This window comes from Desmodus rotundus, chromosome 3, assembly GCF_022682495.2.
Source record: "Desmodus rotundus isolate HL8 chromosome 3, HLdesRot8A.1, whole genome shotgun sequence".
NCBI lineage: Eukaryota > Metazoa > Chordata > Mammalia > Chiroptera > Phyllostomidae > Desmodus > Desmodus rotundus.
The window spans coordinates 39,899,683-39,971,771 of NC_071389.1; the positions used below are offsets into that span (position 1 = coordinate 39,899,683).

Consider the following 72,089-nt stretch of genomic DNA (forward strand, 5'->3'; position numbering starts at 1 on the left):
GCAGTAATCAAACAACTCCCAGCACACAAAAGCCCTGGACCATCCGGATGACTTCACAGGTAAATTTTACCAAATGTTCAAATAAGAACTAACTCTTATTCTTCTCAAACTATTTCAAAAAATTCAAGAAGAGGGAAGACTCTCAAACTCTTTTTACAAGGCCAGTATTATCCTAATTCCAAAACCAGGTAAAGACACAACAAAGAAAAAATTACAAGCCAATATTTCTGATGAACATAGATGCTAAAATCCTCAACAAAATATTGGCAAACCACATCCAGCAATATATTAAAAAGATCATACACCATGACCAAGTGGTATTCATCCCAGGCATGCAAGAATGGTACAATGTTCTCAATCAATAAATGTAATACACCACATAAACAAAATGAAGGACAAAAACCTGAAAAAACATTCAATAAAATCCATCACCATTTTATGATAAAAACACTTAGCAAAGTGGGAATAGAGGGAGCATACAGAAACCTACTGCTAACCTCAGTGGGCAAAAACTAAAAGCTTTTCCCTTAAGATCAGGAATAAGACAAGGGTGTCCGCTTTCACCACTTCTATTCAACATAGTATGGGAAGTTCTAGCCATAGTGATCAGACAAGAAAGAGAAATAAATGGCATCCAAATTGGGAAGGAGGAAGTAAAACTGTCATTATTTGCAGATGACGTGATAGTGTACATAGAAAACCCTATAGTCTCCATCAAAACACTATTTGACATAATAAGTGAATTTGTCAAAGTAGCAGGATACAAAGTCAATAGTTAGAAATCAATGGCATTTCTGTACACCAACAATGAACTATCAGAGAGAGAAACTAGGGGAAAAGATCCCATTTACTACAGCAACAAGAAAAACAAAGTACCTAGGAATAAATTTAACCAAGGAGGTAAAACACCTGTACTAGGAAAACTATAGAACACTGAAGAAACTAAGGAAGATACAAATAAATGGAAGCATAAACCATGTTCATGGATTGGAAGAATTAACATCATTAAAATGTCCATACTACCCAAAGCAATCTATCTATAGATTCAATGCAATCCCTATAAAAATACCAATGGCATATTTCACTGATTTAGAACAAATACTCCAAAAATTTATATGGAACCAAAAGAGACCCCAAATAGCCTTAGCAATCTTGAGAAAGAAGAATAAAGTTGAAGGGATCACAATGCATGACATCAAACTATATTACAAGGCCACTGTAATCAAAACAGCCTGTTATTGGCATAAGAACAGACACATAGATAAATGGGACAGAATAGAGAGCCCAGAAATAAACCCACATCTCTATGGTCAACTAATATTTGAGAAAGGGGGCATGAACATACAGTGGAATGAAAATAGTCTCTTCAATAAATGGTGTTGGGAGAACTGGACTGGTACATGCAAAAAAATAAAACTAGACCATCAACTTACACCATACACCAGATCAAAATGGATACAAGACTTAAATATAAATCACAATACCATAAAAGTCCTAGTGGAAATCATAAGCAGTAAAATTTCAAATATCCCACACAGCAGTATTTTTGTCAATATATCTCCTAGGGCAAGGGAAATAAAGGAAAAAAAAAAAACCCAAATGGGACTACATCAAATTAAAAAGCTCCTGTAAGGCTAAGAAACCACAATCAAAATGAAAAGGCAACCAACTGTATGGGAGAATATATTTGCCAATGATACATCTAACAAGGGTTTAATCTCCAAAATATATGACAAACTCATGCAATTCAACACCGGGAAGACAACACAATTCAATTAAAAAATGGTCAAAGGACCTGAATAGACACTTCTCCAAGGAGGACATATAGAGGGTCCAGAGACATATGAAAAGATGCTCAGCATCACTAGCCATCAGAGAGATGCAAATTAAAATCACAATAGGTATCACCTCACACCTATCAGAATGGCCTTCATAAACAAATCAACAAACAAGTGCTGCAGAGGATGTGGAGAAAAGGGAGCCCTAGTGCACTGCTGGTGGGAATGCAGACTGGTGCAGCCACTGTGGAAAACAGTCTGGATTTTCCTCAGAAAACTAAAAATGGAACTGCCTTCTGACCCAGCAGTTCCAGTGCTGGGAATATACCCTAAGAATCTCAAAACACCAATTCAAAAGAACTTATGCACCTCAGTGTTCACAGCAGTGCTTTTTTCCAGCCAAGTCCTATAAATAGCCTAGGTAGCCATCAGTATACGAGTGGATTGAAAAACTGGTACATTTACACAATGGAATACTACAAAGCAGACAGAAAGAAGACACTCCTACCTTTTCCAACAGCATGGATGAAAATGGAGAATATTATGCTAAGTCAAATAAGCCAGGCGGTGAAAGACAAATACCATATGATCTCACTTATAAGAAGAATTTAATGAACAAAATAAACTAATGCACAAAACATAGCCTGAGACATGGAAACATAAAACAGATTGACAGCGGCCACAGGGGAGGGGAGGGCAATAATGGTGGAAAGAAGGGGAAGAGACTAGACAAAAGCACATGTGTGAATGACCCCTGGACATGCACAACAGTGTGGGGATTGCCTGTGGGAACGGCAGTGGGCTGGGCAGAGGAGGGCAAAGGGGGAAAACAACCATAATAGAATAACAATTTTAAAAAAGATTAGAAAAGACCTCAGGGCACCAGAAGCACACTGTGTCTACAAGGAAATGACTCCCCCTCCCATTTTGTCCCTCACTTTGTCACTTGGACCACAGATAGTAGTGCTTGTGCTCTCCTATGAAAGCGGCTTCCTCAGCTTCTTTCTACAGCCCTTTTCCGTCATTGCCCATAGTAAGGATCAAGAAATTCTCTCTCCCAAGGTCCCCTATACCACATGATCCACCCCAATGCAAACCAATTTCTATAAACAGGTGCCTTAGATTGTCAATTTCCCAGTTCATCATAATCACCCAAGCTCTGAAGCCCAGTTTAGGCTCAGCTGAAATGCTCTCTACAACAACAATTACTACATATTCTGATTTTTCATCCACTAGAGGTCTGCCTTCCAAATCAAAAGCAGGTACGAAACAGGGTTAAATGTGTAATATAAATTTATTCTGTGACATTTCCCTCATTGAAGATATTTTAAAATAGATTAGAATACATCAATATTTCATGAAAAATACCTAGAAGAATTTAGGTAATATCCGGTAATATACATGATTTGACTGTGAATATCAATTTTTTTCATTTCAAACATTTTTTTAAAAAGTAACATAAAAATAATAGAGACTGCTGTATTCTTCACATATCCGGTATCTCATATATTTCAATTCAATTGCCAGTTCTCTTCTCAGCTATTTATGTTAACGGTATTTGCTTCTGTTTTTGAATGGGAAGAGTATCCACTTTCTGTTTCTTCGCAGTGCTATTTGGGTCCTCTTTCTCTGACTCTTCAAGAACATGCTTCACGGTGAGTTGGAACACTAATCGAGGGTCTGGTCCAGAAAGTGGTGGGCAATTACAGATCTCTCTAATTTTGAGAGCCTATAAAGAAAGGATACAACAGAATACAAAAAAGAATACAAAACAAATATATATATGCAATAATTCTTAATATGCTCTATGCAAAATAAGAATACATTCTATAATTTTTAATAAAAGATATCTTAATTACAGCACATAAGAGAGAACCACAGACAAATTCATGGTAAATAGTTACATTTTCAAAATTTGTTTATGTAATAATATATTTGGAAAAAACAACTGTATCTGCCCAATGTTCCATTGGAAATAAAAAAAAAATCTCTTTGATTTCAGTCAAACTCAAGCCAATCCTGAGAAAAATGGTTCAGATTAGAAAAGATGTGAAGACTTTGATTTTTTTCAAGAAAAAGAAAAAAGTAGAAAACAGATGTCTGAACATACTGAAAGAAGATATACATAACTGGGACCGTCTGTAGTGGAACTGAGGCTAATAACCTAGAAAAGCAAATAACGTAAGCAAATCACAGCCATGACAATGTGTAACTCCAAGAAAAAGAAAACGCCGCAAGGAAAACTAATCGCAGTTCATTACATAGCTCAGCTGCGACTCGTGCTTACAGTTTTTAGAACATTAAACCTTGATCAACCAAAATCACAATGTGAGCATACGGGAAAGAGGGAGAGCCAGACACACGTGTGCACATGCACAGGGCATGATAGTGATAAGGGGGGGTGCTTAATTCTCATCCTCTTTGGGGGAACGTAAGTAGATAATGCCTAAAACTGAGAAGTTAGGAAGAAACAATATAAGTATATTATGTAGAATGATGGGAAGTATCAAAAGAATAATTTAAGGGAGTTGAAAATGGTCCCCTTTGAAATTGTGAGCAGGGTGGGAGGCCTACTGCTTCAAGTAATCAGCCTCCCTTAGGAACTATGTGATTCTTTAAGGTGGGTACATGAATAACTTTAAGATATAAAAACTTAAAAAAAATTTTTTTTAGGAAAAAACATCTTTAAAGAGTTTTAAAAGAAACATATTTAGGGGGAAAAAGTTTCACTTTTACTACCTCTAACTTGTTGATAGCAGCATGTTAAAGTAAGTAAAATTTACCTGTGAAGTTTTAAGTTTTCTTGAAAACTTAAAAAAAAATTTTTTTTTAGGAAAAAACATCTTTGAAGAGTTTTAAAAGAAACATATTTAGGGGGAAAAAGTTTCACTTTTACTACCTCTAACTTGTTGATAGCAGCGTGTTAAGGTAAGTAAATAAAGCAGGGCAGGGGACAGTCAGCGTTTGGGGGAGTAACAAAATTTTAAGGAAGCCTCCCCAGGGAAGGTCTCACTGACAAAATAGTGACTTTGGGGAACAGGAGGGAAAGACCTGAAGACCGGAGGAAAGAGGCCAGGCGGGCACCCAGGACAAAAGCACACCAGGAAGCAGCAGCAGCACCAGTCTGAAGTGGTGAGATGGGGGTGTGCCTGGGGTGTTCTGGGGCCGCAAGGAAGCTAGTAGAGCAGGGGCAGAATGCAGTCTGGCGGGTGAGGGCAGATTATGTACTATCTCTTAGGATATGGTAAATAAAGACGTTAGGTTTTACTCTGAGTAGGCCTGCCTTAGCTAATTGTGGAGTCCATGGCAAGAATCCAAATGGAGGCTCGGAGACCATTTGTTTACATCTAAAAGCTGTAAATCAAGCTAATTAATTACTATATAAAATATGTTCTATACTCCCACACATTCAAAATGACCCTAAAGGCCAGGTACCAAAATTAGAATTCTTGAATTTTGGAACATCTAAGGTTGGGGGGAGCCTACCCCAGCTCCTGCCACTGGCCTGCTGTCTGCATGCTTCTCCTCCCCTCCCTGGCTTATCGGCACTGTGCGGGCTGTGTATGTGTGTGTGTGTGTGTGTGTCTCTCTCTCTCTCTCTCTCTCTCCCCCCAAGGGAAGAGATCCACACAGGCCCTGGAAGCAGGCTCAGAAGTGTTTGGGCAAGGAATTCCATTATCCTAAAGACCCAGAGTGCCATGTGATGGGGGCCCAGATTCTCAGATGGGTAAATTCCCTGAAGTTCCACAGAATAGGGGAGCGTGCAGCCAGAGGCAAGCCAGAAAAGGGCCTTCTAAATGGATAAAGCAAGGGCAGGAACTTGAATCTGGGAGCACATCTGACTCTGAATGAGGCTATGAGTTACCAAAATAAACTAAGGAGGAAAAAGCATTAAAGTGAAATTCTTTGGTGACAGGGCTTTGTCTGAATTTTTTTTGTATTTCACATCTTATATCTATTGAGTGTGTTAAGTGAATGTTCCTTAAAGTACACTGAAAAAACAAGAAAATGTTTCCCAACTATAGCACTAAAGTAAGAAGAAAGTCAGGCCCTCAGCTAAATGGTGACCTACTGTCTGGACCAGTATAGCTCTGAGAGTGAAATGATACGCTGCTAAGATTTACACTGAGTCGTCAGGCATGAACTGAGACTGTCGTAGCAAAGTTGGGACACAGTCTACTCTTGACTCCTTTAGAACTGCACTGATATATTTTCCAAGTGAGAAGCCGATCTGTCAGGGCTGTTACATCACATGCCTAGGGTCTTATTTAACCGGTGTCTGTAGAGTGGACAAGAGTGGTGCCAGCAGGTAACAGCTGGTGCAGCTGCGTTTAGCGATGTGAGACGCAAAGCAACAAAGGGAAGAACAGAATGTCACCGCCTATAATCTTTTATATTCAGTAAAAGCTCCTCCTTTTTCCTTAAGTTCTCTCTTCAATGTTTCACAGTCAACAAGTATTTAGAGCACCAAAATGAGTGCAGTGCTAGGGACACGCCCGCCAGAAGAGTCGCCATCCCTGCCCTCCTGCACAGTACTCTGCATTTCCCCAGTCCTGGACATCTGAATCGTTTTTATAGTTTTGACTGGCTTTTACAAATTATCTTATGAAAATCTTTATTTAAATAAAAGATGCTATTTTTAACCTCCTTTTGGATTTATTTGAAGTACACCCCCAAAATAGACTGAATGATCTGATTAAAGCCTAAGAACAGATTGTAATTTTTGTTATATAGGGCCAAACTGCTTTTTACCAGAAAGGGCTTTACCAACTTACAATGTAATCAGCATACAAGCATACCTGAGATATTCATAATTTATAAAACAATATTTCATGATTTTTACCTATACAACCACAAAATTTCAAACCTCAGAATCCTTAGCACTCATGAGGTAAGTTTACAAATGAGGAAATTAAGTTCCAGAGAGGTTAAGTGCCTGGCAGGGAACAAAAGGCAGCTTAGCAAATGTTTATAGCAGCTTTATTCAAAATTGCCAAAACCTGGAAGCAACCAAGCTGTCCTTCAGTAGGTGAATGGATAATTTGTGTTATATCCAAACAATGGAACATTATTCAGCACTAAAGAAGTGAGCTATCAAGCCATGAAAAGACAAGGAGAAACCTTAAGTGAAAAAAAAAAAAAAAAAAAAAAAAAGCAAATCTTGAGAGGCTACATATGTGTAATTCCATCTACATGACATTCTGGAAAAGTTGAAACTAAAGAGACAGTAAAAAAAAATCACTGATTGCCAGGGGTTATGCGGGACAGAGGGATGTGCTTAGGGCAATGAAACTACTCTACATGATACTGTAATGGTAAATACGTTATCATACATTTGTCCAAACCCACAGAATCTACAACACTAAGAGTGAACTGTGACATAAACTATGAACGCTGGAAGATAATCACGGGCCAGCGTAGGTCCATTGACTGTAACAGATGCACTGCTCCGGCGCAGAACTTTCAGAACCGGGGAGACGTGTCTGTCTACACGGACGCAGGGGGATATGGAAAACCTCTGTACCGTCCGCTGAATTTTGCTGTGACACCAACATTGGTCTTAAAAATAAAATCTATTTATAAAAGCTACCATGGAAGTAAAAAGGCTTAGAAAAAAAGGGATGAGAACCTGCTTTTATTGTTTTTGTCTTTAATGCATTAGCATAACATGCTTTTGTACTAATGTTTTGGAGGTTTTTTGCTCTACATTACACATTTCTTGAGTAAAGTCTCTTACGGGATAAATGTGCTTTGGAGATGTCTGAGCTATATTAATTACTAGAGAAACTACACATTCTTCATAAAGGCTTTCTATTGATATTTCTTGATGTGTGAACTGTTTCTCTTCTCCAACTACCTATCAAGCAGAATCCTGTTACAGAACAAATATACCTATCAAATCTTCATCGATTTTGCTTAGAAGGATTTTATCAGACATGTTGGTAAAATATTTTTCTGCTTTTTTAACATTCCTTTCCATATTTATTTTATTACATTCTAGGGTGTCAACATCTTTTACTTTCATAAATTCAAATCTATCATATTAAATACACCTTCATCTCTTTAAAAGTAAGCAACATTTTCCCACTGTACAGCTAGAATATGCCTTTCCATTTCCTTTACTTTGTTTTCTGTGTTTAACTTCATACACTGAACATAATAGGCACTTAAGTGCCTGCTGAATTTTAAACAAACATTTATAGAACACAAGCTATGAATAAATCATTATGACAAATGTCACAGGGAAAACACTCGAAGAGTTTATGGTCTGGGAGAAAGCAGGGATGTTCTCCAATAACAAGAATATACAGTTCTACGAATCCCAAGGAGGGTTTAGAATTAAATATGGAATTGGCCAGCCTAAAGATTCCAACTAGAGCGAAGGGAACTAACATTCACTGTCTACCTTTGATGTGCCTTGCACTGTGCCAGGTATTTTACAAATGTTACCTAAACTGGTGTTATCATGTGAACCACTTTCGAAATGTTGGTCCTGTTGTAGAATATTTGTCATTAAAGTGTCTTAGGAGGGGGAGAGGGAAGGAAAGAGAGAAGGAAGCAGGACCTTGCCATCATAAATATACAAATATATACATAAAATGCCCAGGAGATACTACTATCTCAGTTTGACAGGTGAAGCAAAATGAAGGTCAGGGTAGGAAACTTCCTCAGAGTTGCGTGGTTGTGTCAGAATTAAAACCCAAGGCTCCTCAGACTACTTGTACGGTAGTTCCTAAGACTATCCTTTCCCATTATAACTATTCATTTGCTACATGCTAAATTTCTAAATTTCTATGAGGAAGCAGATCTGCTATTCAAATGCATTGCCCAATTTTCTACTTTTAACCCAGTATTACATTATTTATCTTTCCTATTGTTACACATCATGTTATCATTTAACAAATACTCTCTAAGCATTTCAGAAACTGTCACAGGCACTAAGGATTCAGGGTAAGCAGATTACTGTCTTGGGAAAGAGACAATGAACAACAAGATAATTACAGTAAAGCAGATGAAGAAGTTAAACAGTACTCTGTATGAGATAGTGACAGCAAGGAAGAGAGGCTATCTGAGGTTGGGGATCAGAGAACCCCTCCAAAGGGAGGCAACATTTGTGTCAGGAGCGGAGATAGAGCCATCAGCAAGCAGAGGAGCTGCAAGGAGGAAAGGCGCTGGAGGAGAACAGCTGGAATCAAAGGAAACCCTGGGAAGAGTAATGTGAAAAAGGTGGACAAGTAGGCAGCGGCCAAATTATAGGACTTAAAGAGTCTGGATTTTTATTCTAAATTAGATGACAAGCCACTGAAAGTTTTTTAAAAATAAAAATTACATTAAAATGATCATCTGAAAAAAAAAATTATCTGGCTAGGGCAGCGATTTTCAACCAGTGTGCTGTAGGAATTTTTAAAACAGGTGATACCTGACTAGTTAGTCTGGGGCACTGACCTCTTTTCCCTTAGATTGTCAAATTAAAAAAATAATAAATAAATAACAATAGTTACTTGGTACGAACAAATCAAAATTATATCTATTTTTTGGTCAGACTGGCAAAAAATATATTTTTGATGTGCCACAGTAATTAGTTTAGGTGTGCCATGAGAGGGAAAAAGTTGAAAATCCCTGGGCTAGATTGCCCAGGGGGAGGTGCGGTAGGGGGCGGTGGAGGAGGGTAAGGGGAGGATACATGGTGAGGGACAGAGACTTGACTTGGGGTGCTGAACACACAATAATACAGTGTACAGATCATGTGTCATGTAATTGTGCACCTGAATCCTATATTATTTTGTTAACCAGTGTCACCCCAATGACTTCAAAAGGAAAAAAAAATTAGTTGGTGCCATAGCATTATCCAATGGTGAGCACAGCATTATCCAATGGAGTTTGCTTAAAAAAAATACCAGGTCCAGCAGAAGTAACGCCTACTTAAGTGTTGTTGGTAGGGTAATAATATGGGGGTAATAATTTATAGTTTTAATTTGAACATTTCACCTAAAATGTCATACGCTGTGCTTGAGTGTGATGTTATGGTATAGAATTACATGCTTAGGATTTTGTAATAAAAGACTTTGTAATAAAAGATTTTGTAATAAAATAGGGGCATTATTTGTGCCAGACCCTATATATAATTATGAACTCATGAATTTTTTCTATTTGAGTTTTATATGTTTCTATTTATTATTGTTGTTATTCCTTTTGTTGTTCAAATTATCCCTTTTTTTATGGATACTGTGAACCCCTTAAAAAAAGAAGATAAATTGTTAGGGGTTGAAGTGTAAAATGGAGCAGGAAGATTAAAATGGGAGATCACAAAATATATAAATAAATAAATAAATAAATAAATAAATAAAATAAAATAGGAGATTACTGTAGGAAGTAATCTAAGGGAGAGATAATGGTGTTTTTTACTAGACCAGTAGCAGTGTTGATGGGGAAGGGAACAGATTCCTAGAAGTCAGTTGACAAGATTTTCTACTGAGTAGAAAAAGAAAAGAATCAAAAATAAGTCCTAAATTTCCTCCCTAACAGAGTACTTTTTTTCTCTGCTACCCATGCATCTGAGGATAATTTACTTGCTTATAGTAAATAATTATTCAGTAGTATCGTACAAGGGGGGTACCCAAAAAACCCTGGAACTTATTTATAAAAAATTGTGTATTTATACTTTCATGTTTAAACTTTAGTCACCCTCAAAGCACTCTCCATTCAAAGCAATACACCTATCAAGATGTTTTTTCCACCGCTCAAAACAGTTTTTGAACTCGTTGATTTTGATGTCGTTTAGCGCCTCTGCCATTTTTCTGTTATACCTCTTCCACATCAGCCAAATGTTTTCCTTTGAGGACTTTCCATGGGGTAAACACTCAGGGGCAAGATCAGGTGAAAAGGAAGGGTGGCGCATGACGAGGGTCATGCCAGTTTTTGGTCAAGAACTGCTGAACACTCAGCACGCTGTGGGCAGGTGCACTAGCAAATCACCCATCATGAAATGGGTAAACGCACTGAAAGTCTTCAAAAAAAAAATTTCACTGAAGCCAAACGTAGCCTCTCACAACACTGCCAGCTGGCTACTACAGTGATGCAGATGACACTCACATCACGGGGAAGCCTGTACTACAAAGGGCTGCCCTCCAGAAGATAATTCTGGCGTATTGTTTTTTGGGGGGTCCCTTCTCGTACTGTTTGCTGGTTAATGTCCCCAGTCCATAAACTCTTTTAAACATGTTGCTCTTACCAAATTACCAAAATAAAATCTTTCATGCTCATAAAGTGAATCAGATAATTAACACTGCTTCTTTTCTGTATTTTGAAGCTAGAATTATTCATTGAATAACTATTCTTTGAACTTTTGAAAAAATTCTCCAAAGGAAATCCCCATCAAAGCTAAGTGCACTTTTCTTTTGTTTAAGCTTTTTCTATTTTTTTGCACTTTTCTTTTGTAATTCATTATAACTCTTTGTGTTTCTAATACAGTATTTTTATTTATTTGATTTAATTACACCTTACTGCTTTCTTCAAAACTTAATCTGACGAGGTTCATTCTAGTTATAATCTCTACTTCCAGCTGCATCCACTCTGGCAGCTCTCATACACATGCACATTCATGAATGCACATTTCATTACTTCTGATTTTGACCTTGGTGATTAATTAACATCATCTAACTAAAAATAACATTCTCCCAAATATTTTGGTTTTTCTGTATGTAATTATTGAAGCTGTACTCCTGACCCTAGTTATGTTTTATTCTCTAACTAACTGATCCAATATTTTTCACTTTGACTTAATTTCCAAAAGAATCAACTACTGTAATTTTGCTTATTTTTATTAATTGTAGTCTCCTTGTCTGGGCATATTACAATTCTCTATTTCTTTTCTCTTTTTCTTTCTTACCAATAGACATTTAATTTTCTTTACATATAGGTTTCACAGTAACCCATAAAAATATAACTACATATTACACAATTTCTTGACTTTAAGGCATGCTCTTATTATTTATGGATTTCTCTCTCATCTTAAATACACAAAATTTTATCTTAATTTTCACATGGCCACCCATCTTTTAATTTTTGTTATATTAATTTTAATATACTGTATCCTGACAACATGAACCATAACATTAGTTATACATGTTTTTGTCCAAGTTGTATGACCAGTATTTTTATGAAAGGTGTGTGAGCATTTGAACAGAAAATATACACCTTTTTCCTAGCAGTTTCTTATGTCAGCTAAATATTTTTGTACTAGTCATTCAATTCTTTGTTAATTCCTTCCTTTAACTTTGATTTTCTAAGAACAGTAGGATGCAAGCTATAATCACAATTATACATAAACACACAATATATTTTACCTAATTCTCAGTCGCCACTGAATCATGGAAAGAGCACTGCTGCTGAGCACCTCACTGACACTGTCTGCACGTCTCACTTAAGGATCTTCCATCTTACAAGAAAAACGGTGGCTTGGCTAAATGCCATACCAAACTGTATTGGTTCCAGTGCTTTTTATGTGTTTGTTTTGTTGTTTCTCTCCCCCTAAATTCTTATACTTCTCCAAAGTCATTCTTACTCTTATATTTCTTTAAATTTTCTCTTTATACCTTGGCATCCTCCAAGAGCCTATCTTTGCAATGAATATTAAACACTTGATTAATATAAATATGTAGGCATCATCAATTTCAGGGCTTCTCATGCATGATGCTCTGGGGTTCTTCTAAAAACCCATCTTGAGAAATATTATCTAAACAAAAATGTGGTACAGAACCCACAGACACGGACATGAAGATATGAATGAATGTACTAGTCTTTACCACTGTTATATGCACCCTGGATTTCCTTGTGTCTTTTCAATATTCTTCCACTTTTTTTAACTTTTTGTTTGTTTGTTTTCAGTGTTGTAATCTGGCTGTGCTATGTTCCTCTACCTCCAGCATTAATACAGCCTCCACTGAAAGTTTTGCAGCTTTTCTGCTGTATTCACAAGTTTAGCAATTTTCTGAAATGAATGTAGCTTATATTTCCACAAATCCCTTACATTTCTGAAGTCATTCTTTCTTCCTCGTCATTTTCAGTGTAATTAAATCAGCCTCATCATGCGAGCTTCAGGTGGCAATGCTCCTGTAATTCTCATGACCCAGGCTGGCCCCTCCAATGGAGTCAAATTTTCAAATTACACGAGAGATTTGTTTTTATTTTGTAGATTTTTCTACTCTTTGAAGCTTATCTTACTGGGGGGAAATGGGCATTTCTGAGGCTTTGCTTTTCTGTTGTTATTGTTGTATTTAGTTAGGCTGATGATAATGTTTCTTTTCCAATGTTATGCACTCATCATTATTGTTTTGTTTTATTTTTAAAATCTCTCTTACCCACCTCTCAAATAGCCTCGTGAATAAGTTAAAAATTGGCTACAGCATCTTTTATTCTATTAGAGTTAATTTGGATGGTGTGAGTTCCTTCTTCATTGTTCTATATAGAACATACATTTAGGTTAACCTTTTGAGACAGAAGAGGATGACAATTCTTCACATGAAAAAAAAATCCTCAGGTTGCTGAAGAACTGGATATTTGCAGAGTGCTAAATCATCACCCCACAGTCACTCGTTGGTCACGAGGGGAAATGAAACTTCCATAGGGCAGGTGAGCAAGGCCATCCCCACCCAAACCGATGGATGAACGTGGCCTCACTCAATGTGGAGCAGCCGGAGTGAGAGAATCCAGATGCGAAGCAACATGAAGCACAGCTGCACCACTTCTAAAATATTCTTGCCAAAATCTAACTTCTACTTATAGAGAAACAAGTTAGAATATACCCCAAAGAAGCAATCGGATAAATCTAGAATGTGGGAATAGATTTATTCAACAAGTCAATGACATGTTGAGAAACAAACCAAACAGGGGTGGGAGCGCGGTTCTAAAGTCAAAGAGCCATGAGGGAAATAGCAACCAAATGTGATGTAGGGACCTTGAGGGATCATAACTTGAACAAACCAATTCTACAACTGTATTTAGAGGCAGGAACTTGAATGTGGATAGAATATTTAATTTTATTAAGGAATTCCTATTAATTTTCTTAGATATGATAATGGAAGAAAATGATACTTTCTAAAATGCATATTGAACTAATTAGGAGGGAAAGCGCTCATTTCTGGAATTTGTAATAAAATATTTCTGGATTAAAAAAATCAGAGAAGGGACAGAAGAAGCAAATGTACAAAAAGGTTGATACTACTGCTTGTGACTGAAGAATAGGGGTTCATTAAATTATTCAAACTATTCTCTACCTTTACATGTTTTTAAAAAAATTATAATAAAAAGTTAAACTAAAACAACTTTTCTTAAAAGAAAAAACCCTTTTTCTTCTCTGTCCCCTCTTCTGTCATTTTTGTATTTCTGTGACTTCATCCTTGATTTTTCATCTATATCTTTAGTTCTAAATGGCTCATGAGAGGTTTAAATGTTTTTCTTGAAAAATAAAACCAGACCCTTTATACCTCATTTCCAAATCTTTCCTTAATATCTGAAGGCAAGCTTACACTTTTTAAAAAGCCTAAGATTTTAGCATCAATAACCTCAATCCTAAAAATCATTAGAAATAGATTTAATAGAAATTAATGAGACTAGTAGGTTAACACTATAAGAGAAAGAAAAGAAATACAACAAGGATAATGCCTATGTGATTGCTTAAAAATAACAAAAACAAAAACTTCTGTTTACATATTATTCTAGTAGGATGATTTGACTTGGTATCTTTACTTGAAAGGCAAATAAATGACAACCGAAAATAAAAACAGAGAAAACCGTGAAAGACTTTGATGTGGGCAAAGAAGGCCACTGGGGGTCCTGTCAAGTGCACCCGTGGGTGTTATCCCGCCTTTCATGGACTTAGGGCTATTTTACAACTCAGGAAGTTGCAGAAAACTGATAGCAATGCAAATGATATTTGTCTGTGGAAATGAAAATGAACTATGTCTGGTGGAATGCAATTGATTATTACCTTATGAGTGGATCAGTTTTGCACTGATTTATAAACTCACTTCAGCATTCCTTATTGCCTAAACGCCTGTGCTTGTTGAAGTTTCCGTTGAGCTAGTGGTAACATATACTGGCTGCCTCACTACTAACAAGTTATAAAATCTCAGATATGGTGCATTTTATGTTTGTATAAGTCATGAGTTTACCTTTAAGATTTTTTTTTTCCTCTCCTCACCTCATTTCCTTTCAAAAACTGCAATGGTAATTGAACGGTAGTCTAATTTTTTGAAGTGGCCTAAAATAATTAAATATAAATAACTAGAAGTTTTAAATAAATATAAAAAAATTAAAATTAAGTACACCTTGACACAGGTCAATTGTCCTCGGAAATGATAATATAGTAAGGAAAAGTTTTCAAATAAAAGTGCATAACCAACCACCCCTAACATATAAGAATGATGTGTTAAGAAGTGGCTATATTTATTCCTAACAACTAAAGTTATCTAGGAAAACACTGCTGATACACATCAGGATTCTTTTAGGCACTACACACCAAGTAAAACTGCAATTACTTATTCATAAAAACTAAACTATAATAACTAAGTATAATAAGAGGGAAAAAATTAGTGCCAGAGAATTTTCATGATCAGATTAAAAGCTGCCTATGAAAATAGGAACCAAGATATTTCAAGGGGGAAAACAAAAATCACCTCCATTTTTGAAATATAGTTTCCTAAAAATATCATTTTTTTTTCCTTTCCCCCTAAGAGCATTTCTTTTTCTAGTAGTCCATTCATTTCAGCCTCAAATAGATACACATCTTAGATACCATAATATTTTTTAAGGTTTTAGACAATGTTACTGTCAGACTTCCCGGCTTTCTATGATTCATAGGCCAATTCAATTACAGTAGCTGCTATGATATTTGCCTTTTCCTCAACACTCTCCATGTCGGGCAAAATGAAATTCTGTAAGGTAAACAGTATGTGTTTGTGTACACTCGCCAACAACGACATTTCACTTCAATGTTAAACACTCTCCTATTTTCTATTATGGGATGAATATTAATGATTTATGTATTTACACTGTCCAATTATAAATGCATAAGAATGGTTTACATGTGAATTCAAACCCCAGCTTCCTGAAAGTTTAAAGAATTCAAAATAAATGAGAATAAAATGAGTGTATTTATAGGCTGCCACTGAATGATTCTGATATGCAAAAACTGAATGTAGTCCATTTAAACATCGAGATTCAAAAATCAGCTTACAAATAAAGCTGACACTGAAAGTTCTAGCAACATTAAAATATAAATTCTACTCAAAATTATGATTATAATCACTAACCCCCAACAACTAAGTCCAAATTAAATGTTTTTCCTGTATATGTTATCATTCTCCATCTCCTCCCCCACCCCAAGGAAAAGGTGGCAGAGAGCTGATGAGAGAAGTAAAAAATTAAAAATTCAGTCTAAATGCCTTCAGGTATAAAATAAATTTTTCAAGTAAATTTTTTCCCTGGGTTATCATACAATTTCCCTTATTCACATCTATTCATATTTTATAACAATCCTTATAGAAAGAAAGTTTAAAAAAAAAGTATCTCTTTCAAGGACAACTGATGTTATATACAAATTTAAATTCTGAACAGTGTAACTATAATTGTAAAACTGTCATACTATTAAACATCAACAGGTTGATATAACATCTGTTCTTCAATTTTTCACCCAAGTTGTTATGGTAACCAAAGTATGTGGGATATGTTTCCTAAATTTAACTGATTATTTCAAGTAAATAAAATTGTTAAGATATCATCTTATGAACTACAAATAGTATCATTACTACAACCCTATAGTTATCCTTTTTAAATACTAAGGGATCACAGGATTATATTTAACTAGGCATTTACACATGGTTTATCTCGGAATTCACATTAAAAAATAGCAAAAATATACTGTTTTCCACTTTGGGGGCATTTTCTTGATTTAAAAACAAAACAAAATAAGGAATTAGTCTACTTTCTAAACAATATACTGTACTAAAATACTAGTACTCCAAAATTACATGGCTGTACTATCAATACTTTGTAGGGGTTGTCGATCACACCCTTTGTAAGTGAGATCCTGTTACTCCTCTAGTCCTCTGCTGACAGCCCTCCACTGGTGTCCCATCTCTGAGCAAAAGCCGAAGACTTCACAGAGGGGCCTCAAGGCCTGCACCCTCTGCTTCCCCTTGCTCGCTCCATTCCTGCCATATCGGCTTCCTTGCTGCTCCCCAACTACACCAGGCTCACGCCTGCCTCAGAGCCTTGTACTTAGTATTTCCTGGGCCTGGAAGGCTCTACCTCCCACCCCACTCCCCATCCCATCCATCCCCCACCCTTCCCACAACCCCCAAGGAAAGAATCTTTCACTTATTTCAAGTCTTTGTTCAAATACCATCTTCTCAGTGAAAGTTTTTCTGATCACAACCCTTTTAAAACAGCTTTTCCAGCACTTCTGCCATCTCTGCTCACATATTACATATTTGCTATGGGCTGAATTGTTTCCCCCACAGATTCTTATGTTAAAACCCTAACCCTCATGTATTTGGAGATGGAGCCTTGGGGGACGATTAGGTTTAAATGAGGTGATGAGGGTGGGGCCCCCATGATGGGATCACTGCCCTCATAAGAAGAGGAAGAGACATCAGTGTAGCCACTCTGTCTCCATGTGAGGACACAGCCAGAAGCCAGCCATCTGCAAGCCAGAAAAAGAGACCTCATCAGAAATTAAATGAGGCAGAACCTTATTATAAGATTTCCAGCCTTCAGAACTCTGAAGAAATGAATTCCTGTTGCTAACCCACCCAGACTACTGTATTTTGTTATGGCAGCCCAAGCTGACTAATACACTGTTCTTCCTACTTTGTTTTCCTCCCTAATGCTATTACTAACTAATATATAATAATATATTGGTGACTTATTCTATATATTACTAATTTATTCTATTTTTTAATCCTCACCTGAGGACATGTTTCCATTGATTTTAAAGAGAGGGGAAGGAAGGAGGGAGGGAGGGAGAGGGGGAGGGGAGGGGGGAGAGAGAGAGAGAGAGGCAGAGAGAGAGAGAAACATCGATTGGTTGCTCCCATACACACCCAACCAGGGATTGAACTCACAATCCAGACATGTGCCCAGACCAGAAATTGAACTGGCAACCTTTCCGTGCACAGCAGGATGCTCCAACCAACTGAGCCATGTAGCCGGGGCACTAATTTATTCTACTTATTGTCTATCTCTCTTTATTGCAAAATAAGCTTCATAAGGACAGGGTTTTTTGTATATATGTTGTTCACGGTACCTCCAATACCTACAATCTGGCACATAATTGCTGACTAATACATATTTGTTAAATGCATAAGGTATAGTTTTAAAACATCTTATGTGTTAAATGTTGATATGCTATAGTAAAATAATATATTTCTGTGATAAGATAAATAAGAAATAAAAATATACAATTATCAGTAAGTTGCAGTTTACTAAAAAAATCAAAATTACCAACATTTGTGTTCTCATGGAACCTACAGGCTCTGTCTTCCTTCTACCAATCAAATGTGAAAACCACCTAATACTGCTGACCATCCGGATCTTTTTATCTGCTTCCTTCCTCAATGAACTGATCCACTCTCATTGTTTCAACTATCACCTATTTAGGGGTGACTCTGCAGTTCTCATCCCTGGCCTAGAGTTCTGTGCTCTGGTGCTATATTTCCAACTGCCTTTGAGATGTGCATCATTTCAGGCATATTGTCAGAAATGTCAAAGAATCCAAATATTAGGTAGAATATATTATACTAACTTAAGTAGAAAAACACATTAAATAAAGCAAACAAAAAGTGTACTCTTTAGTACTAAACAGGCTCACACAATTCTACATGCTTCCTGAGGATTTGCTTTCTTCCATTATACAAATTAGAAATGATAGTAGGGAATTCCAATCTCTGAATTATGACAATGTATTCTAATTAACAATATACTCTTATATTAACTATGACTTTCACTTCAACCACTGAATTGTTCCCAATATCGTAGTAGAGTTTTATTACTTTCAAATAAAATTTAATCACTTGGGGGAAAAATATAAGAAATTTTATAAGGTTTTCAATTTAAGTTTCTGAACTAGGGTAGTTTATTTTTTGAAAAAAATATCTCCCAATGTTTTTCTTCGTCATTTTTGCCCAAATAACATACTTATTTCTCCAATCATTTTTTCTTCATGCTCACTAATCAATTTATATTATTTTAAAGACTTCTCTAAAGTATATTTTTACTTCTCAAAGATTTAGTTATCTTCAATGATGAAATGAGAACTTGGAATTTAGATGAAAGTTGGCTAAAACTCATTATCCAATTTAAGCAAACATTTTTAGAATTTCATGAACTAAAATAAAAAGAAAGGAATTCCAAGAAAAAACCATGTGGTTATTATGGCTTTAGAGATGAGCTAAGCCTCCTAGGGTGATATCAGTTCCCTGGGTCTTGCGTAGCACTTGAGAAGGCTCTTCGAGTCAGTGATCTTCAGTATAAATCAGTTACTGATGAAACACATATTGCCCCAGTCCTGTGTTGTACTTTTAAGATGAGTGATTACTACATGGCTCTGCTGTCTTCCTCTCAACATTTTTTCTTCAAATGAAGAGTATAGCCCTGGCTGGTGTAGCTCCATGGACTGTGCACAGGCTGCGAACCAAAGGGTCGCCAGTTTGATTCCCAGTCAGGGCACATACCTGGGTTGCAGGCCAGGTCCCCAGTGGGAGCCACAGGAGAGGTAACCACGCATTGATGTTTCTCTCCCTCTCTTTCTCCCTCTCTTCCCCTCTCTCTAGAAATAAATAAAATCTTAAAAAAAATGTCATGTGTTTAAAAAAAAGAATATAAATGAAAGATATTTAGGACAGTTCTTAAGAATCTATGTCTGGCTGGTTCCAATGCTCATGAGAGGTACAAAGTTTGCTCAAACTGTCAAATCCTATCATCATTCCTTTCAAAATATATGCCAAATCCGACCACTTCTTTCCCTCTCTTTGCCTCTATCATCTGTTAACAGAACTATTGCAAGAGCCTCTTAAACAGTCTCCCTGATTTCACCCTTGCCTCTCCACAGCCACTCTTTACACAGGAGACCTTCCCCCCCAACCACTATAAAACACGTGAGTCATCACATGAGTTAGATGAAGTGATCAAGTCCCTCCTCTGCGCAAAATCCTCTACTAGTTTCTAGTATCACTTGGAATAAATGTCAAGTCCTTACAATGGTTTAGAAGACCCTTCATGGTCTGGTCCCCTATATCTCAATCATTCTCACCCTCTTTACTCACTCGGCCCCAATGTCTTCCTAGCTATTCCATGAACAGGCCGAACATACTCTCCCTTCAGGTGCTATGCACTTGCTACTTGCTCAGTCTGGAAGACTCTCTCCAGATATCCACAGGACTTGGACCCTTGCTTCTTTCCAGATTCTGTTAAGTAAGGCCTTCTTTGACAAATGAACACAGACCAGTATGTCTTCTATGCTCTCTCTGCTACCTTTAACATGCTTTATTTTCCCACAAGCTGTGTAACACTGCTTGATATACTGTAAATATGTTAGTTTATTACTTGCATTAACATGAGTGTTAGCTCCAAAAATGCAGAGACTGTTTTAGAAACAAGAATACAGAATGGTAGATTTCAATATTAATTACATGAATGCATGAATGAATGAATGAATGAGTCTTGTGGTATTTTCTTCTCCCAAACTAGATGCTGGCTATTCCTTCAAATTGCATACAATTATATTTCTACTTTTCTTATAATAATTCATATTCCTTGTTGTATTAAGAACCAGTTTGTATATATGTTAGCATCCTGAAAATATCAAAAACCATATCTTAATTCTCTTTGTATCCCCTTTAACCACCAGTATTTATTATAACAGGTTCTCAATATTTGTTAGGCTAAATTTGAAGTCACACTGACAACACAAGTGAGACAGAAAAGAATGTGTAGCCTGGTTTGGAGATGTCTCACATCCATCTTGTACTGATGTGGATACCACAACAAAGATTTTAAATGATGTGAACAAATCAAATGATTTTTAGAACGTAGTGTAAACTACCTGGGAAAACACTGCTTTAGCTTTATTCACGAATGAACTCTACATAAAAGAGTCATATATGCTTTACTCTATAAATAAACAGAAAGCAAACTGATATCAAGGAATTTTTTTTCTAAGAAAACTTCCAGCATCATTATTGGAATGAATACCCATTTGATCAAAAAGTTTTGCACAAGTCATTAACTGAAGTTTTTTTTAACAAAAAGCTAAAATCACCATGAAAAGATTAAATTATAACCAATATGTTGAAAATATATGCCTTGAGTTTTAGACTTTCACCAAGTCAGATAAAATTAAAAGGTATGGAACTAAAAAGCTTAAAACTTCACCACCAAGAAAAGTCAACTCTATACAGCAATTCATTCCCCCGGACTTGCAGACAAACAGGATTTTACTTCTCAGTCAAATCCTCTGAAAACTGATAATCCATAATTATAGTGGTCAAAATGATTGACAAGCTAGAACTCTTCTCAGCACAAGAAGTAACAGCATTAAAAATAAATGATATAGTAAAGATAATGCCTTGCCTTCTATAGTGCTAGCTCACCTCAGGTATGAGTCTATCCAGGTGCTCTACTCGGTTTCCATGAGAAGGGTGTGTGGACAACCATTCTGGCAACTTGGGGTGACCAGAGAGGCTATCTGCAAGTTCCATCTGCTGCCAAAACACCGCACTGGCTCTGATGTCCACACAAGCCTAAAACCAAAATTAATGAAAGCGCAAAATGAGCTTAATTATGAGGACATTTAAAAAAGTTTACCTTTATGTCATTACATGTTTTTAAAAATATTTTCTATCATTTTAATAAAAGAAGCATACACTCATTGCTTTAAAGAAAACTCAAACAATACTGTACTATAGAACTCAAAAAAGGAATGCCCACCCTCCTCATTTGCTCCTACTCCTACATAGTATTTACAATAATACCACCCCCACAAATAACCCACTCTTTCCAGTGGTAGATACTAAGAACATGTATTTAGGGCAAAATCTTCCAAATTAAGTTTTCGTAAAAATAAGGTTTACATTCAATCTGTTAATAAACTGTACTAAAAATTATTCTTAATCTATACCACTGGAATAATTAGATATTGATCTGTACTTTTCTTGTCTTGTAGTGTCTTTGTCTGGCATTGGTACCAGGGTTATGCTAGCCTCAAAGAATGAGTTAGAAAATAGCCTCTCCCTGGAAAACATTATCAGTGAAATAAACCAGTCAAAGAAAGACAAATGCCATATGATTTCACTCATATGTGGAATCTAATGAACTAACTGGACTAATAAGGAAAATGGGGACAGACTCATAGAGAGCAGGATGACAGCTAGTGAGAGGAAGGTGGGAGGGAGGGATTGAGCAAAAAGGAAAAAGGACTCGTGGACATGGACTACAGTGTGGTGATTGCTGGGGGGTGGGAGGTATAAGAGGACTAAATGGTAGCCCTGGCTGGTGTAGCTCAGTGGATTGAGTGCCGGCCTGTGAACCAAAGGGTTGCTGGTTTGATTCCCAGTCAGGGCACATGCCTGGGTTGCAGGCCAAGTCACCAATAGGGGCATGCAAGAAGCAACCACACATTGATGTTTCTCTCCCTCTCTTTCTCTCTCCCTCCCCCTCTCTCTAAAAATTAAGTCTTTTTAAAAATTTTTTAAAAATATAATTAAATTCTGGGTTTTTTGGGTCCCCCTCATATACGGATTTACGTGTATATATGTGTATAAATAGGAATATACAAAAGTTGATAACAAACATAAAAATACAACTCATGTTTATACATAAACATATATTTATATATGTGCATGCCACGTGTATGTGTGCTTATGCATAAAATGTTATATATGTATTTATGTGTATATATACACACACACATATACATCTGCACAGAAATAATTATTTGATACTGAATTGTACAAACATGTCCTTAGACAGCAAGTTGCCACATTCATAACACAGGGTCCAGAAGAAAGGCTTGCTAGAGTGAGGTAGGTGGGGTACGAGAATGTCTCACACAAGATGGACAGCAATTTGAACATTTCACCTACAATGTCACATGGTGTGCTTGAGTGCGATATTATGTTACAGAATTACATGCTTATGATTTTGTAATAAAAAAGGGCCATTATCTGTGCCGGACCCTATTTATATATGAACTGAGACAAATAAGCAAGATACTCTTCTAAGATAATTGATGAAATATAAAATAAGTTGAACTTTAACTTAAGTTGAAATCATAAGCTACCAACTAGCAAGTAAAACAATTCTGAAAAGTGGAAAATAAACATTTCCATAGACTTTACAAATTCAGGAATTACCATATTTTGCCACATATAATGTGCTCTTGTGTATAATGCGCACCAACATTTTTGGCCCAAACTTTCAGGAAAAAACTCCTTAATTTTAATTTTTTAATTCAATTTTTTACTTATTTATATTTAGATACTTGTTTTTTGTATTGTAAGGGAATTTTAGCATTTATTTTTGAATATACTATAGTTTAAGAAATTTTGTGTAACAAATAATTACAAAACACAAAAACATACAAGGTATTTCAGGTACGACCCATGTATAATGCATATCTTTATTTTTTCCTCAAAAATGTGGGTAAAAATGTGTGCACTATACACAGCAAAATAGAGTCTACTATGAAGTTTCTTTTCTTCACAGACCAAAGCATATTTATCCAATACTTTTTCAGACTTAGAGTGTTAATCACAAGAGAAATAAAATATTTCCCACTTTAATCTCTAAGAAACACAGTTGAAGGCAATCTTTAAAGCAATATTTGATATGCAGAAATAGAAGAAATTAATTATCTCAATAGACTACAAAATATTCCAAAGTTAAAGTATTCCAAAGGATTGGAAATACATACTATAATAGTAAGATAAAGGTGGAGTTTGCCTATACAATTCAAAGACCCATCAATAACAGATAATTTTGTTTTCAAAAGTATATTTTACATTTTTACCAATTTATAAAAATTAAGTTACAGGGTGACATCAGCAAAATAATAAAACACACCTATTTAAGAAAAATATATAAACAAATTCCATTTGTAACTAATCCAGAAACTAGTTCAGAGACTCTTAGATCCGGGGTAAATGTGAAGCCAGACACATCAAAGCCGGTACAAAATCCAAGACAGTCCCTTGCCATAATCCCTACCCTCAACACAGTGTCATATAATTGGAAGGAAACCCCAGTTTGCAGCTTCTCCAGGGCTAGGGAAAGAGCTGGACCATATGCCCAGCATTCCAACCTTTCCAGGTCTGCCCAAACGACTAGCTTCTCTCTTGCCTCTCTCAGACCACTGACAGACCCAGCATACACTACATGCCTGGCAACCAGTGAAGCAAAGATGGCAGTTTGAACTAGCACACAGGAATCACCATAGCCCAACACCCCAGCTCAGCGCAGAGCAAGTAGGCAAAAAATCCCAGATCCCAGCTTCTCCTCCTGGAGGAGGGAAGGAGGTGAACCACATGTCTAACACTGCAATACTTCTGGAAGCTGCCTGAGGGACTGGCTACCATCTTGCCTATCTCAGAGTACTGACAGGACCCAGCATACTTTAGATGCCTGAGGACCACTAAAAACAAAGACATGTGTTTGGACTAGCATGAAGGCTCAAGAGGCCCCCAAAATCTCCGGCTGCGCTGTTATTAAAATCCCCATAGTACAGTGGATAGCGCATTGGACTTCTAAAATCCCCATAGAACCTAAGGTGATCTACTGATTCAATATAATCCCTATCAAAATCCCAATAGCAATATTTTCCTACAGAAATAGAAAAAAAATCCTAAAATCATGCAGAACCACAACAAACCATGAGCAATCAAAACAATCTTGAGAAGGAAGAACAAAGATGGAAGCATCACACTTTTTGATTTTGAAATATATTACAAAGCCATAGTAATTAGAACAGTACTGACCTAAAGGCACGCACATATAGACCACTGAACAGAGAACCAAGAAATGAACTCGTACATATCCTTCATCTTCAACAAGGGTGCCAAGAGTACATGAAGAACAAAATTGGACCTTTATCTAACACCATAAAAAAAAAATCAACTCAGAAGGGAATAAACACTTAAAAACATAAGAGTTGAAACTGTAACACTTGTAGAAAATATAGGGAGAAAGCTTCCTGACACTAGGCTTGGCAAGGATTTCTTGGAGATGGAAACAAAGGCAAAAATAGACATGTGGGACTACATTGAACTAAAAAGCTCCTGCACAGTAAAGAAAAAATAAGGAGTGAAAAAGCAACTTACAGAATGGGAGAAAAATAACTGCAGTCCTATATATCTGATAAGGTTTTAGCACTCAAAAATATAAAGCATTCCTACAACTCACTAGCAAAAAAAGAAAAAAAATTAACCTGATTAAAAATAGGTAAAGAACTTAAATAGACATTTTTCCAGAGAAGACATACACATGGCCAACAGGTATATGAAAAAATTCTCAACACCACTAATCATCAGGGTAATGCAAATCAAAACCACAATGCGATATCTATTACCTCACATCTGTTAAGGTGGCTATTATCAAAAAACAAAGCATAAGTGTTGGGGATGATGTGGAAAAACTGGAACCCTTATATACTGTCAGTGGGAATGTAAAATGGTACAATCACTAGAGAAAACAGTATGGAGGTTCCTACAAATATTAAAAATAGAAACTTTATATGATCCAGCCAGACCATGTATGGATATTTATCCAAAATAATTAAAAGCAGGGTCTCAAAGTATTAGCACTCTGTTCATTGAAGCATTTTTCACAACAACCAGATGTGGAAACAACCTAAATGTCCATCAGCGGAAAAATGGATTAAGAAATACTGTATACACATACAATGGATTATCTAGTCTGAAAAAGAGGGAAATCCTGCCATATTCTACAACATAAATGAACCTTGAGAACATCATGCTACGTGAAATACGCCAGTCCCAAAAGGACAAATACAGCGTGATTCCACTTAGATGAGGTATTTAAAGTAGTTAAACTCAGGGAAGCAGAGGGCAGAATGGTGGCTGCCAGGGGCTAGGGGTAGGGAAAAGTAGGAAGTTGCTATTCGACAGTACAAATGTTCGGTTATACAAGATGAATAAATTCTGGAGATCTGATGTACAACTTTGTATTATATATGGTAAGTGTTCTTACTACAATAAGAAAATGAAAAAGAAGTGAAAATTATAGATCAATACAATATTTTTAAATAAATATTTAGCCCATTATAAGCCTAACTCACTTGCCTACATAAAAATTTTTGCAAAGTAAGAAACTTGTGTTTACCAAGTGTCTGGAAGTACATAAAGAAAAGAAGGCTGGGATGCTTTCTAGACAATATTTCTTTCTTAAAATAGAAAAAATAATGACCACAGTTGGCCAGAGAAACATCGGAAAATATGTGAAATACCTTGGTTCTGGAATTCTTTGTGAGGCAGTATACTGGGACAAGGGAAGAAACGAACCAGAAAGATCTGGATTCAAAATATCAGTTATATATTTTGTTTAATCAATAGTCACCTATATGTGTCAGGTATTGTTCTACGTGTATTACAAACGTTAACTCATTACATTGATAATGACTTCATGAGGTATGTACCATTTTTACTCTCATTTTACAGATCAGATGAAGAAACCAAGGTGCACAGAGGTCAAGTAATTTGTCAAAGGTCACACAGCTAGTAAGTGACAAAGCAATGATTTGAACCCACATAGACTGGTTCCAGAGTTTGTGATCTTGGGCCAATAATTTAGTTTCCAGGAATCTCAGATTCATGTGTAAAAATGATATTAAAACAGTGGATCATTAGGATTAAATGTGGTAACTCATAAAGTAGCCAGCTCAGAATCAAGAACACATTGGACACTATCTCTACTCTTCCTTACCCCAGGTAAGCATCAGAGTCCTGTGGTTATTGCAGGATGCTAGGTTTGGTCCTAAGTGATGATGTCATGAATTTACAACTAAAGAAGGGTCTAGTTTAATTCAGCCTATAATATCAATACACATGAATATGAATTAAGAGACCTATTAACTGACAAAGAATTAACCTTTTAATTAGAAACCCAGTGAGATATGATATTCATAGGAGTACGGTAGTATAAGAACTATTATATTCTGAACATTTCCCAATGCCAAAACAGTGCTAGAGAAGAATGTATAAATATATCAACCCCAGTATACCCTAGGGTTATTAGAGTTACAAAGATGGAAAGCGTCTTGAAATTTTGCTCTTTCTATTCACCTAGACTCTCCAACAAAACTCCTGCCAGCCATCACCTTCTCTCTAAAAGGTAAATGGTGACATAGCAGCTCTCAATGTTTTTTGGAATGCCACCGATACCATACACTTGGCCCAGTCATTCTGGAGTGTGTATTCCACATACACATATGGTAGGTAAAACAGTCACCTGAGATAATGCTGCAAAGAACTGTGCCAGAAGGGCAGCTGGACTCCTACAGGTTGAAGAATACACTGAGGGTATTTTAAGATGAGATTTAAAGGTACCAAAATAGATATAAAAATGATCATCTTAGGGACAAGACCAAAACTGTTCCTAGTGGGTTGAAGTATTATAGAAAGTTCCACTTCAGTAATAAATGTCCCTTTATCCTGGGAGGGGGAAACTTTAGTATCTGTGAGACCCTTGGCAAGTTACTTAGTTTCTCTATCCCTTAGTGTCATCTGAAAAAGGAGGCTCATAATAGTACCTCTACTTGGCAGGGCTGTTGGGGAGAATGAAAGTTCACACCTATGAAACACTCCGAACAGCACCCAGCACATGAGCGTTAGCCGTTGTTATCACCGCTGTGCTCAACACCAGCATCGGTGTTCTCAACATGACTGTGGTCACTGTCACCGTCCACCAGGGAACTGGTTCAGTCCGTCTCTCACTTCCACAGGTTCCTTCTCCCAGCACTGTCAACGGCATCACTTCGTAAAGCTCACTTCACTCTGTAACCCATTTCTTGTCTGAACAACATTTTTTCAGTCAATAATCAAAAACTGCTCTTGTCCAACTGAATGTGATTAATAGCAAGATGGTTTCAGCTAAACCATTCTCAGTATTTGCCAATCCCTCTCATTAAAAAAAGAAAAAAGGAAAAGAAAAATGACTGACTTATCAAAACTACTTAATGTGTCCTAACAAAGAAGGTAAATAAAAAGACTTTCATTAATTTATAATTCATTTCATTCGCATCTTTTGATTGCCAGCATGTCAGTTCATTGATATAATAAATAAATTTGTAATAAATTTTAATATATATATTTTTCTCTATCCTGAAGCTTCATCATTAATACTTAATACTTAGAGCTAAAATCATAGCAACTAAAAATGTAAAAACTATGAGACCTGGATTGTAGCCCAGTCTCTCACTATTAACTAGGTATATGGTATTGGACAAATCACTTCACCTCTTCAGACCCTAACTTCCTTATCCGTAAAGGGAGAAGGTGGATTAGATTATCTCCAATTTCCCTTCCTGCTCCAACAGTCTATGATTCTATATCCTAGTATTTTATAGAAAGTTTAGAATTTTGAATTTTCTCTTATTTCTATGATGAAAGTAAGTTTTGCTTATTCCCCAGTTCCCTCACTAGATGGTGCTGTTTGCATAGTTATTTCGGTAGGCTACGGATAAAACCAGCGGCATAGTCTCTCACAAGGGCCGCTTACAAACTTCTAGGGCTGGGCAACTCCTCCCTCCAGAGGGCTCGCCAGGCCACTACAGAGCATTTCACAAGCCTGCCTCCCCCCAGTCTCCGTGTCCACTAAACACCATTAATCCCCATCTCCCCAGTCGCTGCGACAATCAAGAACAATCATGGGAAGTGCTCTCCTAAGAGGCTACCCACCCACCCCTGGCTTAAAACCACTAAAGAAAATAAGTTTTCTTTTTCGTAGTTAAGAAACAAATACTCAAAAATAAAAATGAATTATTTACTGCTTGTGAAATCAGACAAAAGTCATTTCTGTAAATGACTGTAAAGTGCCAAATTCTCTTTATCATGACAAATAGACATATAAACACAACAAAATCAAATATTTCACAGGACATCTTTTTGTCAGCTGATAACCAACCGGACAGCTAGTTACTATTCTGTATTTAAGTCACACCTCCATCCTACCAGCCTTTACTAACTCTGTATTAGTCATTTTGAATTTATATAATGATAAGTATTTTATAAATAAAATATTAAAACTCTAAAAATGTAAATATACAAAAACTCACAGTCATTAGTTGAGTAGAAGTAGAGAGAACTCTAGGAAAGGCAAGCTGCCTATTTTGAAGAAGTCCTCATAAGTAACTTGATTTTAATCAATTTTCCATATTCCGTTTAGCCCTTGGCCTTAAAAGCTCATAAATCTAACGGGACAGCATAAGCCCAATAGACCCATCTCCCAAGAACAGTCCCATTAACCAAGCTCATAAGACTGACACGAAATCAGAATGCCAACTTAGGAATCTATGGCAATAACTGTAGCTGCCAAACTACCACGGGCAGAGGGCATCGTGTCCTCAGGTCAGCATGTCCTCTCCTTCCCAGCTGCGGTACGAAGAACGCCAGTCTAATACGCATAGGAAGGAATGAGAGGATTACGTTATGTGATCTGAATATTAAATGGTAAGAAGTCAAGGGGTCTGATGTGTTAATGTCCAAAAAAAGGATACAAGCCACAAATAAGAATGTAGCCCAGATACCCAAACTAACCCTTTGAGGTAGGTACTGTCATTACTCCCTTTTTTTTGGAGTAGGAAATAGACTGAAAGAGATTAAGGGATTTTTCTATAGTCATGTGGAGGAGACAAGAGTTCAGACACAGGTCTGTCTGACCATGATGTCCGAGGTCCTGACCACCACTATGCAACACAAAGTTTCCAATCCTTAAAATTGCTAGCAAAGCCGTCTTTACCTACTTTCCACTTTTCTCTCTTGCCGCTGGTGCTCCTGACTCTACCTATACTGCAGTCATACAGAATTTTCAGCTCCCGGACTGGGCCACCGTTTCTCTTGCCTTTAAACATGCTGTCCACCATGCCAAAACACCCATCAACATCCTCACCAGAATAACTACTTAGCTTTCCTATCTTCACTTTAAATAATTTCTTCCTCAGTCTAATCCCCAGACTAAGTTTTCCTGATCCCTAGATGAAGTTATATCTCTGCTACATTATTCAATTGGGAGCCTATATATCTCTATCATAATACTTCAAACTATAAAATTCATTAAGTGTCTTTGTTTCTTACTCAAATTCTGACCTCCACAAAGGTAATATGTATCCCTACATCCTGGAAGATGATAGGAACACATTAAATATACAATGAATTAATAAATGAAATGTAACAGGTCAGAGAAGAGCTTTATATATCAATTTTAAGACAGTGTCACCAAGTCCTAAAAAAATCTGCTTTCTGATTATATTCACAAATATTTAAAAGAAATGTGTCAGTCAGAATTAGGGGTAAGTCATCCCAGAAACTGAAAACCAGATGGCAAATGATGGCTACTGTTGATTTAAGTCTTGCTTGAGAAAGTGAACATCCTAGCTTACTAGGCGTGATTCTTATTTGTGGCAGGGTGGAGAACAGGACGGAGGGGAGTTTAAATGGAGCTAGTGAAGGCTATAATGAGGCTGGCACAGAAGTCCAGGTGGAAGATGCTAATAGTGGAGATGGAAACATATTGGGATATATCTTATAGATACAACAACTAGGACTTTAGCTGATTACATTAAAAGGATAAAGAAGAGGAAAGTACTAAAAAGGACTCCAGGTTTTTTCCAAAACCAACTGAATATAAGGTGGTATATTTATTGGAAAAAGGAAGACTAGCAGAGAAATAGATATGAAGGGAAATCAAGGATTTAACACAGAATTTATTAGGTTTGAGATACTTGTAAAATATGAAGAAGAAATTACAGGTCGACATCTGAAAATAAAGGATTAGAAGATTAGTGCTCTCAGGACTTTAACTGTATCAACTCTATGACAGAGGTCCTATTATTGTTCCTACCCCACAGACGAGAAAAATCAAGGTACAAAGGATAAGTAACTTGCCCAAGATCACACAGCTAGTATTCTCTGGCAAAGAAAATGCTCAAACTGAGGTAGTCTAGTTCCAGGGCTCACTCATTATCACTACACTCTACTGTTTCTTTAGCAGCCGACTGATAGATACCCTGCACTCTGGGAACTCCTGGAAGTTTCAGTATTTGTTACCCAGGAAAGAAGGGGTGAGGTGTAAGGTTCAAACAGCAAAATTAGTCTCCACAGTGAATGGGAAAATGCCCACCTCCCTCTCCTAAACAGAGACTCAGAGTTTTGAGGATTTTTCTGCAAAGAAACTTGAATAGCCACAGAAAAAAGGCCTACATATATTCCATGTGAAGGTTCCCAGATGAAGGAGCCACCTCACTGCCCTATGATCTTACAGTGAAGTCTACTATCCCAACCTACGTGTACAGAGCTTCCAAACAGTTTCTTAGTGCCTTCTTATAAAATACAGACAATCATGAACCAAAAATGAGGATTTACAGTTCTACCCATGAGAGAGTAACTACTGGGCTTTTCCGCCTGCCATAAATATCCATAAAACTGGACGGCTATATGAGGCAAGCATTTTCAGGTACTGGGCAACAGAACGACAAAAATGTCATCCTTGAGAGAAACACCTAAGGTGATCCCCAGATTTGCCCTTGCTCTCTGCCTAGGACAATTTCTTGACCACAGCAGAGGGAGGCAGAACCTCTAAGCAAAGTATGGTGAGACCAGCTGAGCTAAAAAGTTAGGAAACCGGAGTTTAGGGCTGCAGATGCGGCTGAAATTTGTGAGGCAGAATACCAGAAGGCAGCTCACCCCAGAAATCGGTATATAAGTTCCTTGGATTTCATTAGACTTAACACTGTTTGCTCTTGCCCTGGCTGGTGTGGGTCGGCTGGCAGGAGCATTGGCCTGTATCCCAAAGGGTTGAGGGTTCCATTCTCGGTCAGGGCACACGACTAGGTTGCAGGTTCGATCCCCGGTAGGGGCCAATATGGGAGGCAACCAACTGATACGGGAGACATCGATGTCTCTGTCTCTGTCTCTCTTCTTGTCAGCAAGGAAGTGACTTAACCTATCTGGGCTTCAGTTCCTTTACCTGTGAAATACAGATGATACTCATAGTAATAACTAGTTCATAGAGTTAGTATAAAGATTAGATTAGGCAATTCTTATAAAATAATGAGGACATTACTGGTACATAATAAATATTAAATGGCAGTAATGAATGATGTTAATACCTAAAAAGGTGATGTCACAGAATAAATAGCAGTATAAATATAATATTTGAGGCTTTTATACTGTTTCTCCCTTTTAATAGGAAATAAATGCTTGTACTCAGAGCCGGCGTTTTTATACCCTAAGTACTCCATAACAAAGACGTTACCTGTATCACTATGCACTCGTGACCATTTGTAGCAATGCTATTTTCTCCTCTGAACCAAATAATATCACAACTAGCAAAATGTTCACCTAGTCCACAATACAGTATTTAGTTTGCTTTAGAAATGAATCATTGCTTTATCTATTCAGATACAGCCTTTAAAAAAAAAAAAGATTTTATTTATTTATTTTTAGAGAGAGGGGAAAGGAAGGAGAAAGAGAGGGAGAGAACATAAACGTGTGGTTGCCTCTTACGCACCCCTCAGTGGGAACCTGGACTGCAACCGAGGCATATGTCCTGACTGGGAATCGAACTGGTGACCCTTTGGTTCACAGGCTGGCACTCAATCCACTCAGGCACACCAGCCAGGGCAGATATAGCCTTTTTTAAAAAAATTGCTAGCATATTATAAATAATCAAAGTAATATCAATATTTCTTTACTAACTTAATTTCATTGTTATTTTTTAAATAAAACAGAAAATTTAACTTACCAAGTCACCCAAAAACAAAACTGGTATATGATTATTCATGTAGTAATTACTCAAAGCAGTAATTCCCAAATCTGCCTGGATATCAGAAACAGTTGGCAGCGCCTAAACATATTCAGACTCAGAGCTTCATCATCTAACTGCTGATTCAGAATTTCCAAGTGTGAAACCTAGAATAAGCATTTTTTAAAATCTACCCAGCAAAAGCATAATAAAGGCAATCTACAAAAGCAGCAATAAAATAGCCAATAAAAATGAAACAATGTCCTCAACTTTACTACTAGACAAGAAAATGCAAATATTTAAAAGCAAAGAGATTCCATTTTTGTCCAAATTAATAATATTAAAGAGACTTAAAATCATGCTAATATAGGTATAAAAGGAGGGGGTGCATTCTGATACGTCATTGGAAAGACCTGCTATCAACCTTTTGGAACTGAGAGTTCTATCTTTTAAAAATAAAAATAAAAATGCCAGCCATCTCCTCTATAGCTATAAAAGCCCAAGGAGCATGAAACTACGTACATAAGGACACCTATTTCAGAATTACTATAATAAAAAACTTTAAAACAACCCAAACGTTAATTAATAGGTACATAATTAAATGAATTAGCCATGTTATAGAAGATTAGGTAGTGATTAAAACAACTAAGTTAGAAACTTCCTCTTCTAGCAGTGTTGGAGTGAGTAGTTTGTAGCAGAACAATGTGCTATAAAAAAATTTAGAAAATCTGGATAAAATCTAAATAATATATGTTCAAAAGTAACGAAGAGTTACCAACTTAGCCAAGACTAGAGCAGCCAAAATCCCAGAGAGAAGGAAGCTCACTGATGTGAGTGTGACCTCCTATGTGCCACTCTTACCCTCGGCAAATCTGTTGTTTTATTATGTATCGGTTTCGGGTGTGCAGCTTAGTGGTTAGGCAGTCGTAAACTTCACATAGTGTCCCCTAGGTATTTGCAGCACCCCAACTGGCACCGTACACAGCTATCACAATATTACTGATTATGCTTCCTATATTTTACTTACTTCCCTGTGACTATTTTATAGCTACCAATTGTGCTTCTTAGTCCCTTCACCTCTTTCACCCAGCTCCCCAACCCCCTCCCCTCTGGCAACCACCAGTTCTCTCTCTATATCTATGTGAGTCTGTTTCGAATTTGTCTGTTCATTTATTTTGTTCTTTAGATTCCACATGTAAGTGAATCATGTATTTGTCTTTCTCTGACTGACTTATTTTACTGAGCATAATGCCCTCTAGGTCCATCTGGGCTACTGCAAATAGTAAAATTTCATTCTTTTTTATGGCTGAGTAATCTTCCATTGCATATGTACCACAGCTTTTTTATCCACTCATCTACTGATGGGCACTTATGTTGCTCCCATACCTCAGCTATTATAAATAATGCTGCAATGACCATAGGGGTGCATATATTCTTTCAAATTAGTGTTTTGTGTTTCTTTGGACAAAACTCCAGAATTGGAATCACTGGGTTTATTAAATGTTTAGCAGTGAACAGCAAGAGACTCAGAATATGAGCAGAACTCCAAAGAAATCTGAGCAGAAAGAGGTGACGAGGAGAGCTTCTGGCTGTTTAACAGAGCTAGAGAGCCAAACCTTGTCAAGTCATCTTGAGAAGGCAGCTAAATTTGACAAGTCAAGATTTGAAAGACAAGAGAGGTGGAGACAACTCTTTATGCCAGTTCACCATGGCATCTACAGATTCTTGAGCTACCCATTACAGAGGAGTTCTTAGACATCAAGACTTATTACTAAGCGACAATGATGATATCACATTGGCTCAAAAGTAAATAAAAGGCCACTATGGAAATAGGGAGACCAGAAACAAAATTCCACAGAGCCTCTAACACTTATGATAGAGACACTGAGTATAGTGGAGGAAAACATAACTTTAATAAACAGTGCTGAGTTCATTAGATATCCACATGGAAAAAAAATTACCTTGACCTATTCCTCATTATATTTATATATAAACAAAACAATGAAGCTTCTTGCAAATAAGACAGAAACAATTTACTGAGCGAGGCAAAGATTTCTTAACCAGAACACCCCCCCCCCCCAAGGGAAAACTTCACGAGCTGTGGGGCACTGGCGAGGACAGTCACAGCACAGCCAGTCTGAGGGCCGTTATCCAGGAACCTCTTCATCTACGCAATCTGATAATTTACTTATTCTACTCATGTAATGTTCGAAAAACTGCTTGTGCTTTTGTGAGTAATATCTTGATTTATGAAATTAAACCCATAAAACTCATAATGAGAAGTTCATATAATACTATTTTTTAATAGTTAGGACTTTTTAATAACTACTGAAAATTCAACAAAGAATCAAATACAATTTGAATTTAATATGTGAAGTGGCACTGTTTTTACTCATTTTTTAAAAATCCAATTTTGCTTCTAATGTTAAATCCTACAACTAATAACCCTCAATTTTCACAGATGATTAAAAATAGCAACCAGGGGTAAAGTGCAATGTTAAGTAGACATGAACAAAGCTAACTTAACTCAGGGTGAACACCTAGAGCTGCTCTCTGTGGCTAGCAAAAATAAGCATCTGCTGTAACAAAAATAACCTGAAAGATAAAGTTATAAATAAGCCTGCTGTTCTACCTTTTATTTTAATGGTAAAAATTCAGTTTGCTCATCCGGGATCACATCTACAATATGATAAACCTTTCTCTCGGCCTGGAGAAACAGCTACATATCACCTTATTTACTCAGAAAGCCTCCTTAGATCCGCAAAACAAGGGAGAGGAGTAAAATAAAGAGAGCATTAGCGTCCAGAGGGCACAGATCTAAAGTGATATTGATGAAAAGTTGTATACACTCCAACTCTCATTCTCTGTCCATGCCAAACTTCATCAGGACAATGCACATTGATCTTCCCCCGTGTGAAGGACACTGTGTGTTCTCAGCTACCGAACATTTTACCTTTGCAGCAAGCTGTAGTCCAATTTTGTCCGCCTCAGCCTCCAGTGTTCTACTGTATGGTCTACTAAACAAGTACTAGAGAGAGGTAGAAAAAAAGATCCATTAAGGTTACTTCACAGCAATATGAGGTTTCTAAAATTAATTTCATGGAGTATCTGAAGTTTTTAAAATCTCCATTATTGACATTTAAAGAACACCATGGTGTAAGACATACAGTGCAGCCTTTATTTCCTCCACCAGGGATTAATATTCTTTAAACACAGAAAGAATAAATAAAATCGTGCCTACGAACTTCTGGAGAGTCTATTGTATCATACAGAGTACTTCTATTTTTCCATTTATCATCTCTACCAACTATGTAGAAAATTCCCTAAGAAAGTTTATTGATGAAATCTTTTATTATGGCCAAGGAACATTTGATCTTCAGTTTTAAAAGAAAACTTAAAAAATATAGCTATATAATAGCCAGTGACACTAATAGAGAATTTATTTTAGTTGGAAAATTAACCATAGAACAGAATGTTCATTCTTTGATAAACTATCTTAATTTCCTTTTTTTCTAAGTATTGATTAGTTAGGAAAATGAAATTTACTTCCAACCTAAATTTTAAAATGCAAATAGATATGGTAACTTTAATTTTTCTAATTACTTGTATTTATGTGACTGCTTTCCAGTTAACTTCTAATTTTCAGTAAGTACTAAAACTTTGTAGGCGATGGATCAATAGCCAGGACTTTTGAGAAAAGAGCTATTAATTGGGGAAGCAATTTTTCAAAGGTACATGTCAGTGATAGCTAGAAATAATATAATCAATCTGATCCAGAGCATGTGACCATTACATATAACTTTCTTCCTCCTCAATAATGTTTTAGGTTGCTGAACTGTATTACACAGTGTCTTCACTCTCCATAACTCATCTACAGGTGCCCCATCCAGTCTACTGATAAATATAACTAATTTAAAGCATTGGCTTCCAAAGGAGATTTACATTCATTCTAGTCCAAACACTGATATATTCTAACTGTTCACTAGGCTGGCAAAAAAATTCCTTTAGTTTTCTCCATAAAATGAAGACATATTTTTCATTTTCACCAATAACTTTATTAATTTGGACATTCTAAGTATGTCAGCTATCTCCTGCATTAATAGCAGTGACTGTTCTCAATTAACATCTCGATTGGATCGCTACCAACTTCAGCTGGTCTACCCGACCGTGGATCATCATCCAGCAAGAAACTTCGCAAACCACCTATGACACATTTGATCAGTCATAGCACCTTCTCCATACACTGCACAAATCTTTTTTGCATTGCAGTTGTTTTTACCTTTCTTGAAATCATAAAGCATAATTTACTGAAAATATTGTGTATTTTCTTCCAACTTCAATATTAAAATGGCTACACACATATTCACTAATTTTGATGGTTTTTTTAAATGCATGCTGATATGACAGCTGTCACAATACAATCTAACAAAATTGTTTCGAATGAAGTTAAAGACAACTAAGAGCTATTAGAGACATCTTACATAAAAAACGAACTGTTGGGCCAACCCAATATTTAAAACATCTAGGCCCAGTAGCACCACATGTTGCAGAGAGAATAAAATACACAAACAATAATAATAGCTCCTATTTACTGAGTCCTTACTTTGTGCCAGGTACTGTGCTAAATGCTTTATATCCATGGTTCTCAAAGTGATGTCACTATGTCTCCTGGAGACACGTGGAAATATGAATATTTGGGTACAGTTTTGACTGTCTGGTAGAACACGCTGGGAAGGGAGAATGCTGTTTGGAGGCAGCTAGGGGCTATCATAGGTTAGAGGCTATTATAGGTTAGAGGCTCTTATTCATCTTGCAATGCACAGGCCAACTCTCCATAAAGAATTATCCAGTCCAAAATAGCAATAGTGATTACAGTGAGAACCTCTGCTTTAAATTTATCATTCACTTCAGAACAATGCTTTGAGTTAGCCAGTATAATTATCTCAAACCACAATGAAGAAACTGAGATCTATGTAAGTGAAGTAACCTGCCCAGGTCCTATAGAGTTTAGGTCTAAAGAGCCTAAACTCAAACACAGATCCATCTGATCGGAGCTTGTACTCTTAACACCTACACATAGTTAATCTATGATATGTTGTTATCTTCGTGCCTAACATAGGGTAGCACTCCATAAATGTTAGCTACTATAATTATTTATTACAAATAGCTCTCAAAGCTCTGCCCGGTAGTGCTCTACGAGGCCTGCTACATTACACCCAGGTCTTTAAGCTTACAAAAATAGGGCTCCTCAATGGTTAAGTAAGGGCTCCTACTTCTTTCTTCTTTTCCTTTCTCTGGCCAGTAAGTGTCAGCACTTCCCCTTCCTTAATGACTTCACTCTACGCCTTCTCCTCCGTCCTCTAATCACAACAAGCAAGGCTTTAACTACAGGGTCTGGCACAAATAATGCCCCTCTTTTTTACAAAATCGTAAGCATGTAATTCTGTAACATAACAATATCACATTCAAGCACACCCTATGACATTTTAGGTGAAATTTTCATATTAAACCTATAAATTATTCCACCCATATCATTACCCTACCAACCACACTCAAGCAGGCCTTATTTCTGCTGGACCCTGTATTTTAGAGATAAAGAAACAGATGGAGACAAGTTAAAACAGTTGCCCAAATTCACCAACACTTAGGGGGGATACTTGACTTAGGGAAAAAGAGTTCAAAAAGAAGTAATACCTCCTTTATTTTCAGCTTAGTTATTAAAGATTTATACCGAGGTTGTATGATTTATCAAGTATTTCAAAAGAGAAACAGCTAAAATTTATTTTTCTTATGACCAAATCTTCTCATTCCATTACAGGAAAATCTATCTATTGATAGAGAAAAAACTACATTAACTCCTTTGACTTCCCAGCACATCATAACAGAAATAAAATTCAAAATATGAGATCCTATAACCTAAGCAATAATCATTTCTTCTTTTTCCTTTTAAGAACATTTATTTAAATATAAATGAAGCCAAATGATATGGCAACAATGAAGAAAAGACCTAGTTATCCAATTGCGAAAGCAATTTGTCTCAAAGAATTTTACACATTAGATTTAAACAGCACCCAGATGGCACCCTGATGGGTGCTCCACAACTCATTAAATAAACAAATAACAGATTGTTCCTAAATAACTAAATCTCCCAGGACAAGACAAAGTATTTGAAAAAAGATGTAAAGTAAAATCATTAATCATAGTTAACAAAGCAATTATCAAGAGCACAGAACCTACTTTCAGTAATGCAGTGTTTTGAACTAAACGAGAGAACACATTTTATGAAATGATTATCATTATACATAAGTACAAAGAACAAAAGCCAACAAAGACCCAGGAAGACTGTCCTTTTAATATTTCCTAGGCAATGTTAGTTTAACCAGGAGTGAGGAGGTGAGGGTGGTAAAGCAGTTCAGCCAACCTTGTGCCCATAAAAATTTACAGGTTTTAAGAGTTCCCCATCAAAACGCAAATATTTGGGGGAGTGCAGAGTCATCCAGTAAGTACACCACAGTCAGTGTGAGAAATAGAAGTGGAAAGTTTGAAGGTAAAGTGACAGAAGGAAAGGAAGGGTTTGTGACTGGGTTGTCTCTGTAAGAACCGTAACTATGCCAAAAGAAAACGCAATTGTGTTAGCCAAGAGTTGCTAAGCCCTACTAACCCATCTATTCCATCATTAGAGAGATGTAATATTTTCTAATTTGAATACTCATTATTAAGAATATCCTCTAAAAATGCAAAAACATGAATTACTAAATTAGTACCCATATTTCATGATAATATGTGCAAATATCTCTGGCATTTGTTGCTTTACAGTACTATTAAAACATCCTCACCACTGGCCATTACAAATTCAAGTTATTGTCTCAGACTTACCTCCTGCAATTTAGACTGTAACCACTGGCCCAAAATTGCCAAGCTATCTCGAGGACAAATGGCCCAAATCATTGTGAGAAAAATCAGACCTAGGAAATCCAATAAATGAACCACACTCGCCTTTTCTGCCTGAGAATAATCAAAATAATGAACATTACATTTAATAAATTGAGACAGTATATGCATTTTCTAGTTTATCAAGGGTGATCACAATAAATAATTACTTATGATTAAATGACCTTCACAAAGATTATAAGGCTTTTTCCTTCTGCATGCTTTATCCTTTCTCAGTCTGTTTGTCTCATCATTTGCTTACACACTTACATATTCACTCATTCATCCAATTAACATTTACTGAGCCACGTACCCTCACTCAGATCCAATGACAGGCTCATTAATCCCCAGTTTCTTATGTTAACAAGAATAGTAATCTTGTGAAATACATGCAATTATCTCTATTTTACAGATAAAGAAACTAAGATGGAGACAGGTTAAAACAGTTGCCCAAATTCACATAGCTATTAGTAAAAGGACAAGGAATCAAACCCAGGAAGTTTTAGTTTATAATACAGTTGTTAATTCTTTTTAAAAATCAAGTAAATGTGTTTATTATACTTTTGGACAGAGACTAAACACTACATAACACATGAAGCAGTTAAAACAAGGAACAATTCAGAAATAAAGTAGTTTATTTTAAATAAAAATCTTTTGGCCATCATGACCTAATGTATGATTCACTTTCTGTGAGTTTGCAATTTTATAAGTCTAGTATTTCTCACCAGGACATTGGGTTCTATGAATTTCTATATTTACTTATAGTAATAATCAAAATAGGTTTTACTTCAAACAGTTGTTTTTAGTCATAATATCTAAATATAAGCTTAATGCATAGTATTGCTCATTGTTCACCATTAAAGTCGATTATAGATGTCAGTGTAATGTTAATGTTGATAATAGAGGACTCCTTACTTTAGCGTATGAAACATGGCTGACAACTAAAAATAAACACCTGGAATACTTCTTTTTACAATACAATCTGCCCTCATAAAGCATTCTTTGCTTCATTATAAGAACTGAGGGTCATGAAAAACAATTCAGGAATTATTTCAGCATAAAAGAGTAAAATTCCAAATGATGAAGCCATTATAGTGGAGAAAAATCTTTGTTATTACTGAAGAATTGTTATTATACAGCACAATCGCTGTGTATTTGGGGAATAAAGATAACAAAATAAAAGGCCCCATCAAATCAAAACGGAGACTGCTAAAAAAGAAAACATAGTGTTGATTTCTAAGACCTCTGCCAAAGCAATATTAATAACTATTTTCTATTTTTAAGGCTCCTATTTACTTTTTATGTCACATTTAATTATTGTTCTTGCACTGATAGAGATGATAACAATATGCTGAAATGCAGCATTAAATGAGATGCCAGAAAAACAAATGTGTTAAATATTAACACCTTTTAAATGCTATAAATAGCCAAAATTGATTGATTTTGCAGTTCTGAAGCCATTTGTTGAAAGATAAAATCTATTTCAATGGCTCAGATTTATTCTTGTATATATTTGTTTAAAGAAAGTATTTCAAAATTTTTCCTACAACTCAGAAGAACTAAAGAAGATTTCTACTATTCGTGCTTCAAAAAAGCACAGCTTTGGCCCACCTCATCTTATTAATACTCTAAGGAATAGATAGAACTTGAGATGACTTTTAGAGGAATTAATAACATTTTCATTTCTATTTAAAGTTAATATTACTTGCATTTCCTATATAGCATTTCGCAATCCTTTCACTATTTACCTTCATATTTTCAATTAAAGAAAATGTACCTGTCTCTAATTATGTGGACCAAAGAGCCATGCACATATTTTACATTTTTTATTAAAGTTTAGTTGGCATACAATATTACATTAGTTTCCAATGCACAACAGTGATTCAACATTTATATACTTTACTCTGTGATCACCATGCCAAGTATAACCACCTGTCACGATGCAAAGTTACTATGGTATTATTGACTATATTCTCTTTGCTGTACATCAGTAAATGAATGGATAAAAAAGAGTCTTGTGTGGGTTTTTTTTAATCGACAACTGAGGACATGCTTACTGATTTTAGACAGAAGGGAAGGGAGGGAGATAGAGAGAGGGAGAGAGAAACATCAACTGGTTGCCTCCAGTATGTGCCTGATCAGGAACCAAACCTGGAACCGAACTCACAACCTAGGCTTGTGCACTGACCAGCAATTGAACCCAGGATCCTGTGATTTACGGCACAATGCTCCAACCACCTGAGCCATGCCAGCCAGGGCACCATGCATATTTTTTAATGAGTAAAAATAAAATGTGAGTAAACAAATATATTACATTTATGGACTCATACCAAGACAAACAGATGTGCACTCACAGAAGTATAAAACAACCTGAATTCTATGATCTTTAAGAAAGTGCTCCAACAATCAGGTAACTATGGTACAAGGAAGCAATGCTGGACTTGCAAAAAGTAGAGACGGGTTAAAGTCCCAATTCCACGACTTAGTCATGTTAGTCATGTTACTTAGAGCCTTTTTAAATACTGGTTTCCTCATACACAATATGGGGATATTAAATACATACCTCATGAGGACGGTATTAAAATTATGAATGGGGGGTACATACTAAAAAGCTCAATAAACTGTAAAATGGCAAGGTATCATTATTATTACTCTGCATTTATTATATATGGCATATCATTCTAGACATTTTCAAAGATGCTCCAAGCTATCCTCAGAGAATGAATAAAAAAACAAGAAAACTGATTTACCCATTTAAATAGTAATATCACTTTACTACAATTAATTTTCTGACTAGATTACAAGTATGTTAATAATTATAAAAAATGTTAAATCTAATTTGAAATAATTAGAGGTTGAGAATAATCACTTCCTAGCAAAAGAGATGGGTGATAAAAATGGTATTTAAGAGAAACACTAATTATTCATTATCAAATACTAAAGACCATAAGAACTCCCAAAATTAGCCAATCATATTTTTTTCAGGTAACAGAAGACAATTACTGAAAACTAAAATTCCATCCAAAAAAAAAAAAGAACACTGAAGAGATTCAGCGCTTTAAAAAACTTAACTTGCTAACTGCACCGCCCCAACAAGGAAACGTTCACTCTGGGTACTTACAGCATGCTCAAGTACTGCATGTGCTATTTCATGGCCCAAAAGGAAGGAAAGCTGGTGAATATCCGACACACTAATAAGCCCCGTGAAGACAAACACATGTCCGTTCTGCACCATAAAGAAAATAATGTAAGCAACTAGAACACGCTAAGAAACAAGAATGTTAAATCTAACAATTAAAAATTAGGTTTCAGAACATTTACTTACTGGAAGCACAAAGGCATTTACATCTGGGGAATCAACCACATGAATAATCCAGTTGACCTCAGAGATCCCTGGAACATCTTTATTGCATTCAATTAAATGATAAAACACTTCTTTAATGGTCAGGTACTGGGCATCATTCTCAGTTAGCATATCATTTTTGTATTCTTCCATCCACTGAAAGATTAAAAAGAAAATCAGTATATTTTATTTACTTATTCATTTATTTTCATCCTGACCTCAGAAAATACTTACTGATTTTAGAGAGAGGGGATGAGAGAGGGAAAGAAGCATTGATGTGAGAGAAAAACATCAATTGGTTGCCTCTCCTACATGCCCCCAACCAGGGACCGAACCCACAACCTAGACATGTATCCTAACCGTGAATTGAACCTGCAACTTTTTGGTTTATGAGGCAATGCTCCAACCAACTGAGCCACACTGGCCAGGGCTAGTCTTCATTTTAAAATAGCTTCAGCTCTACAAAATGCTTATATTGCTTCATGAGAGTTATATGGTTATTTATTGTTGAACCTTTTAGTTTTTAGTTAAGTAAAAATTTGCATATATTAAACACTCAAATTTCCAAATTTGCATCATTCATGCAAAGGCAATGTGGTTTCTTACAAATTAAGTAAATTGTAATAACTAAGATTTTTTCATATAAATTAGTTCAAATAAAAATTTTATTCATCTTTTCTATTGGCATATAAATAAAATGTTTATATATTATTTCTATTTCTTAAGCATTTTAGAAAAACAAAACATTGCCTAGAAAGCATAAATATTTCATATAAGAAAGTAAAATAGAAAAGAAAATTACTTTCATAACCTACTGAATAGAAAAACACCCTATACTTTAATAAGGAAGTTAAACTTCTACAAGAAAATAATACACATTTCATTAATTTTAAGTGTTTTATTCACACAGAGTGAAAGGAAATTACTGAAATTTCAGAACCATGAGGCATAGCATTTTCTCTATATTATGCTGATGAAGACTAGCCACCACATAAAGAAAACTTTTCTAAAACAATATTCATGAAAGACCCTTTCAAAATGTGCTGAAAACAAGGATGTTCTGAAAATATTACTTCAATTTCTATTCAATATATAATTTCTTTGGCACATGAACCAACAAGTTTGTAAGCTTCTTCCATGAAATGATTAAAAATGGGGGATTGTGTAGACTATGAATTTGTAAGTCTTTATACCAATTAGCATTTTTAAAAAGCATAAGTCACCAGTGTAACCTGTCTGAAAAAAATCCATTATTACATTAACCCTTCTGATATAAATAAAACAAGCAAGATTATATGTACAGTAGCCCCACCCTTATCTGTTAGTTATACATATCAGCACCCCTACTGGGTGCCTGAAACAGTGGACAGTACCGAACCCTATACATACTATGTTTTTTTCCTACACATACATACCTATAATAAAGTTGATTATATAAATTAGGCACAATAAGAGATTAATAACAGTAACTAATAATAAAATAAAACAAGTACAACAAGTACTGTAATAGCAATAAAAGTTATGTGAATGTGGTCTCTATCAAAATAGCATATTGTACTTCATCTTAACACCCTTCTTCTTATAATGATGTGAGATGGTACAATGCCGACATAATGACATGAAGTGAGATACTCAGAATGGCATGTACCATATTTTACAGTGTATAATGTGTACTTTGTTGCCCAAATTTTTGAGGGAAAAATAAGGATGCGCATTATACATGGGTAGTACCTGAAATACCTTGTATCTGTTCTTGTCTCTTGTAATTATTTGTTACATAAAATTTCTTATACCATGATATGTTCAAAAATAAATGCTAAAATCCCTTTATAATACAAAAACAAGTATCTAAATATAAATAAATAAATAAATGAATTAAAAATTAAAATAGAAGCTTTTTTTCCTGAAAGTTTGGGCCAAAAATATTGGTGCACATTATACACGGGAGCACAAGTACACACAGCAAAATATGGTAATTTAAAACATATGAACTGTTTATCTCTGGAATTTTTCCATTTAATATTTTTGGGCCACAGTTGATCATGGGTAACAAACCATAGAAAGTGAAAGCACAAATAAGGGGAAACTACTAGTATAATTACAGTACTTTATAGTAGCACTATTAAGAACATGTGTTTGAATTTTCATATCAAACAGGTATTACATTTGTAGTTTAAAAATAAGAAATAAAAGAGAATATATGTATGTACAAATATAATTTTTTAAAGCTTCTTAGTGATGTGGATTGTAGAAGTTGGTTCATCTCAATCTTCCCAGAACACTCTCCTCCAATTTGCCTTTGACTGGACAATATTCTAAGAATCATCACAAATCTCTGTATAAGTTCTACTAGAAAGGATGTTCTAGTAGACGTTCTAGTGAAAAAAAAAATTGTTATTTCTTTTTTTCATGGTAACTTTCCCTTGGCAAACTTGGAAACTCAATTGGAACGAAAGATACAAAGATCTAACCTTGACAAAGCTATCAAGTGAAGCTATGAGACTTCAAAAGACATTGACTGATCACATACTATGTATGTGCAATGCACCGAAGATAGAAAAATGATCTGGGACTTCTGGTCAAGATGGCAGCATAGGCAGAAATGGCTCACCTCTTCTCACAACCACAACAAAATTACAAGTAAGAGATAGAACAACCATCACTCAGAACCAACAGAAATCGAGTTGAATGAAGTCTGACAACTACAGAATTAAAGAAACTACATCCATCCAGACAGGAAGAAGGGGTGCAGATGCGGAATGGGATGGTTCCATAACCATGTGTACTGGATAAGAATTTGGGAGGGATATTTTGGGAGTAAGAAGTCCCAGCCCCACACCAGGCCCCTCAGCCCAGGGTTCCAGTGCCAGGAAATAAGTCCCTAAAACTTCTGATTGCAAAAACCAGTGGGGATTGAGCTGGTGGAAGAAATTTCTGGAGCCACAAGTAATTCCTCTTAAAGAACCCATACATGGACTCAGCTACTCAGACTCACTCCCTCTGGGTTCCAGAGCTAGGGTGGCTATTTGAGGGGAACCAGTGGTATGCAGGGGGAGGCTGAAGTGTCTGTCATCAAGGTGAGCAGAGGTCATTGTGCCTTTTCTGGGCCCTCCCCCACAGAGCTGGCTGACTGGTACCGTATCTAAGATCCCATCAGTTTGGCTAACCCTGTTTGCTCTGCCCTGGATATCCCCAGAGACTCTACCCCACCCAACTTACAGGCCCACCCAAGCTGCTTTTCCATATGAATGGTTGGTCTTGGCTCAAGCTTTACAACTTCCAAAAATCCTCTCAAACAAGCAGCAGCTGGCTTCCATGAGCTCCAGGCCTGGAACTAGTAGCCTAGATTCACAACTTGGCGTTGCCTATGAATCTCCAAGACCAGTACAAGTAGCAGCCATCTCAGATTGCTTTATAGCTCATGCAGGATGGCCATGGGCAAAACACAGGTGGGGGCTGACCTTGGCCTGCACCACCAAGGAAACCCCAGGGCCAGCCCACCCAGTGGACAGCTACAGACCAGGTTAGAGGACCATGGCCCTGCCCCTGCACAGCTGATCCTCCATGGAGGGTGGAGGTTGGTGGTCAGTGGTTACAGCCAATCCTTGCAGCTGACTGGCCAGGGTAAATCCCTCCCATTGATTAGCCAACAGCAACCAAGGCTCCACTACAAGAGGAGGGTGTATTCAGCCCACACTAAGGGCACACCTCGAGTACCCAGCTTGGGTGTTAGGGGAGGCTGTGCATCTAGACCCTATAAGACACCTACTATATTAGGCCACACTACCAAGACACAGAGTCAAAGAAGTTCTACCTAATACTTAGAAACAAACACAGGGAGGCTGACAAAATGAGGAGACAAAGAAACATGGCCCAAATGAAAGAATAGATCAAAACTCCAGAAAAAGAGCTAAATGAAATGGAGATAAGCAATCTATGAGATGCAGAGTTCAAAACACTGGTTATAAGGATGCTCAGGAACTCAGTAAAGACATCAACAGTATAAAAAAGATCCAATCAGAAATGAAGGATACACTAGTTGAAATAAAGAAAAATTTAGAGGGAAACAACAGTAAAGTGAATGAAGCTAAGAATCAAATCAATGATTTGGAACATAATGAAGAAAAAAACAACCAATCAGAACAAGAAGAAGAAAAGAGAATCCAAAAAAATAAGGATAAACAGCCTGTGGGACAACTTTAAGCACTACAACATTCGCTTCATAGGGGTGCCAGAAGGAGAAGAGAAAGAGCAAGAAATTGGAAATCTATTTGAAAAAGTAATGAAAGAAAACTTCCCTAATTTGGGAAGGAAAGAGACATGCAATTCCAGGAAGCACAGAGTCCCAAACAAGATGGACGCAAAGAGGCCCACTCCAAGACACATCATAATTAAAACACCAATGGTTAAAGATAAATAGATGGGAAGGGGTTTATGGGACAAAGGGTGAGGTAAGAGGATTAAGAAGCACAAATAGGTAGTTACAGAATAGCCATGGGGATGTAATGCACAGCATCAGAAAGCTTGTAGCTAAAGAACTTATATACATGACACAGGGACATGAACAATGGTAGAGGGATTGTCTAAGAGAGTGGGGGGTGGGGTGCAGGGGGATAGGGGGAAAAATCAGGGCAACTGTAATAGCATAATCAATAAAATATATAATTAAAAAAAAACATGATGATCTGTTCTCAAGGAGCTCACTAGTGGTACCAAATGATTAACTACCTGAGTTACATTGTCTAAGGAGTTGAGGCTTCTACATTCCAACTTTATTTTGCACTCAAGAAATATAATAAATTGCCAAAATTGATGTTACAAACAAAACAAAACAAAACAAAACAAAACACTCTTATTCCACTTTATTTTCCAAGTCCAAAACTACAGACCTGAATACATACTAAGCATTAGTTTGTGCACTGTACTCAATATAAAATCGTAAACAAAACAGACAGGGTCTCCTGCATGGAACTTAATCTAACAAGGGAAACAGACTGGCAAATAAATGTTACCCATGTGATAAGTGCTTTAAAGGAAAAGTACAGTATTTTAAGAGAAAATAAAGTAGGAGAAATAAGCCCAATATATAGCCAAGCATTGGGCACAATCGCAAAGGAGCTGATTTACAATTCAGTTGATATGAAGGATACCCACCCTGAGCCCAATGTAGCTACCCTGCCAAACTCAGTTTGGATAATCAAAGGATTTCCTGAAAAAGTGGCATTTTAGTTTACATGTGATAAAAAGGAGTTAGCTGGGTGAACGAGGGAAAGAAATATAATCAGTAGGAATACTGAGTATGAAAGGTGAGAGCCTTTTGGGGGGAAAATGCTAATTTCCTGTCAAAGACTAAAATAAAAAAGTAGTACATCCTTCATATTTAAGAAACTTTCTTGGTGCACCGAGACAGAAAAATTTGGTCCAAATGAAAGAACAGATTAAAGCTCCAGAAATAATACAACTAAGTGATGAAGAGATAGCCAACCTATCAGAAGCATAGTTCAAAATACAGCATGGTAATCAGCATGCTCACAGAATTGGTTGAGTATGGTTGCAAAATAGAAGAAAAAGTAAAGGCTATGAAAAGTGAAATAAAGAAAAATGTACAGAGAACCAGCAGTGAAGGGAAGGAAACCGGGACCCAAACCAACGGTGTGGCACAGAAAGAATAAATAAACATTCAACCAGAACAGAATGAAGAAACAAGAATTCAGAAAAATGAGAAGCTTAGGAACCTCTGGGATAACTTTAAATGTTCCAACATCCAAATCATACGGGTGCCAGAAGGAGAAGAGGAAGAGCAAGAAATTGAAAACTTATTTGAAAAACATAATGAAGGAGAGCTTCCATAATATGGCAAAGGAAATAGACTTCCAGGAAGTCCAGGAAGTTCAGAGTCCCAAAGAAGTTGGACCCAAGGAAGCACACACCAAGACACATCATAACTAAGTTACTCAAGATTAAAGATAAGGAGAGAATCTTAAAAGCAGCAAGAAAAAAGAAGACAGTTACCTACAAAGGAGTTCCCATAAGACTATCAGCTGATTTCTCTAAAGAAACCTTTCAGGAAAGAAGGGGCTGGAAAGAAGTATTGGAAGTCATGAAAGGCAAGAACCTACATCCAATATTACTCTATCCAGCAAAGTTATCATTTAGAAGAGTAGGGCAGATAAGTGCTTCCCAGATGAGGTCAAGTTAAAAAGTACAGGGAATAAGAAGCATACATGGTAGGTAGAAAATAGACAGGGGAAGGTTAAGGATAGTATAGGAAATGGAGAAGCCAAAGAACTTACATGTACAACCCATGGACATGAACTAAGGTGGGAGAATGCTGGTGGGAGGATGGGTACAGGGCAGAGGGGAATAAAGAGGAGAGAAACAAATAAAAATAAATCTTAGGAAAAAAAAAACCTTTCTTGCTTTAAATATTAAATTAAGCAACCTAATTAAAGACAATTCTTACTACTTACTGCTTGACATTCCAGTTCTGATAAAAGACTGAAATGTTCTTTCCCCAATAGTAGTAGCTTGGTCCTTCCTGTGATTGGACTCACTTCCAGGTGAGTAAAGTAAAACACTACGAAGAGCAATCCAAAACTACTCAAACCCAGGAATAACTTCCATTTATTCTTCCTTACACTTTCTTTAAACAGTTCCTTCTTGTTAGGAGGAAGTGCGCGCCACCATTTCCTTATGCCCCTAGAGCAAAAAGAAAAATTCAAAGTTCTGATAATAGCATCAGCACATATAACCAAAACAAAATACTTATGCTAGAATTTTATGTCTTCAAATACTTGAATTTATATTTGTCTGTATAGATGGCTTCTTCAAAAATCTATAAAATTCTTAGCAAAATGATGAAAAATCAACTATATAGAGCTTTAGTTAAAAAGTCTAATATTCATTTAAATTTTCTTCAATTACCTTAAAGGTAAACACTGAATGAGGAACTATTTTACTACAGCTACCACTGGTTAACATTTACTGACTGTTTGCCACATGCAAAGAACCCTTCTACTCATTACACATATGTGATTTCATTTAATCTTCATAATAACCCTGTTACAGAAGGGAAAATGGAGACACCGAGAAGTTAAGCAATTTGTCCAAGGTCACAGAGGTAATAAGATGAAAATCAAATACTCTGGCCAGTTGGCTCAGTTGGCTGGAGGGTGGTCCCACAAACCAAAAGGTTGTGGGTTCGATTCCCAGTCAGCGCAAATACCTAGTTTATAGGTTCGGTCCCCAGTCAGGGAATGTGCAAGAGGCAAGCAATTAATGTTTCTCTCGAACATTTATGTTTCTCTCTCTCCCTCCCTATCCCTCTCTCTAAAATCAAAAAGCATGTCCTCGGGAGAGGATAAAAATATATAAATAAATAAGAGGAAAAGGAAGCAATGAAGGCAATGTAATTCCAGAGTCTGAGCACTTAACCACTTAAGAGGCAATGAATTGCCCAAATAAACATCTGAGGAGTTATGATACAATAAATCTACCCCTTTAACCTCCATTCTCCCTACTGTTCATCAGACTTCTGGCATAATCTGCCAGTGCTTCAGCAAGGTACAAGGGAAACTACCTCAGCACTGACTTTAGAAATAAGTATTGTCCAGTAGTAGAAACTCCATGCCCTCGACAACATGACAAAGGAGAGGTAATAAGAAGAACATAAGCAAAGAAAAGAAGAAAATGAGAGATTTCATAGATAACATCTGGGGAGTTCCCATTTCTACCAAGCAATGATACTCTGCTCCTTCCTGGAGTCCAGAGACATTTTGACAATAAGCAATGTTTTCAAGACTGGGACAAAAATCTTCCCTTGTGAGTTCATCTGTAAAACACAACAAAAAATTTGAAGTATATACATCATTCTCTTGGCAAAATTTATTTTATAAAATAAAAATAACTTCTTTCTCTTAATTTTGTTGTCACACCTAAAATGCCTCCAAAGATTAAACCAACCTATGAAATTATTTCCTATTTAAAACTTCCTATGACTTATTTCTATTTAAATTTATAAAAACATATTCCAAGAGAATATTTCAGGTGGCTGATAATAGTAACAATAAAAAAAGTTAAAAATAAATAATTTAAAAGGATGATAAAAGAGCTGCTGGATTTTTGAGGGTTTTTTTGCTCAACCCCCCCAACCCCTCCCATCCAGCCCCTATTCCCCAGCTGTCAGCCTGCTCTCTACGAGTCTGTCACTATTTTGTCCATTGGATTCTACATATGAGTGAAATCATATGGTACTTGTATTTCTCTGACTGGCTTATTTCACTTAGTGTAATACTCTCCAGATCTATCCATGCTGTCACAAAGGGCAAGATTTCCTTCCATTTTATGGCCAAGTGTAAAAGTGTAAATTCCATTGTGTAAATGTACCACAGCTTTTTTATCCACTCATCTACTGATGGGCATCTGGGCTACTTCCCACTCTTGGAGATTGTCAATGACGTTGCAGGGTGCATATATTCTTTCGAATCAGTGTTTTGGGAAGAGAGCAGATTGACAGCTGTTGGGAGGGGAGGTTGGGGGAATGCAAGGACTGAGAAAAAAAAGAAAAACCTCATGAACGCAGAACAATGTGGGAATTGCCAGGGAGTGGGGGGTGGAGGAAGACAGATGAGGGTGTAGGGGAATAAATGGTGATGGATGGAGACTTGACTTGGGGTGGTGAACACACAATACAGTGTACAGATGATGTGCTGTAGACTCGTGCACCTGAAACCTGTGTGATTTAGTTACCAGTGTTACCCCCAATAGATTCAATAAAAAGGGAGAAAAAGAAAAAGAGCTACTTGCCCAAGAACCTGAACTGATTTGTGACAAAGATTCTTTCCCCCAATAAACTCTCCTCAGGGTCTCCTGAACTCTTTTTCAGCTAGGTCTTAACTTTCAGACTCTGGACTGTCCAATGGTAGCAAGAACCTTGCTGAGTCAGTTTAGCCAGAATCCCCCATCCTCCATACCTGACCACCCTTCATTTCTAACTGGAATCCTCATCCTTCACCAGCCCCCAGGTGATACCTGATTCCCCTTACCTGCCTTCAGCAAGAATCTCCTTAGGTCTGTTTAGGCAGAATCCCACCTCACTCCTGATGCTTCCTCTAATTTTCCATGCATGGACCCCTACCTGGCGCCTTGGCCATAAATTCCTACTTACCATGCTGTATCCAGAATTGACTCCAGTTCTATATTGAGGTCTCTTTTGTCCTGCTACAATACTCCTGAATAAAAACTGTTTTTACTGCTGTAATTACTGTCTAGCTCTGGTTTTCTTTGACAGTCATTACTTAAGTCAAGAACTAATCTAGTTGTATATTTTCTGCACGCCAATGCCAAATCATAGAAAACACAGTAAGCTACAGAGTGTAAGTTCCCAATTTTGATAAAAATAAAATTGGGTTGGTGTGGAAGCAAAGGAGAAGGCTAGATAGGACTTCATTGCTATCAAACACAAGAAAGCTTTATGAGGAGATAATGCTTAAGTTTACCTTTCAACAATCTTCCATGAAGCAAATAAAACAGGATTAATTATGGAGAGAGGGGGATAAAACAAATATAAAGTACTATTTAGTTATAAAAATATTAATTATTATAAAGGACTATCAAGAGAAAATAATACACTTGTTGAAAATAGAATAGAAAAATAAATAAATATTAATGCTTTAAGAGTTAACTTGGCTGGAGCCCCTTTTTTTTAAGATTAACTCCTTCATTTTATTATTTTATATTTTTTAAAAGAACTTCAAATTTTATTTTTCAATTACAGTTTACATTCAATATTATTTTGTATTAGTTTCAGGTATAAGAGCCCATTTTTTTTTACTTTTTCCATTACCATTTAGTCCTCTTACATATCCCCCACCCCAAGCAATCACCACACTGTTGTCTATGAGTCCTTTTTCCCTTTTGCTCAATCCCTCCACCCCCTAACTGTTGGGAACTGCCCTGCCTGGTTTCACAGGCAGCCATGGCTAAGGCTGAGTGACAGACCTTGAGACCCTAAGCCACTAAGGAGACAAAGCTTATCTCCCTGGCAGGAGCACCGCCTCTGCCCACTTTACTTCACCCTGCCTGGCCCCCAGTGCATGACCGGTTAGCCAATGATGGGTAAGATTCCTCAAGGGAGGGATGACCTAAGACAGGCACAGTCACAAGGGGGCCCTCAGGGAAGGACTTGGGGGACTATGGAGAAAGAGGGTGATGGACCCTCGTCCCTCGGCTTTGACATGCCCTGAGTCCTCATTCTGTCTGCAAGAAGTCTCCTATTCTGTTGGCTGCCTTACTTCTCCTGCTTGACCTAAGCCTGAAACAATGCTGGAAGTGGGTGCAGCCCTGTGCTGGAAAGGGTGGGTTCCCCAGGGTGATCAGGCCTGAGAAAGAATGCATAAAATCCTGTGAAACCTGCTTTGCTAATAACCTCAATTTAAATAAGGGTCCAAACATGAAATGAGTTTGTTTCCCCAAAGTTTTATGGTCCTTTAGCTATCTGACCCTGACTCCAAATAAGCCCTCAGAGTTCTTTGAATGTTATCTATTTGATTATTACTGCCTGACAATGACTGATGAGCTTTCCATATACACCCTGTATCCCTATGCAAATTAAGCCAATAAAAGCCTGTCAAGGCAAGGGTCAGGGCACTCTCCTCTTGAGAGAGTGGCCATGTCATCCCTTTTCCTCCACAGGATTTCTGTAGTCCATGTGAATTTGTCTCGTCTCATCCATAATGCCGCAGACATTGCAGGCCGATACCCAAGTCACCTAACCTCCCTGCCCAAGTGCCCATTCTTAAATAAGCATAATTCTTTAGTTACATAATCTGTTGCCTCAAATTCCATACACTAAAAAAGGAATGTTTGTAAAGTACTGTTCTTATCCATGAGTTACAATCAACATTTCTGATTATTTTTGCAATCATATATATAAGGTCAATCTTTTAAATGGTGTCTATACAAAATATATAATTTTTTAAATAAACAGTAAATTATTTCAAGATCATTAAATCCTACATAATAGAACTGCACAGAACTGTTTAGAAACTTAATTTTGAGGTAAGTACAGGAGGGAAATCTACCAAATTTTCTTTCAAAGTGTAATTTTACAAATATCCTTTAATACAAAAGTTTACTCTTTAAAAAAGCATTTTACCTGCCAACAATGATTGCAAGTAGTTTCTGCACTGGTTTAAGAATTATCAACAGGAGAGGAACGGGAGCAGCTTGAGAGCGTGGAGAAGTGTGGAAACTCCTGATGTCTCTTGTGGGAAAACAGTTTACAGGATGCAGTACTGAAAGAGCAGGAACTACTGCAACTTCTTCTATCAGCTTCTGTCTTGAAAAGGAGTCACTCCACGCAGTACATTTTTGGGTAGTCAACCAAATGTCCTTACTTTTGATCCTCCAGGGGTATCCTGTTCTTTTGTTATTAAAAGTCCTATAGAAATGAAAGTTTCCAGGCAGAGAAGTCAATCCATCACACTGATCTACTCTGAGGCCCTGATACTTATTTACTATGTGGTTAATTTGTACTTGATGACAGTCCAGTGAGGTTACAGCTAGTGTGTTACATTTTCTCCAGATGGTCAGTAAATTAAATCGGAAAAAAACACAGTTTCTAGTAGCATACTGCAATCCGCAGACGAAGTTCATCTTTCTTTTGCTTGATTATCTAGAACACAAAAAATAAACTATAAATATCTCTGGAACATACTCATTTACCAAACTGGAAACCTAACGCTTTCGAACTAGGTGTATCAGCTGTTCTTCCTTTAACACAACTCACACTAAATTACCCTGGGGGTTCTCACTCTTACAGCAATGCCTTTGGGCAATACAAATACTTAGTTTTTTCTTATTCTTCAACATGTACTTCAAAAACTAGAATTTTTTCTTCTTTTCATTTTTTATGTTTAGTTGAGGGAAGTCATTTTTATTTTAACACCAAATTATTTGGGGAGTAAGAAATGGATTACACAAAAACAGTAGTAAAATTTTATCATTTGGCAGCAAGGGTTGGTGGGGAGGAAAGAAGCACATAACACTTACAACCCTAACTTGCAAAATGTATTTTTTTAAAATAAAGTTATTCCTTCCAGATATATCCTGGCACTTCTGACTGGGGTCAACATGGAGTACATGAAACCAGACCTATCCACCAAAAACAACTAAAGGAATATACACCAAACTATTCATAGTGGTTATTTTGTGTGACAGGATGGTGTTTGTCACGGATTTAGTATTTCCATCTTATATATTTCTGCGTTTAAATATTTACAGCATCTATTATTACTTTTGTAAGCCTCCAAACCAATAAAGGCAACTATTTTTGTAATTTTGTTTGGTCCCCACTGGCTTCAATAAACTCCTTCAATATGGGAGATAAGGCCTCCCACTATTTCACCGGGCACCTTCCCCATCCCTCGTTCACCCATTCCTGAGGTCCAGGCCCACTGACTTACCCTTCTCAGAAAAAGAAAAGCTCGCCTCTTTATGGCTATGCACACCTAGCTCTGCTCATGTGCCAAGCAAACTCCTGTTCATCTCTCACAATTTATGTGAAATTTTTAAAAAGCAGTCTACTGACACAGAAAATATAACATTATATATATATATATAAGCAAAAAAAATTATTTACATTACTGACAATCAAGTGTCACTTAGAACAGAAATAGTGCCTGATAGTTCATAATCCTTGGTTTATCCTTAAGAAAGGGTAAAGAATGGGGGAGAACTCCATTCATACACTTCCAAAGAACCCATCACTAGACTACACAGCGAAAGAAAAAAGTCAGGGTGGACACACCCACTTCAAAGAACTGAAGAAGGTCAACAAACATAGCTGGCAGACTTCTAGGATTACTAAATTAATGATGTGAGAAAATTAAACAATTTGGATTGTTGGCTTTTAAGAACATTTCTGATCCTTAATTAAGTACCATCTCAGAATGAGCAAGTACAGCACTCACTGGCACTCACAGCTGAAGCCTGGAAGACAGTTTTAACAACTCTGCTGAAAATGACTATTTCTTCTCTAGTTTCTATGGAAACAGCTGCCAGATTGGCAAAAATAGGGCATGTACTTTAAAATAATCATTCAAGCAAAGTACACACATGATGGAAGGCTTTAAAAAAATAAATTGGACAGCAACAGACTTGGTTCTTAAGCTTCCGAAGGTCAGACTGCACCCCTGCACCACTGTTGGGAATGGCAGATCTGACCCAAACCCTTTTAAGAAGGGTTTACGTGGCATTGGTCGATCACTATAGTTGATCAATCCTGAATTCCAAATGAGGTCTTGCCATCTCCTTGGACTATAATCCCACTGAGGACCGCATGGCACAATAAAACCATTGCTCCACTTTATATAGGCAAGTAATATGATTTAAATAGTAAGGAAAAAAGTGATTGTTGTAGACAACCTTATTTAGAACGGTTTAGACAGGAAATTTTCTGGTTTTCATTGACAGGCGTAGGCAGGAAAACTTTGGTAGTGGAGGTAAAAGAGAAAGGGGTGCCCCCAGCGGCCTAGAAGCGGTTTTCTACGGAGGAAGGTGTCGGTGTAAGGCACACCATGCTGCGTTATTAAGAACCACCTTTAAACAGGAGCCGCTAATGAGAAGGAAGGCTGAGGGGCGAGGGAGGATGTCTTCCCGGAAAACACAGACACTTGCCAATTTGCAACTCCACAGTGCCAGAGCAGCACCCAGGAGTCCCTGCATTTCCCACCAAGAGAGGAAGGAGGGGTAAGAATGGGGCTTTCTTCCCCATATTCCTCTTCTACTCACCCCTCTCCCCCGACTCCACACGCACGGCTCTCCCAGTTTCCCCGCGGGCGCCCCATGGTTCCTCCCCGCCCCCCAACCCAGTCTTCACCACCCCAACCCCGCCGGGTCCTCACGGGCCCCTGCTCCTCACCCCAGCACCCCACGAACTCCCCACCCCCGGGCCCGGCCATCTCCGAAAGGTAGAGCAAAAGCAACCCCACCAGGACAGACACCAGCAGTTGCGAAACTGAGAACGACCCCTTCGCCTTGGCCCTGGCGCAAGCGCACTCCCCATCCAAGAAGCCCCGCCCCCTCACTTCCTGCCCTCTGTTGGGGCCTGGGAGCCTTTTGCTCCGCCCACTCCGGGCAGTGGACGCCCTACCTCTGAGACGTCCTACTAGCGGGTCCCGGGCGCCAGCGTGGACTGTGCCGCTCTATCGTCCCCGTGTGGCCGGAAGAGGGATGTGGCAGTGGGCTGGGCTGTTTGCCTGGAAGCAGCTTCAGTTACAGAGTCCTTGGAACCTGACTTAGCTGAGCTGGGTGGTGTAAAGAACGACCCATGCAAGCTTGTGCCAGCTGTAATAGATTCTAAGGAGTGCGGGCAGGAAGGAGAAAGACGGCTTCCAAAAGACTAAGGTTTCTTGCTTCTGAAGGTGCACTGATAATAGTATTGGGAGTGTGAGAACTCTGCTTTCACATGACTTCTGGAGAGACACATTTTGGGAAAGGTAAAGTATAACCTGAAGCATCTGAAAGTTTGTTGAAAACAGCGGGCTAAAAAGCAATGTGTATAGTACGCTTCACTCAACCAAAAAATATTTATGGAACACCAAGTGTATTGGACATGCCAGGGATGATACAGCAGTGAACAAGACAAAGACCCAACTTTCATGGAGCTTATATCACAATGAGGACAGACGATAAGGTGGTAAACAAGTAAATGAAAATATAAGATACTGACATGATTCCACATTAGTTGTACTTACATTCTATGAACAATGAAAAAACATCTTTTTAAATGTAATAATGTTTTGGGTTTTTTAAAGATTTTTATTTTATTTATCTGTAGAGAGAGGGGAAGGGAGGGAGAAAGAAATGGGGAGAGAAACATCAATGCGTGGTTGCCCCTCGTGTGCCCTCTACTGGGGACCTGGCCTTCAACCCAGGTGTATGCCCTGACTGGGAATCGAACTAGTGACCCTTTGTTTTGCCGGCTGGCACTCAATCCACTGAGTCACACCAGCCAGGGCTGAAAATGCATCATAAAGAATATAAACACTACGAACAATTTTAGGCATCACTTTTAAAGTGTTTATTAGTAATTTTTTTCTTTTACTTACCTGTGTTTTACAATTTGCCTTTTCCTTTGAAGGAATTATCCTGGCAGATCCCTGACTGATAACTAGTTCCCTGAAAACTGAAGTGGCAGGTCCCTGAATTGTCATGATTTTATCTCCCACCCTCTGAAGTGCGTGTGTCTTACCAAGGTTTCCTGTGGACTAGACACCTCCTGCTAATCCTACCTGATTAGCATGATGACATCAATGTAACAGATGGGTGTGCTGCCCTGTAGGATGTCCAGGTGGCACAGATCCTTGCAGACTGTACTGTGACAGATCAGAGAGCTGCACGATGGCTGTGGCAAAGCTGCTACATGGTTAGTCCTGGTCTACAGTAGATTACCGAACACTCCCCTGATTTCTGAAGGGGCCAGAATGGCAAATTAAGTGGTGATATGACAGGATGACCACTCCGGCATCCTTTAGGTCTTTAGTGGTGACATAAACCTTCACCATTATCACCCTCATTCACTTGGATGAAATATTGGGTTTTATTTATTATCTTGAGTTGGTAGGAAAGGGACAGTTTCAGAGGCTTTCACCTGGTCTCCCCACCATGAGAACCGAAGGCCAAAGACCTAATAGGGAGACTGGGGCCTGGGAAAATGACCACTGGATAGGTCTATATTACTTGATCTCCATAAACCCCAACTCTTACAGAGGGCACATGATAATACTTTGGGTTTCTGGGTAGAAAAGATCCTTTCAGATCCTGTGCAACATCTGTGTATTTCTCTTTCCCCAACACATAGTTAGCTGAGAAAATGATCATGGTCATAGAATAATCATTACAGTAAATACTTGTTGCACTGTCCCTGCCTCCTTCTTCCTAGGGACCCCAGCCACCTGCTAAGTCAGTGGGCTGTCTGTGGTCTGGGTCTGAAATTGTCTCAGATCTGAGAACTGAGCAAGGAGCATGAATTTTTATTGAGGCAGCCACCCTCAGATGCCCACTCCTGCACGCTTGCCGCCTTCTGGTTGTAGATGTTAACAGCACCCTGTTAGCTACCCATCTATTTTTCCCCTAAGGACACTTTGTACTATTAAATACCTTCACAGCTCCCTGAAGATCAAGCCCCCTAGGCTGCCCTGCCCTTTTGACCTTGCCAGCTGTAATAGTGATGATGATATCCTCCAGCCTCCAGACTTCTGGTAGTTATAGCCACCACCTGGCTTCTATCACTTCTATGACTCCTGGATATTATCAAGCCCATCCTGTGACCACTTCCCTCACCATCATGCCTGGCCTGCCAAGGGTAGCTGCCTCGGAACTTCTTAGTGATGCTGGTACTCCTCTCACCATTGCCTCTATATGGTCTTTCCTTTTATCCCCCCGCGGAACATAACCCCAAGTCTGGTCTCCTGGCTTTACACAATAAATCATTTCAGCAAGCCCACTTCCCTCCTTCTATAGTCACCCAAGGGCAATTCAGCTACCTTCTTCCCTGGAGATTTCCCTTGGCTAAAGACACCTGCCTCATCCAAAAATATGCCTTCTCCCCAGGGACAGCATGCATCCAATGACCAGTTATCCTGGGGGAGTGGTACAGGGCCATCCCAGCTCCAGAACTGTCCGTGCATTGGCTGAGAAGCCCCCCTTCTGCCAATGCCCAGCCCTCTTCCTTTACTCCCCTGTCAGAGTTGTCCCAGAGGACCATGCCCTCCACCTCAACAACCCTCCAGCAAAGACTTCTCTCTATGGCTGTTTCCGGGCAACCCAACCTGGGCCAGCTCCATTTTCCCCAGAAGTGGAACCTGCTTTGATACAGAAAGGCTTTCATGCACACTGCCTTCATGAAGAAGTTCTAGAGCCTGAATACTGAATTAAAGGAGAGATTAATTCTGAAGAATTATGAGGCATGACCTGTTTTAGAACCAGGTGTAGATAGGGGCTCAACAGCCAAGGTGACTCTCTGCTGATCTCGATTCAGGCCACCAGCCAGGTGAGATGGCCACAGGATTGGATGTGGGTCACATACTGGCAGGCTGCCACAGATGGGTGGTACTGTGACTGAAGTGCCCTTTTATTTTTTTTGAAAATATGCCAGGCATGACTGGTCCAAATGTTGGAAATGACTGGTTCTGAATCTGAAACCACCCCAACACAGAAAATTACCACATCAAAACGTGCCATGTGCGCATTCTGCATTTGCTTCATCCACATGCCGGACTTCCTTTACTTTCTTCTGTCATCTCAGCCCTTCTTCCCGCATGACATGAACAGACATGCCTTTTTTCTTTTCTTGGAGAAAGTGGTCACACCAAGATCCATCATATAATTTTTTTAAGTCACCACCACTAGCTTGCTGACTGGTTTCCCTGCCTCCACCTTATTCTTTTTGTCTAAACAGCAGCCACCCAAGAGCAGTTCCTGGGTCAATTGTAGGCCACCAGGAAGATTCAGTATGGTTCATCTGGCTCTGGGCTGGGCCGTGGGGAAAGGCCACAGCTTGGACGCAGTCTTGCCCCCTCACCAGAGATGAGCTCTCCAGAGTCCAGTTGAGCATGTGTCTAAGATTCAATGCATTTCTTCATTGCACAAGTAAAATATGAATGCCAAAGAGAAGCAAAAAAGAAAGAGGAAGGAAGGAAGGAAGGAAGGAAGGAAGGAAGGAAGGAAGGAAGGAAAAGTGAGAGAGAAAACTGCCCTGGCCCGGTGGCTCAATTGGTTGGAGTTGTCCCATACACCAGAAAAGTCCTGGTCAAGGTATCTACCTTGGTTGTAGATTCAATCTCTGATCAGGGCACATATGGGAGGCAACCAATCAGTGTTTCTCTCTCAAATCTCTGTATCTCTCTCTCTCCCTCTCTTTCCCTATCTCTCCCCCTTCCTCTTTCTCTCAAATCATTAAACATATCCTCAGTTGAGGATTAAAAAAGAAAGAGAGAGAAAAAACTACCCTTAATCCCACTACTGATAACCACTGTTAACCTTTTGATATGTAACCCTCTTTACATGCAAGATTAAAATTATTGCAAACATTGAAAACTTTGACATGTTTCTTATTGTCACTTTAATGCATATTCCTTTAATTCCTAATGACATAAACACTTTTTTATGCTTATATGTTAGACTTCTTCTTTAGCAAATTGCCCATTCATGCCCTTAACCCATTTTTTCCATAAAATATTTGGTTTTATTATATTAATCTGTAAAAATGTGTTACATATTTAAAAATTGCCTGTTTACATAGCTTCATGGTTATCTTTCAACTTTGTTAATTCATGTATACATGTGTGCATACTTTTTAAAATTTTTATATAGACAAATCTAACTTTTCACTGTGGTTTCATCATATTTATATTCAGTCTCAATCCCAAGATTATGTATTTAGCAATTTTTCTTCTAGTAGTCAATTACTTTGTCCTTTCTTAAATCTTTACTCTACCAGGCATTTATTTTAGTGTAAGGTAGGACAGAAAAATATAACCTAAAATGTTTTCTGAATGATGAGGCCAACGGCACTTTTACAAAACATGCATGCATGTGTCCTTCCCGCAGGGGTGGGGGGGCCAAGGCGACGGCTGTCCCAGCAGTGTATCGAATGACCCCGACTTCCCTGACTTTTGTTATATACTGAATTCTCATGCATGCCTGCATCTGTTTCTGGACTTTCTCTTTCATTCCTTTGTCTGTCCGGGCACTAGAACATGATTCGAATTATTCTAACTTTATGGTATTGATTTTGTTTTCAAATATTTTCTAGTTCTTCTTAGACTTTTGACCTTCAAGAAGAACTTTAGAACTATTTTTTAAGTCCTCCCCACCAAAAATGTATTTGGATTTTGACTTTTTATGCTGCTGTTGTTCTTAAAACTTAGATGAATTCTGGGGAAATTCATATCTTTGCAACATTGAATCTATTGATCCAGGGGACTGACACATGTCTCCATTTATCCGGGTCTTCTTTTATCTCTCTCCATTAAGTTTTACAGTTTTCTTATATGGTTCAAAGCAGTATATTTTTTTAAATGAACTATAACTGATTTATTATGATTATAGAATCTCAGGACTGGAAGGGACCTAAAAATCATCTCACCACTGAGACTGCCTCTCAAACAACCGAAGATATGGGTGTATTGGGGGGATGTTTTTAACACGATGACACAACTCTATATGTATTTTTTGTGACTTCCAGTTTATCACTAAACAAGAGATCTTGGAGAAATTTCTGTATCAATGAATATAGATCAACTTAATTTAATCACTACATAGTGTCCTATGGAAAGGATATTGCCTCATTCAATTTATTATTCCCCTGTTTATGGACATTTTAGCTATTTTCATTGTTTTTCTGTCATAAATAACTTACAACCTTGAACTAAAATCGAAGTCCCTCAAATTTAAGAATACAAAACTGCTGCCTGCAAAGTCCCCCTCCACCAAGTCACCACCAGGTGGCAGAATGCCTGTTCAATAAAGGCTTTTCTAGGGCTTTCCAGGGTAACCTTCAGTTCTGTTCAACAAAACATGTATCGAATGTGCATTATATAGTAAATACGGGACACTTTGGGTTTTTATTTTATTTTTTCCATTACCATGTATCACCCTTATGCTTTCTTCCACCTCCACCCATCACTCCCCACCCCTCAAACTGGACACTTTTAATATACTAATTTCAGTTCAATAAACAAGTTCATTAATTCAAAAATACTTACGGAGTATACACTCTGTGCCAGGCACTGAGTAGGTCTGAGGGCTCCAGGGAAAATTAACAACGCCTACTATCATCTGAATTACAATTCCCCCCCAAAAAACCAAGGGCCATTAAAACACAGTACCCATTTATTTCTAAGCCCCAGATAATTCTTCATGCATTAGACCACAGACAGCAGGTTCTCAGATAATTGGACAATGCTTAAATTTGTTGTGAGATGTTCACGATTGTATTCCCACCCCTTGCACATGCTGTTCTTTCTGTGTGGGATGCTGTCAAATTTGAGGGTCGCTCAGAAGGATAGCCTGAGACAAGGATTCAAATGCAACTAATTTCTTTGGGAGGTCATCTCAGGAAGCAGTGGCTGGGGAGTAGACAAGAGAGATGAGGAAGGGAAGGAAACCAATAAATGGCACATTAACAAACCAGTTACTAACAGGGGTAAGTGGAGTGGGGTTCCTCTGATAAACATGGGAAGGCTATGGAATACACATCTCAAAGAGTGTTCTCAGCTGAGGGATGCCATTGCTGGGCCCTTTATGCATGAACTCCAGCTAGTCATTGGTTGAGGGCTGTCCTGGGCCGGATTAATTCTCTGACATTACCAGCCTCCTGCATGTGCTCCTATGGGCCCAGAAAAAGCTTCAAGCAAAAGGTTCCAGATGCTGTCAGTTGCAAGTTGGACCAGCATGTGCAGAAATGTGGGCGAGGCTCTAACACGCAGGATGAAATAACACAGAGCAAAAACTCATCCATTCTGGCAAGTCTTGCATGCATCTGAAGCAGGCTTGGTGAGATATCCCACTTCTGGGTACCTGCGGCACTTTTTTGCTTACGTCATTCCTAAGAGATTGTAGGTGGTGACTCTGAGCCCCAGGCTGGCCTGGCTCCAAATCCCAGGACCAAACCACTAGTGAGCTCCCACACAAAGGAGCCCTGGGTTTCTAGATGCATCACTCCCATCTCTGCCTCTGTCTGCTCTGTGTCAGTATCGTCTCTGCATTTCTGCGTGTCCTCACTTCTTCCCACAGAGACGCTAGTCATTGGATTTAGTGCACCACCCTAACTCCACGATGATCTCCTGTCAAGACCCTTAGCTTCTTAACATCTACAAAGACTCCATTCCCAAAGAGGTCACATTCTGAAGTGCCACCTGAAGTGGATATGACTGTGGGGGAACACAGGTCAACCATGGACACCAGAGACCAATCAAACCAATATTGTATTTGGAAATTTGGAAATTTGAAGAAGATAAAATTCCTCTGTGTGGCTCTTAAATCAGGAGAACATGAGACAGGAGCTGCTGGTGGCCATCTTGCTTGTGAGGAGGAGAAAGGTGGCCTAGAGCATGAAGCCAAACCAAGAGCAGAATAAAACTATGAAGAGTGAAACAAGCCTGGCATTATTTGAAATCCTTGGCTCCAGCCATGCCTGAAGCTAACACCTCCCTTTCATTTTCCAGTTATGCGAGTCAACAAATCTTTGCAGAAACTAGTTTGATTTGCAAGAACTATTCAAAGTCATGAAAAGCAGGGACCTACAGCCAAGATTGTTCTACCCAGCAAAGCCACCATTTAGGATCGAAGGGCAGATAAAGAGCTTCCCAGACAACAAAACATTAAAGGAGTTCATCATCACCAAACCATTATTATATGAAATGTTAAAGGGACCTATTGAAGAAAATAAGATCGAAACTATGAACAATAAAATGGCAAAAAAATACATATCTGTCAACAATTGAATCTAACAAAACAAATTAAGCAAACAAGAAGCACAGAGACAGAATCATGGGTATAGAGAACATTTTGATGGTTGCCAGATAGGAGAGGGGTGGAGAGGAAGGTGAAGAGGTGAGAGGATTAAGAAGTACAAATAGGTAGTTACAGAATAGCCATGGGGGTGTAAAGTACAGTATAGGAAATGGAGTAGCCAAAGCACTTGTATGCATGACCCATGGACATGAACAGTGGTGGAGTGAATGCCTGAGGGAGTGAAAGGTGCTGGGTGGAGGGGTGTGAAGGGGGAAAATCAGGACAACTGTAATAACATAATCAATAAAATATAATTTTTAAAAGTACACTACAATTAATTATGACCAAGTTTAAGTGTTTTTGTGTGGCTACTCCCCAGACTGATTCAAGGAAATCATTTGAAGAGAATAATTATACTCATGGAGGATGAAGATTATTGCTTTAATAGTACTTAGCAGTGTGATTAGACTAAAGAAAGGGAGAACCCAGTCTGATAGTTCTTTAAGCACTTGCTGAATATCTTAATGTAATACATCACCTTGACTGTGCTTTTAACTAACATGTTTTTCTCCTGTTTTAAAGCAAATTGTAGACACAATCTGATTATGTCATCCTATTTTTAAAAACAAAAAAATGAAAAAAAATTTTCAGTGATTTCCCTGTACTCTTGACTGGGGTGGGGAGAGGCTTTGTCAACAAGGAGAAAGGGGCCCCTTTCCTCATCTACAGGTACCCACCAGCCCACTTGCCCAACCCTGAACTGCAGGGTTAAGTTCAACCAGAGAGGATGTTTTTTTCTGTTTGCCTGCACAGAGGGGTACCCTCTGCTAATTTGCACAAAGGCCAAAATGTTTAATAAGCTTAAAAGGCCTTCCACAGTCTATGCTCAGCCCACTTCACCACCCTCCTCCCGCTATCTACACTCCAGCCCTGCTGGTCTCCTCTCCGAGCCTCAGGTAAGCCCCTCTCCGTCTGCTTCAGGACATTTGCACATGCTGGTCTCTCTTACCAAAATGATTCTCTTTGTGCATACATGAAATCTACTCATACCTTGAGTCTCAGATCCAGCATCAATTCCTTAAGGATGTGACTTCCCCTAAAACTAGCTCAGAACTCTCAGAGATGCTCTTTCTCTAGAATACTTACCTCAATTTTTAACTGTGCCTTTACTTATGTGATTATGTACTTAATGTCTGCTTCTGCCTCTGGCCTTTCCTGTTCCTCAAAAGCAAGGACTCTACCCATCAGATTGTTGGTCCTAAACAACAGAAACTGCTTTTGGCTAAACTTAAGCATAAAAAGGAATTTATTGAAGGATTTGGGGTAAGTTCACAGAATCAATGGGAAGGCGGGAGAACCAGATTCAGAAAATGGTCAGGAATTCAAGTTCGCTGGGCAGTAGGAATAATATGGCCAAGCTCCAGCATGGGAACAGTCTAATGAAAATGTCCCCATCAGGGCTGCTGCCACTGGACACTTAACAGTTGTCCTGTTGGCAAAGCTGATGCTGCTGTGGCTCATTTGTCAAGTGACCTGATGTATGACTTCATACCCTCTAGATCAATGTCCCAGGAAAGGCAGTTCAAGGGGCTGAGCCAGGCCGCATGCCCATACCCCACCAGCTAGGAGCAGGGCCGTGTAGCCTCTCACCAACACTCACATAATGGGGTGTTTCCCTCATTGAGAAGGTTGGTGGGATGCCTTCTCAACCACCAAGAAAAAAATATATAAAAGAACACCAGAGGAACTATGTCTATTTAATCCATCACAGATTCCTCAAACTTGTAGGATATCTGGCATAAAATAAGACAAAAAATATTTGAAAGATCAAATGATCAAACCTCAGCATCCTTAAGGACATGGACTGTCAACTTGTGACTGGTTCAGGGTAGCCACCCACAGCCACTCAGGATCTCTGTACACCAGCTATACCCAGCACTGGTCAGCTCCACTGAGGAGAGACCAGAAGACAAAAGGACAAGGAACTAGTGTGAGTAGATATTAATAGATCCATTTTATGATGTAAATGCGAGGGTCAGGGAGGTGAACTACCATTTCTCACAGCTAAAAAGTGAGGACCGAAACAGCAAGCTTCATCTGCTGACCCTGTTGAGTTGACACCTACTGTATCACACTGTGTTTAACAGCACATAATAATGTGCTTCCCATCAAAATATTTGGGTGGCCCAAACATTTCCCCCAACAGTACCAGCTACCAAGAGAAATGAGAGTAGTAGGACTACTAGTTAGGCTGAGCTACACCCCACGTGGGGGCCACAAGGACACAAGCTTGTAGAGAGTTACCTGATCTAGCCAAATGATCCCTGTCCCTGTTCCTCTAAAGAGACAGATGTGATGTGTTGGTAAACTGAGCTGTCTGCTGTGAAAACACGGATTAATGTGTCCACACTCACTCTGGACCGTTTCTGTTTGCCTTCTCGCCCCTCTTGGTTTGGCCTCCTTATACAGCATGGACCCAAGAATTTCCACTGAAATTGAGGATATACAGTTTGCTAAGGTGTCAGCGGACACAACTCTCCCGTTTTCAGTGTAATTTCCTACTCACCCCCCCCACCCCCCGCCAATAATTCCTTCATAGATTTGTCATAAAAAGCAATAATGTAATCTCCAATAGGATTTAGCAATGACAGAGAATGGTTCCAGGAGGGAAATTACGACTGGAAGATGTCCACCAGGAATCACTATTGATTGTAAAAGAAACCCATTAACTTCCCAAATGGTCCTTTGAGGGATTCCATCTGGGCCCCAGAGAAGAAGCCTCCCCACTGGCAGCGTCACCATTTGGCACGGAACCTGGCTCTTTGCCCTGCTGTGTGGGTGGAGTGTGGTTGTAAAACCTCAGACTCCGAGGAGGGCAGTCCTGGATTTGAATTCTAGCTGTACTCCTGAAATCCTGATGTGATTTCTGGCAAGTCATTTACTTATGCGTTGGTTTCCTCATCAGTAAAACAGCAATGGCGGGACGTGCTTCTTCACGTTCACAGGGTTGTTGTGAAATGAATGAGGTAATCAGGATAAAGCTTGTAGGACAGTGTCTGCACAGCCTATGTCCTTAACACAGCAATTTTCACCCTTTTCCATCTCACAGCACACAGGCTAATGTCTAAAATTCTGTGGCACCAAAAATATGTTTTTTGCTGATCTGAAAAAGATATATAATTTTGATTCATTCACACTGGACAGCTCTTGCTGTGCTGGCTGTTGTCACTTTTTTATTTGACAATGTAGAGCAGGGGTATCAAACTCATTTTCACCGGGGGCCACATCAGCCTCACGGTTGCCTTCAAAGGGCCAAATGTAATTTCAACTCCTTCACAGTTAAGGAGTAGTTACATTTATACAGTCCTAAAATTATTTCAGCCCTTTGAAGGCAACCGTGAGGCTGATGTGGCCCCTGGTGAAAATGAGTTTGACACCCCTGATGTAAAGGAAAAGAGGTCCGTGCCCCTGATTAACCAGGTAATGCATGTTTTAAAACTCCTTGCAGCGCACCAGTTGAAAATCACTGGCTTAATCGGTGGCAGCCATTGGTATCAGGTCAACACACTTTCCCGAGAGCTTATTAGTAAGACACCCGGTTCACCCTACGTGGGATACAGGAATAATTCTCCCAAGAGCCTGTTTTCCTCCGTGGGAAAGCTTTTTTTCAAAAGGGACAGAGCAGAGGGCCATGGGAGAAAGAGCTCTTTCGTAACTAAATACGGAAGTGCACTCTGGCACACAGTTCTACAGAGGCAGGGGTAGTACACTGGTTAAAAGTATGGATTGGGGTGCCACTCTCTGTGTGGTAGACACGATAACGCCCTTCCCCACCACAGATGCCCACATCCTAACCCTCACAACTGAGGATTATGTTACTTTATATGGCAAAAGGGATTCTGCAGGTATGATTAAGGTTGGAGACCTTGAGGGAGTATAATGACCCAACTCAATCACGTGAGTGCTCACAGCTGAGGAACCTTTCCCAGCTGGGGCCAGAAAGAGAGGGGACAATGGCAGAACAGTCAGAGAGGTACAACAGGAGGTTTCAACGTGCCATAGCCGGCTTCGAAGGTCAGAGAAAGGAGCTATTCGCCGAGGAATGTGGGCCACCTCTACAATTTGGGGAAAGCCCTGGGTCACGGCCAGCAGGAAAGTGGAGATCTTGGACCCACAACTAAAACGGAACTGAATTCTGCCAACAACCTGAATGATCAGGAAATAAAATTTCTCCCAGCACTCCCAGAAAGGCATGGAGCCCTGCAGACCTCTTGATTTTAGCCCAGTGAGACTTGTGTGGGACCTCTGACCTAGAGAACTGAAAGATAATAAATATGTATTACTACAATAAATCGGTACAAACCAGTATCCTCTGGCTTGCAAATTTATAAATTATAAGAGGCAGTGTGCACATTGGTTAAGAACATGGATTTGGGGACCAGTTTGCTTGGGTTCTAATCCCAAATGTGTTCCTTATTAGATGTGTGACCATAGGCAAGTAATTTAACTTCTAGTGTCTGAATTTTTGTTATCTGTTACAGGAATGCTGAGATAGCCACTGGGGCTAATTGGGTGAAAGATTATCCTAAAGGAAAGGACTATTACAGTAATAATATACTTTGCAAACAAAGACACTGCCTTCTCACTTCACAGTTAAAGGTGAGTGTCCCACTTGGAACTGGCAAACTGGGCCGTGGCTCCGCCTTTGTAAATTGTGGCTTCCAAGGTTGTTCTAGTCCCCCTAACAGAAGTTCAGGGAAAGAGGTGTCTCCTTAAGAGAGTGGAGTTGAGTGGAAGGCACTATTCACATTGTCGTTAGTAGTTATTTCCCCCAGGTGCTTGGGGGCCTTCCTGTCATGCTGACACCAGTGATCATTCAGGAAATGTGTACTCAGGGCTGCAACACCCAGGCAGGCTTGCGTGGAGGGTGTGAGCCACCAGGAGCACCAGCGACCATGGCCTCCAAGTGTCCCAAGTGCGATGAGACTGTGTGCTTCACTGAGGTGAGCTCCCTGGGCAAGGACTGGCACAAGTTCTGTCTCAAGTGTGAGCGCCGCAGCAGGATGTTGATGTCTGGGGGCCACACTGAGCGTGACGGGAAACATTTTGCCACAAGCCCTTATACACCACACTGTTCAGACATGAAGGTATGAACATCAGAGGTGCTGACTTCAACATCTATGAGAAGTCCTCCGCAGAGGGACTGCAGGTCACTGGCCCCATCAAGGTCCCCGTGGCCTGAGCTGAGGAGTGGAAGGAAAGTGGCCCCTCAAAGGGCCCCAGCAAAGCCACTAACATCACCACATTCACCGGGGAACCCCACATGTACCCTCGTTGCAACGAGAGGGTCTACTTTGCCGAGAAGGTAATGTCGCTGGGCAAGGGCTGGCACAGGCCATGCCTGCGCTGTGAGCGCTGTGGAAGACGCTGACTCCAGGAGGGCATGCGGAGCACAACGGCCAGCCTTACTGTCACAGGGCTTGCTGTGGATACAAGGGAGTGAATACGGGAGCCGTGGGCAGCTACATCTAGGACAGGGACCCCGAGGACAAAGTTCAGCCTAAGGCCCCTGCCTCAGGGCCCACTGCGTGGCTCTGTGGGGAGAGTGACCAGCTGCCCAGTCCCGCCTAGTCTCAGCACATCCTGCCCGGGAGTCCAGGGCCTGCATGTTGGGTGAGGGAGAAGCCACAGGAGGCGTCTTCAGAAGAGACCAGGCCATCCCTGTTTCTCTAAGTGTGCCTGCCTTTGTGTCCCAGCACTGTGTTGCCCTTTTGTGTCCTGGTGCCTCCCTGTCTGTGCGTCTCCTGGCCCTGGCTAGGTCCCTCTCTGAGGTGGCTGCCCACGCTCCCCCTCCTACTGCCCCATGCCTCCCCAGTGTTATTTATCTCCTTTTGTTGCCCTGGCCATAACCAGCCACAGCCTCACAGTATCCCTGGACGGGCCCTCTGCCTTTTCACACTGTCTTGCAAGCACCTGCCCACCATCCTCATGTGGTTCACACACGATGGGAGATTTATGCTGTCAATAAAGCATTTTAGGGTTGCAGGAGGGAGGGAGGGAGGGAGGGAAGAAGAAAGGAATACCCAATCTTTTCATATATTATACCTAATCCTAAAAATCAAGCATATTAGCTAAGTCTCTATCTATTTTACAAATAAGAAAACAGGAGTTTAAAAGGCCAGGTAACTTCAAAGCCCACACACTTACATTTAATCAAAGTGTATCTCCCATTGAAGCGACAGTAAAAGCTAAAGAATACCACAATTTAAGAACAGAAATGATCAAGGAAAAATTTAAACAGGAGAGTAACTAGGGAGACAAGTGTAACAAACATTAGACAAGACAGAAAGCAGGGTGTTGGAGCTCTAGGGTAGCTCTGCCTCTATCTGCCTGACTTGGGTAAATCCATTCTCCTCTCTGGGCCTCAGTTTCTCCATCTGTAGGGGGGAGCCACGGATTAAAATGACTCCCTTTCCAGTTCTGACATTCTGGGATTCTATTTGGAAAGTAGTGAAACCATAAATATGTAAGCGAAAAGAAATGGTATGATTTTAAAACTTGCCCCAATTAAAAAAATAACCAGAGTGGAGAAAACCCCGGTGACCAAAACAAGGAAATCAGTTGAGCCTGGGAGCTCAAAAGACAAGCTGTAACCTGCTGGTCAGTCACACCTGTCCTCACATTCCTTCCGAGGGCAGCCCCACCCTCGAAAACAAAGCAGTGAATGGAAGTTTTGAGGGGAAGTCCTGGAGGTGGAGGCTAAGCCCCGGGCGACAGCTAGTTCCGGAGAGACCTGTCCCCAGCAGCAGCAAGCTACATTTCCAAACAGAAGTTTGAGGGACTCTTCCTTGGAAGGGAAGAAGAAAGGTATCTCCATCCGCTCGGTGCATGAGATAGCAACCTGGGCTGGGAAACCAGACAAAGTTTCTAAAGTTCCATGGAAGGTATGTGATCATGAATTAACTACTCAACCTCTTTGGCCCTCAGTTTTCTTGCACAGGAAATGAATATAATCTATAGGAGAGAAGAAAACTTACACTACAGTGAACTCTAAGAGTCCAGATTGCTCTAGGCCTAGGGGGTCAAACTCATTTTCACCTGGGGGACACATCAACCTCGTGGTTGCCTTCAAAGGGCGGAATGTAATTTCAGGACTGTATAAATGTAACTACTCCTTAATAGTTAAGCGAATGCTCGGTGCCGCCACTGGGTAGAAACAAGATGCCGGGCCGGATAAAACAAGGTGGAGGGCCGGATACAGTCCGTGAGCCTTGTGTTTGCCACCTGTGTGCTAGGCACTCCTATCAATGACTCATTAAATCTTTGCAATAATGAGAGGGGTTTATAGTTTCATTCAACAAAGGAGGCAAGTGAGGAGAGTTGAGTGACTTACTTGCCCAGTGGGGCAGAATTGAACTCAAGTTTGTCAACACTGGGGTTATTTCCAGTAAGCCACTGTCTCAAAGATGACACTGTGAAAGTGCTCTGCA

At 38.6% G+C, this 72,089-nt stretch overlaps 1 protein-coding gene and 1 pseudogene across 8 annotated transcripts; one reads left to right on the plus strand and one right to left on the minus strand.

The window, feature by feature from the left end:
- Window positions 1–3,053: 3,053 nt before the first annotated feature.
- OMA1 (OMA1 zinc metallopeptidase) lies at window positions 3,054–57,160 on the minus strand. 8 transcript variants are annotated; one of them, XM_045204343.3, is made up of 10 exons: window positions 57,072–57,133; window positions 55,545–55,661; window positions 54,236–54,754; window positions 49,551–49,779; window positions 43,063–43,236; window positions 42,859–42,963; window positions 39,684–39,812; window positions 35,761–35,835; window positions 21,428–21,577; window positions 3,054–3,507 (listed from the first exon to the last, which is right to left on the minus strand). In XM_045204343.3, the coding sequence occupies exons 3-10, from the start codon at window positions 54,733–54,735 to the stop codon at window positions 3,322–3,324; spliced, it is 1,548 nt and encodes a 515-aa protein (XP_045060278.2). In that variant the 5' UTR covers window positions 54,736–54,754; window positions 55,545–55,661; window positions 57,072–57,133; the 3' UTR covers window positions 3,054–3,321. The 8 variants fall into 8 exon arrangements, with proteins under 8 accessions (XP_045060278.2, XP_024427010.2, XP_045060275.2 ...); XM_024571242.3 differs by lacking the exon at window positions 55,545–55,661 and having other exon boundaries at window positions 57,072–57,160; XM_045204340.2 differs by lacking the exon at window positions 55,545–55,661 and having other exon boundaries at window positions 57,002–57,144.
- A 12,394-nt stretch (window positions 57,161–69,554) lies between these two features.
- LOC112314486 (cysteine-rich protein 2 pseudogene) lies at window positions 69,555–70,230 on the plus strand (annotated as a pseudogene).
- The last annotated feature ends 1,859 nt before the right edge of the window (window positions 70,231–72,089 follow it).

Excerpts from the sequence above, each read along its gene's own strand:
- OMA1 (XM_024571242.3), bottom strand. The coding sequence starts at position 54,735 with ATGAACTTCGTCTGCGGATTGCAGTATGCTACTAGAAACTGTGTTTTT. Across the intron at positions 43,237-49,550 it reads CAGAACTGGAATGTCAAGCA|TGGATGGAAGAATACAAAAA; the intron begins GTAAGTAGTAAG and ends TTAATCTTTCAG. Across the intron at positions 39,813-42,858 it reads ATGCAGTACTTGAGCATGCT|GCAGAAAAGGCGAGTGTGGT; the intron begins GTAAGTACCCAG and ends GATTATTCTCAG.